A 61,091-nucleotide genomic window follows, 5' to 3' on the forward strand; every position below is an offset into this window, starting at 1 on the left:
AACATGTTTTGACCACAAACAAAAATAAATCCACCTGTTTTTTTTGGCATTTTTATGCTTTATTGATAGTGTAGAGACAGAGTTGAAATGGGGCAGAGAGGGGAGTGACATGCAGAGAACGGCCGCGGGCTGGAATCGAACCCGGGTCCGCTGCTGGCCGAGGCCCATGGGGGGGACGTCTTACCAACTGAGCTAAGGGTACCCCCATTTTGTTAAATCAAAACATGATTCATACTGACTGACATTTCAAATGGATGTACATTGCACCAAGTGATAATCACACAGAAAGGAGGGCAGATTCTTACTCAATGCCAATGTAGAACTGTCTAAGAGCAAACATTGTGGTTTGTTCTTTAGCAAGAATGGTGAGAATGTGAAGATGGAAAACCTGCTAGGTTAGTTTCTCTCTCTGTCTCGGTCGACTTCCGTGTACTCCTTGTACATGCTTTCTGTTCTCTGTTTTCTACACCTCTGCTGCTACCCTAACAACCTGTTGTGAAACCCGTTTCCCCACGATGTAAACATCCTGCATTACAACGAAACTCATGGCAGTAATCTCAACAACGTATGCTTAAAGAACAAAATGTGAAGAATTCCCCATGCAGGCACAATGGCCATGTAAGTGTTGGTGTATTATAGATTATAATATTGGATTATAAAAAAGGCCCCAGTTATTATTGTAACTGATGCTGTTGCACCATAATCAAGCTGCAGCTGATTTCAATGTTACTGCTAACTAAGCAACCTTTTGGTTAGTTTGATCTTTAACCATTTACATAATAATATGTTCATAACATGAATGTAGAAAAACATGCCATATTTGACTCTAAAATGCTGTGGAGTGGGAGTAGTAGCCAGCAAAAAAAGGAAGCTCTAAAGTAACGCCAAGTTGCACTTCAATGCATAAGTTGAGTAAATGGAACTGTATAATTTACACCACTGCCTGAAGCCTGGCCCCTCTCTACCCTCTACCCACATCCCCTCAATCTCAAATCTGCCATGGGAGCGAAGTTACACAAAACACAATCCCCCCCAAAAAAAGCAGGTCAGCAAAGCAAATGTGCACCACTGCTATGCAGAGATCAGATAGGAGCTGGAGCTGTTTTTTTTTTTGCTTTCTCAACAGGGCTGTCAGTCACGGGCCCCACCCTCCCTGGCTGCCTCTATTCTCCTGTGTGAGAGAGAGAGAGGCCTCTCCACCTGTCAGAGGACGCGCTGTGCCTGAATGCAACAATGAAACCTGGATCAGTTCGGAAGAGCTTTCTCGATTGTGTGTCATGTCAGGAGCTGAGCATCCAGCGATTACGGCGGGTGTCATCATCATCCCACACGGCTTCAAGGAGAGAGAGAGAGAGAGAGAGAGAGAGAGGGAGAGAGGGAGGGAGGGAGGGAAAGAGAGAAAGAGAGGGAGAGAGAGAGGGAGAGAGGGGGGCTGGTGGAGGATGAGGGATGAGGTGGTGGGGATTAGAGGGGTGGGGGTGCTGCTCCATAGGAACAGGCAGCTTGAGTGGGAACTCAAGTACTTGTCATCACAAACTGCATGTACATAGCTGAAAAGTGTGAGGCACGGGGGAGCTCAGCATGCAAGCTAGAGGCAAAGCAACAACAGCAACAACTCACATTACAAACAGACGCTGGTGAGACAGGCCTGCATGCTATATTACTTTATAAGGTAGTATAAATGAGCAGTGGGGGGGGGGGGGGGCAGAATATAGGCCTACTTAGATCTGGACTTATTGCTGTAGTTGAACTGATTTTAAACTTCTTCATAAACTGCTGGGTAAAATCTACAGCAATCCATCATGTGCTATATTCGTATAGCGTCCAGTGGGGAAAACATTTCTCTAAAAAGTCCACTTTGCAGAAGAACAACAGCCCCATTTTCAGCTTTGTGGCGATGCATTTTACAGCTAAACCAAGTGGGCCTTTTAAAAGTGTATTCAGCTAAAGAGGTTGGAATTTCCCCAAACCATACAAGAAAACATAACCCTTCGCTTCAAAATCAGCAAATTCGGATATAGTTTACACTGGACAGCAAGGGTTTCGAAAGTAACTGAAGATGTCAGTCACACATTTAGTGGAGGTAGTGGAGCAGGAGTACAAAGTTGAGTAAGTTGAAAAAGTACAAGTGCCTCAAATGTGTATTTAATGGCAGTACTTAGTTATAATGCACCACTGAAGTGAGAGAGAAGAGATAAGTCCTCAGTGTGTTCGAAAGAGAGAAAGCGCACGCAAGTACTCCAATAAAAAGAGCATTTTCAAACAATTCCTGCCACGGGATTCAATAAAATTCTGTAATCTGATGAAATGTCTATATGAAAACACACATACTGAGCCACGTGGGTCTCTTAATGTAGTAATTCAAAGCTGGTGATCGGCACTAAAATAAATTCTTCTTCTGATGAGCAGCATTAGGTGTAGCACAGCAGCATGACTATAGTTCCTCTGTGTGAGACGTGGAACGTTCCTTTAAACAAACAACAGAATGGGAATGATTTATGATTTATTTACAAAGAAACAATGTCTTGCTTTATCTTTTCAATTTTCTTTTAACATCATTTTAATGAAAGAGCTGATGAGTCATTTTTGTGCTTAGTTAATTATTCTCAGGACAATCTGTTAGTGAACAGAACTGTTCAACAGGCCTTTTTTCACAGCAGACATTTTGACTTGTCATTGTAGAAAACATCACAGGTGTTACATAAACATCAATACTGGATCTGTTGTATTCAAGTGTCCCAGTAAGTCATGACCAGCTTGCACAATACCAGTAACCTGGAGAGGCTTGAGACTAGCAGCTCACAGCTACCAAAGCCATAACTAGCACAACACACCGAAAACTCAAGTTGCATTGTGGCCGATGTAGGCACCATGTTTTGACACATCCGCTAGAAAAAGAATGATTGGAATAATACAAGGTGATAGTGATCTCTGGTTCTGTTGCATCAACACATTTTTTTAAACTGTCCATTCTGAGGCTGTCAGATGCTGAGATTGTGAAAGAGCAAGTAAAGTTACAACATCAAAACATTTAATGTAGGCATAAGCATAACACAAATGTATAATCTTACTTTCCTCTTATTTGGATTACAATAGGCTATTAAGGCTCTTTAAAGTGAATTCACTTTTCAAATGTTACTGTGAAGCAGCATTAAGTAGCCGGAATGCAATTGACAAAAGATGTAAGCCCTAATTGTTGCCCAAAGTAAACATGTAAAATATGCCAAACTATTTTTTATAAAACTATTATTAGTCTGGTTTGTGTTTGGAGGGGGGAATGTGAGTTAGGCTTACTCGAAATCAGGAGCACAGCAGCCTAGGCTTTTTCTAATTGGACTGGCTGCACTTGAACGTGTCCGTGCGCTCTTGAGAATCTGTGTTCGTGTGTGTCTGTGTGTGAATAATAGCGCTTCCCCGGTGGATGCCTGCCTCCCTCCCTCCCTTCAGTCTATAACTCATTAAGGGTATTCGGTAGGAGGAGGAGGGGGAGGGGTCCGGAAGCCAGCGGCACGCACGCTCCATTAACGGACCCACTGCCGCGCCGCTCTGCCCGTAATTTGCGTAACGAGATTGGAGTGAGGCCCGGCTAGCTCGATCTCCCCGAATAACAGCCTCTCTGCTCTCTCTACACCCTCTGCTTCCCATTGCTTTTTCTCCGCCGGCCTTGCTTGTCTGCAGCAGCGCAGGCACTGAGCGTGTTGTGTGTGTGTGTGTGTGTGTGTGTGTGTGTGTGTGTGTGTGTGTGTGTGTGTGTGTGTGTGTGTGTGTGTGTGTGTGTGTGTGTGGCGCTTTATCTCCCTCACACGCTGCGCTTCACCTATGTTATTCTCTCTATATCTCTCTCTCCACAGTTCCGTTTTCCGCTGATACCCAAGCGCCATCATGTGGACCAAGACGGTACTCAGTGATGTCATAAGGCAGACCTACACCCTACACCCCCTCAGGAAATGCTCAATGGATTTTTAATGAAATAGAAAAAAATAACTATTTTTTTTAAAGAGAACGAGCTTGTATAGCGTAGCCTAGGCCTATGTGATCAAATCACTTCCAGAATGAACTGGATGGAGCCAGAGTCAGTAGATTGTGTGTCTTGTTCTGCTGGTTTTCCCAAACAATGTAATCTTCTTTTGGTTTCAGAATGTGTCACTCGCATTCTTGGTGTGTTTGTGTTTTATTTATGTGTAAAACCAAACCTGATTCCTGTGTCTTCATACAGGCTGCAATGGGTCATAAAGTGTTCCTTTGTCTTCAACTCTGGTGTCTTCAGAACGGGTTACCTTTCGGTTGTGCCTAGCTCATCTGTTTTTGTTATGTTGCCAACTAAACAAACATCCGACCAAAAATCCCGAAGTTTAACACATCATCTTTCCCGATTAATGCATTGGGGAAACAGTCCACAATAATCACTTCTTATGTCTATAAAACAGCTATTAAAATGTATCATTCATATTGTAACCTGATCAATGTCTTACAGTTACACAAAAGTTCATCTTCAGAAGCAGTTTTGTGGAAAAGTGACCAAGAACAATCGTCCCCAATACAGCTTAGGTAAAGACACAAGTTAAACTCTATTTCAAATGTACTCCATCAGAGAATAAAATGAACAAATGTGAAACAAAAGTTGTTATTCTGTATATTTATTGATAATAAGACCACTGATGGTGACTTAGTCAATAGTAGACAGCAGGGTGTTGTTCTTTTTGAGTGTCTGGTGACCCCATGTGTAAGCGGGATGGTATTACAATTTAGTATTTACAGGACAATATCAGTTGGGGAACAGGGGGGAAATAAGTTATAATATAAGAGTATTGTAAAACATACATTCACTAAATAAATGTACAGCTTTAAAAAGCAATAAAAAGTTTAAAAAGCCACAAACAAATACTGACCAAAAAGTTGAATAAAGCAAGATCCACAAAATCCAGATGCTCCAGATGTTCTCTCTCAAACACCCAAACAAACACGCACGATAACACGCACAGGCACAGGCACAGGCACAGGCACACGCACACACACACACACACACACACACACACACACACACACACCTTGTCATTCAAAATAAAAAATACACACTCAAGGTAAGGGAAACGGCAAATAAACAAATACAGAAGGAAAAACACACTCACAAGCATTGCTCAAAGAGAGAGAAAATATCACCTGGTTAGACCGTAAACCAAATGCCAACCAAACCATAATAAATATACAGCTAAATTGAAACAGCTACTTTTTGCACATTACGCTCAACAAAAACATTGGCCACAATTTTTTTCTTCAGTGCGCGTTTCCTATAAACTATCAAACAAATACGGGTTAATAACAGCACAAAGGGCAGAATCAAAACCGTGACACAACATTGATACCGATTAGCGTATTAGGATGAGAAACGTTACATCATAGAAATGACATTTTCCAATAAATATCTACAGATGATAACGATGATGGCATGTGGATGCACTACATAGAATACTGTAAATACTAAATGAACACTGTTGGAGTCTCTAGTGTCGACTTATCTCTCACTGTCACACGCAGCTGGCATTGTGTCCCACCAAAGGGGAAACGATTCATGACCCTATAACAGGCTGAAAATCACTGCTTTCACTGACCTCTACGTGTTCAAACTTCAAACCCTCTTTAACACCCAGACTCCTTGGCTCAGTTGCTTCTCTAACCCGACAGCACTATCGGGTTCCCCTCTGCGTCACTGCAACAAAGGGTGATAACTTTGACCATTGGAGGTCAGCAAAGACATCATTTACAGTTGGTGTTAGGTTCACCCTTTAAAGCTAAATCTTGATTATTTAGAAATTTAGTCAGCTACTTTTATAAAAAAAACAAGAAAGAAAGAAAAGCACTCCTACACAACCCTACGGTGTCAGTATGCTTCAAATTAAGTGCTCGGAGGGGGATTCGTGTATCTGACAATTACGGCCACACTTCAACGCACATTTTGGTCAGGTGTGCCGACGTGTGAAAGTTGGCAGGATATAAACATCTCTCTCAGTCTCTCTCCTCTTCACTTTCATCCACGCAACTACTTAACGTCACTTTGCCCCTGACAGCCGCGCGCGACACCACGGGACTGTCTGAAAGTGTGCGCTTGTTATCCCTATTTGTATGACTCATTGCATCCGGCCGCCTCTCTGGGGCTGACAGTCCGTTTTTCACCCCCGCAGCTATAAACACTTTGGCTTTAGACGGTGTCGTTTGAAGGACGCGAAAAAATCTGAAAGATAATTGAGTGTTAGAGGCTTAATGGCCAATGTCACAACCACGATTTCAAGCTGCTAAACGTTCGTGGCTAAAATCCATCCATTTGAGTGAAATATCTGTAATGAGGATGCCTTTGCTCACGGAGGCTATAATTAAATATGTGCAAATTAGTCACTGCGAGTCCAACTTTATTATTTAACACTGACAGGCTATTTTGCACCATTGACCTTTACGACCTTTAAGGGAAAAGAGTGCAAACTTTTGATGGAGCTGTGTGTCATGAGCGACTTTTATTTAACATCAGTCGGAGTACAAACGGCCCGACCAAAATGTGAATGGCTTGCAGACAGTCATTAGACAGGAGTCGATGGTAGTCTTCTGAATAAACCCAAACCGATTTGTTCCTCAACTGACCTTATTTGTTTATCTTTCCCCCCTCCCAAAACCTATGGAGTTACACAGGGTATCATTTTAAGTCCATTTAGAGGCTGTAAACAAGGGCAAAGTCGAGCGCTATTTTTACCGGCTATTTAGAATCTAAATCTTTAAGCCATAAATGATCAGGTCAAAAAAATATCATGCCCTGTTTTTTTTCGTTAAGTAAAAATACTCTCCAACAATTCTCCCTTTTTTCTCACCCTTCCTGATTTTCCTCATGAAACTTTAAAAACAGCATCCTCAGTACACATGAATCAGTTCACAAAAATGTCAGAACCATAGGAATATACAATGGTGAGCGATAGCAAAGTCAAATACAAAAAAACTATACCTATCTATTAAAGTATTACTTTCAAGCTATAGTAAACGGTTGGTGGAGGAGCATGCTGCAACCAACTGAGAAGCCAAGCTGTACCCAAATGGCCTACTACACTGAGCCCGACACACCGCTGTCTGGAGCGGTTTACCTGCTTTTTTGTAGGCCGATTACTGTGATATGTGCCAATGAGCAACTTCTACATCAAGCAGCAGTGGGATGTGTGGTACATGACGCTTTGATGCAACAGCAGTGAGTCAAGGAATGGTGCTTTACAATAAGATACATTAAGATATTACATTAAGATCACAGGCAGAGAGACAGAGGGAGGTAAGTTCCAATTCGGGTGTGTTTGTGTTTCAGGAATTTACTCTTGTCATGTGATGTGCCAAGGCTCTTTGTCTCTTTCTTCGCTTCATCTCCCTAGAAAAAGACAAAAAAACAAAAAACAAACAAGGAACATTGAGCTAAGTATAAATTAAACCCGCAATTGGTTTTATGGCCACTGGGGGTCAAAAGCTGGAAAACACCACATTAACACATTGTCAGCTTAGAATGTTTTTGCATTGGAAATTAAGCAAATAGGAGGGGGGGGGGTTGTGGTGTAGTGGTTAGAACTAAATGTTTGTGTTTGCTTTTGTGCGTCTCTCACCTGCCACGTCACATCAGCTAGACCATCTCATACTGATTGGCAGTGATGATCCTGGACAGACAGCAGGCCAGCAACATGCCAATCAGCTGAAAGACAGAGAAAAAGGCTTTGGTTGATTTTATGTGTGCGGTTGAAGAAATATTTAGATTAACATTTTCTATAAAATCAAGAAGCTGTGAAACCTGTTCATTCCTGTTATAAGAGTGATTGTGCTACTAGTTACTAATAACGTTAACAATGGCTTCATGCTATTGAAGTGTCCCAGTAAGACATGACAGTGTGACAGTATTCAAGCATGCACAATACCAGGACCCTGAAATTCATTTTAATCAAGATCCGCCATTATAGTTAAGTTTTATCATTTATACACCTGCTATTTTTTCCTACTTTTTTCTTTTCTAAAAAGAGAATCCAAAAGTACATATCCAAAGGTGGCAGCACACAATCTAAAGGGGAATAGGGAATAAAGGTTGTGTCTTTTAAGCAATTGTCTTGCTAGTTTTCACCTATTACGTCTCTATATTTAAACATCATTTCATGTCATTTATTTTGAATAATTTACCTGGGAGAAGGCAATCCCAAACGTCACTCCTGCGATGATGGCCATGTTGGTTTCCATGAAGGCAGTGACCAGCTCAAAGCAGCCCTGAAACACAGGGGCCAGGTTAGTCCGCACAGGGTTAAAGGACATGTTAAATGTGTGCGTGAGGGGCGAGATCCGGGAGACTATCTGAAGCATTTGTTAGTGCACGGAAGAGGGAGAGGGTTGGTTTTTGAAAAGAAAAGGAGAATGAGGACCTGTCGGATGTAAATGTAGTCACGTTTCTTCATAAACTACATAAAGACGCAGACGGGAGAGAGAGGCAGGGAAACAGATTTTATTTCTCATAAACACTGACCTGGTGGAAGACCTTGGATGGGGCGAGAGTTGTATTGCGGAGGTCTTCTGGGTTGCAGTCAGAGGAGTTGAAGCAGCAGCTGGCGGGGATGCCGTTGGATGGGTAATACACGCTGCCAAACCAGCTGGTGTAGTTATACACTCCGCAGCAACGCAGCTAGAAATGCACACACACAGATATAAGACATAAGAGCATTGAGAGCAGGTGAGGATTAATACGTAAGGATGGCATTTGATATTTTCTCTTATTGACTACAAATCCCAGGTGAAAACCACAACAAACAATGTTTCTGAAACACCCTACCTTATTTATTGGTTCTTAATGAATAAAAAAGAAATCGTTTAAAATCTCCCATTTAATAAAAAAACAAAAAAACAAAGTCCTAATACAGCAATTTCCAAAAACAGAACTGTAGTTTATAACAAACACTAATCAAAAAGGAGCACATAGAGCATTTGTTGTGGGCTATTTTCGGCTGCGGAGCACAGTGAGTATTTATGGCATGTATTGGGGAATCACTCAAAATAAAGCACAGTGCCCTTGTTGCAATATGGACAACAAAGGAGCTCTGTGGTGCAGACAAATAAATACAAAAGAATGGGATTTGTTGACACTGAGAGAAACAAGACAGAATGGATTGTGTTATCCTTTAAGAAAGCCAGGATGGATGGTCTCATGGCCACGACAGAATTACCTTGTGCTGCAAGTTATCAACAGCACGGCTCGCCTCATCCTCTGCGTTGTAGTTCAGGACTGCGTCGGTGTACGTCCTGCGAAAGGTCCCCTTTATCTGCAAACACACGTCACACATACACACGGTCACAGCGTAAGAGCGCTTTACACAGCCTCAGTGTTTGACATCAAATAATGTTTATAACTGTCATTCACTAAGCACTTACTGCACTTTAGTTACTTTTATATTTATTTATTTATTGCACTTATATCCTTACTGAATGTCCTGTTTTCTTGTGTTTTTATGTTCCTATGTTAGACTTGGAATGCATCACTTGTGTGTCAAAAATGTATTTTGCTGTATTCCTCCTATGCAATGAGTCTGACAATAAGGCTTTCGGATTCTGATGTAAAAGTTGTTAGGCGGTGTAAATGCGTGCTGACCTCGTGGCGAAAGACAAATCCAGAGATCCCGGCCACTAACTCAGCAAGGAAGACGAGGGACAGAAACATGGCGTACTGCAGGGAGAGAGAGAGGGAGAGACAGATTTGCATAGTTTGCATGAAAACCCTCTGCCTTAGCCGTGTATCATTTGCCTATGCTTGCATACACACACACGCACACACACACACACACACACACGCACGCACACACGCACGCACGCACGCACGCACGCACGCACGCACGCACGCACGCACGCACGCACACACACACACACACACACACACACACACACACACACACACACACACACACACTCTAACACACACACCTCGACACACTCACTCTTACACACTCCCTTGACCAACATTAACTGCGCAAAGTGCCCTGCAGCATCTATTGGATTTCTGATCCCTCTCCAACAGGATAGAGGTCAACCATTACTCCCTTTATCATGTGACCTGAGGGCTAATTAAGCTTCAGCATCCACCTCAACACTCTTCACTCTCCCCTCCTAGCAACACGACACTACCACCACCACCACCACCACCACCACCACCACCACCGCACTGTTTCCAAGGCAGCCAGCCACTCACCAGCTTGAGCATCCATGGGCTCCCTCTGCAGGTGGCGAAGCATCCGAACAGGCCGAAGACGATGATGACGGTCCCGGTGCCGATGAGCACGTACGGAGCGTTGGTGGAGTTGTCGGCTATCAGGGAGATGTACGGGCCAAGCATCATCTTCCCCCATACTCCCACCGCCAGCAGGATGGCTCCTGTTATCTAAAAGGGGCGACATGTAACAGCAGGGAGAAAAAGCACAGGAAAATGAATGAAAAAGCATGGAACACTATGCGATATAACAGAAGATAACTTGTTTTGAGCAACGTGGCGAGGGGGAGGAGGGAAAAAAAGAGCGGTTCAAGGTGGAACAAGAAAGGCGAGCAATTAGAGTAAGGCAGACAGAAGACACACATTCATCTGGAGTATGGAGAGAGCGATCGCCTGCTTTGTGAATATTCCTGCACACACACACATACACACACACACACACACACACACACACACACACACACTCACACACACACACACACACACACACACACACACACACACACACGCAGACACACACACACACACACACAGACACACACACACACACACACACACACACACACACACACACACACATGCACGCGCACACACAATCACGAAAACAGAAGGGAAAAAGGAAGAAAGAAAGAGAATGGGGACATATCAAAGCAGCTCTTTGATCCGAGGCGAGACGCATCCTCCTGTTGCGCCTCCCTTAGCATTTCAAATGAAGGCCGCAGATAAAAGAGCGTGTTGTACGAGGCAGCTGAAGCGGTGTGTGTGTCTCAGCTGGGTATGTCTTGCCGGCTTTGGCAAGAGAGTGGGGTGGGGAACGGCTGCTGGTGATCTGACTCCATTCGAGGGCCAACACCCCCCCCCCCCCCCTTTCCATTCCTTCCTTCCAAGAGGAGGCCGCTTGCCGTCCTGCTGCCAGGCCCTCTGGTTAGAGTGGGAGCGGTCGACACAAAATGTATCTGTGCAGCCCTGAAAACCCCTTATTTGCAGATTTTTTTCCTTCTTTTTGAGGGTCTCTTCTTTTATAAGCTGATGCCTCTTTATGCTTTTAAAAAAAAATTCCTTCTATTTAGTTGATCATCTAAATGGCTTGCTTTCATTGCAACGTTTGGCACTTTATATTTCTACTTTATTTAAATGATTTTTTACTAGTCTTATCAAACCTGGATTCATTTTATGTCTTAATCAATGTGAAGAACTGACTGCACGTCATTTTCTAATCGTAAAGCACTTTGAGCTGCATTTCTTGTATGAAGAACAATGCAAAAAATAATAATATTCTAAAGCACTTGGGCTGCCATGGTCCCTCTCTGACTACAGCGTATAGAGGTGTCCACCGGTTAATGACTGAGTTAACACTTTGCCCTTTTGGCAGGGTGTGCTCATAGTCATAATGGCCGAGTGAAAGGGCTTTTCACCTTAACAAATGATCAGTTTGTCATGTCCTTTGGACTGCTGTTTTGCATGCCACAGGTTTTAACCACAGGTATAAAGCGTCCTTTTAGAACAAACACGGTGAGAGTAGTTTGAATGGTGTCCACAACAGCTACTGTGTAAGGGGCCTATACTGGATCACGTCTCTTGCAAACCGTCCACAAGCGAATCTCCTTATCAACACTGTGACGCACAAGGACAATGAGATTCTGCTGACGCCGGTGAGATGATAAGAAAGGTTGCAGCTAGAGCACACACACACACACACACACACACACACACACACACACACACACACACACACACACACACAAACACACTGAATGGCAGCTCCTGAAGAAAGCAAACGCTAAAACAATATTTTTGGACTTAAATGAACTTTAGTATAAGGCTGCAAATATTTATCCATATTTCAACTTTTCTACCAACAGTACAAAATCCAAATATATTCAGATTACTATCTTTACATCTAATAAACTACCGCCGGTTATTGCCACCGTGGCTGTTTCCCCGTGAAAAAAAAAGTAGTCTGGCTCTTTCAAGGAGAAATATATGTTTGTATTTTTCCAGCATATTTTTCCATTCATGACTTAAAAATGTGGCTGTGGATTCTATTACATAAGTAAAACCTGTACAAATGAGTATTATTGACGGTTTGTGGGCAGTAAGATCAAAAAACGGTATATTACAGAAAATACCAGTGAAACATTTATTCAAGCATTTTCTTTAATACCACCCCTCCCCTGTAACTCAGTTAATGAGCTTTTAGACAACTTTAACGGCAAAATTACAAGTGTTATAGATGCTATTGCGTCCACTAAAATGAAGGTTGTCTCTGGTAAGAAAAGATCTCCTTGGAGAAATGCCCCGCAGGTCAGAATAGAAAAAAGAGAGTGCCGTAAAGCAGAACGCAGGTGGCGAAAAACAAATCTCCAGGTTCATTATGACATCTTCAAAGAGAAACTTTGCACTTTTCACTCAGAGATGAAAAGTGCAAGGCATTCTTTCTTTTCTGACATCATCACCAAAAACAACAACAATGCACGTGCCCTGTTTGCTACTGTCGACAGATTAACAAACCCTCCTGTGTCAGTAGCGTCTGAACATCTCTCCACGAGGGCCTGCAATGAATTTGCCACCTTCTTTACTGAGAAAATTCACAAAATTAGACAAGCTGTCACTGCATCAATACAAAGTTCAACATATGTGTTATCGCTATGCCCACTTAAAATCAATCCAAATGCAATGACACAATTTTATCTGATAAACCACAAAAACCTGGAGGACATTATACAACACCAGGGGCCGTATTCACAAAACATTTTATCTTAGCGCTAAGAGTACTCCTAAGGAGCACTAAAAGTTCTTAGTAAGGAGTAATTTCTTAAAACCTATTCACAAAGCTGATAAGACCAACTTTTACTAAGGAATGGGAGGGACTACTAAGATAAAATAAGGGGGCGGGGTTGACCCTGTTGCTATGGATGACGTCATGTTCATACCTTCTATGCCCACAGTGATTGCCTGAAAGGGGATGAGAGCTAAGAGTGAATTTATGATAGAAACACTGTGGGAGATATCCATATCGTGTCGCTGTATTAAAGTTAAGAGTTTTTAATACAATTAATGACAAGTGACACTGATTTAACATGAAACCAAGATACTGCAGGGTTTCCCACACATTCGTTCACTATTAACCTATAGGCTACAATAGCGCCACATAGGTCTATTCATTTTACATTTTACAATGATTTGAATCGGGACAAATATCCTCATTGAACAGCTGCACGCCATGCACTCTCACTGTATTTCTCTCAACGGCGACTATGCAGCAATAGTCAGACAGCGACAAACCAGGAAATTCACAATTTGGAAACAACAGCCGGCGAAATCGTAAAGTGCATGCGGAAGGAAAAAGGCGAGACGCGCACCTATACAGACAGCGGACCTGTGGAACGGAGGAGATGCTGCGAAGCGCCACATAGGCTATAGGCCTACTCTAGTACGAAATTAAACCCAAACGTGACACCAACAGTAACTTTCAGCGCATCGTAAACCCAAAGCAACTGCAGGAAAAGGAACTTAATAAATTAATTATATGAATATAATACATATAAATGTGTCTATACTTTCTAAATATAACTTCACTAAGATCATTAAACCCTCACAGTTATTAAAGGTACCTTTTGTTAAGCTCACTATCATTAAATCTCTCCAAAATGCCATCAAATGGTTGTCTGTGAATTACTCTTAGTGACTTAGGAGTCCTCTCGAGGACTCTTAGCTTTTCATAGATTTAGGAGCTAGTTTTAGCGCTAAAATGCTTTGTGAATTAAACTTATCTTAAAAAGTTATGAGTCCTAAAATTAGGAGTGAAACGCCCCTTATTTTTGAGAGTTACTCCTAAATCAGCACGTTAGGACCCACTCTTAGCCTTAAAATGTTTTGTGAATACGGCCCCTGAACTCCTCCTCCTGTTGCCTTGACATTCTTCCCACAGGCTTCTTTAAAACTGTTTTTAGCTGTATGGCCTCAGATGTTCTACAAATTGTCAACATGTCCCTTCGGACAGGTGTATTCCCACAGGCCCTGAAAACAGCAGTCATCAAGCCACTCCTAAAAAAGAACAATCTAGATACATCGCTCATGAACAATTATAGGCCCATATCTAACCTACCATTTTTAAGCAAAATCATTGAAAAAGCTGTTTATCAACAGCTAAATAACTACCTAGCAATGAACAACTGCTTTGATGTTTTCCAGTCAGGATTTCGACAACACCACAGCACTGAGACTGCTCTGGTTAAGGTCCTCAATGACATCCACTTAAACACAGACAGTGGCAAAAGTTCTGTTTTAGTTTTACTGGATCTCAGTGCTGCTTTTGACACAGTTGACCACAACATATTACTAGATCGACTAGCAAACTGGGTTGGACTTTCTGGAACTGTACTAAACTGGTTTGAATCCTACTTAAAGGACAGAGACTACTATGTGTCAATAGGCAATTTCACATCTGAGCGGACACATATTGAATGCGGGGTCCCCCAAGGTTCCATTCTTGGGCCTCTTCTGTTTAACATCTACATGCTTCCACTAGCTCAGATTATGAATAAGAACAAATTATGCTACCATAATTATGCAGACGACACACAAATTTGCATAACCTTATCACCAGGAGACTACAGTCCGATACAAGCACTGAGTAAGTGCATTGAACAAATCAATGATTGGATGTGCCAAAATTTCCTTCAATTAAACAACGACAAAACTGAAGTAATTGTCTTTGGTGCCAAAGATGAACAATTAAAAGTCAGCGCACAGCTTACATCTGTTATGCTAGAAACCACACACCAAGCCAGAAAGTTTGGTGTTGTCATAGACTCCGACTTGAATTTCAAGAAACACATTAAATCAATTAATAAGTCAGCATACTACCACCTTAAAAACATATCAAGAATTAAAGGACTTATGTCTCAGCAAGATTTAGAAAACCTAACAGGGGTTTTTTTTTGTGTTACCTACTACATAGGGTTTTTTTTTGTGCTACCTAACATATAGGTTTTTTTTTGTGCTACCTAACACATATGGGTTTTTTTTGTGTTACCTACTACATAGGTTTTTTTTTTGTGCTACCTAACACATAGGTTTTTTTTGTGCTACCTATGTGTTAGGTAGCACAAAAAAAACCCTATGTAGTAGGTAACACAAAAAAAAAACCTATGTAGTAGGTAACACAAAAAAAACCCTATGTGTTAGGTAGCACAAAAAGAAAAACCCTATGTAGTAGGTAACACAAAAAAAAAACCTATGTAGTAGGTAACACATAGCTATGTAGTAGGTATGTAGTAGCTACTACAATTTTGTGTACCTTATTGTAAAGTGTTACCGGCTACTGTATTAGCAGCAATTCTAAGACGACCGTCAATTCATAGAACAGCCATCGTGATGAATGATGTACTCACTTGTTAATGGCCTAAATCATCATCATCATCATCATCATCATCATCATCATCATCATAAGCCCCTGGGAGCTGACATCGCATACAATAAAGGAGCGTCTTGTAAATGTTAAATTGTTCATTTCTAAAGCCAACAGGGAAATCCTGTCCAAGAAGCAGGACTACTTGTCTGTTGCTGAATCTCAAACAGCTTCTCCTCTCTGGAACTCAGAAGCAACCCCCCAAATCTCCCCCCAACACCACATGCACGTTTTGTTTGAAATTCAATGCCAGGCTGGACACCCTGGTTACAGCACTTCTTTGAGTTTCAAAGAAGTCAGCCCCCCCCCCCCCCCGCCCCCCCTTCCCTACACCTCTCTGGGCCTCATAAAGAAACAGAAGGCGCAATGACAAAATCTTCTGTCGAGGACACCACCTGCTCCGCTTTTAGCCGTCCTGTTTGTGTGTGTGTGTGTGTGTGTGTGTGTGTGTGTGTGTGTGTGTGTGTGTGTGTGTGTGTGTGTGTGTTAAGTATGGCGACATAGCAATTCACACTCAAGAAATGATTTGCCACGACAAGCTTCTGGCATTGAAATCGGGGCAGCTCTGTGTGTGCCAGTGAACCCTCTCACTCTCTCTCTCTCTCTCACACATGCTTGGCCCTCAGGGTTTGGAGAGACACTTCAGCGCACTGGACGCCCTGAAACCTGATGCTGTAGATGTAAGGGGGGGACGGTCCAATCCTGACTATATATAAAAGTTCATATCACCAACACCCAGCATGTCTGCAGTGCAGGAAGATACAAGGCACAAATCTCTTCTCTTTCTAAGCCCTCTACAACACATAACCCAAAGAAGGCTGGTTTCAGTTCTGTAAACCACAATTATGGTCAGAAATCACTCTAAGTTCAACAAACTGCTTGTCACACAGTATTGTGGTCAGCTTGGCCAACATGTGGTCTCAAAATCATATTGTTGCGTGCATGGATGCCGGACAATATTTGAAGGCTTCACTTCGTAGTCTAGTAAATGCAAACAAGCAGTCCCATCCAAATCACTGGAAAAACCATTCAGGGAGTTAATAGCTACTGTTTCACTCAACAGATTCTCTGAGTGATCTGCTGCCTCAAGATCCCGGGGACAGTCACTACAAAGACACTTAATTGAGATGAAAACATGGGCAGCATCTATCCTTCAGATGCGCTCGTAGGCTAATTATATTGTGCTTGCTCAGCTTTTGTGAATACGGCTTAACACTAACTAAAGCAGAAATCCTCCAGAAGGACTGATGCAACTCTTTGGAATAGTTTGAGGCTTTTTTTTCTTTCTTATTTTTTTAGTTTTGCATTAAATTGCAGTGCGTATTGCTCATTTATTATACACTATGTAAATGTGTTGGAGATATAAGACCAAGCAAAGGAAGTGGACATAAAGTGCACACACCCAGCCCCAGCTTTCTGTTGGACATTGCCTGACAAACACACAGCAGGTCAAAACATTGCATCAGTAAATAAGTATAATTAATATTATTGGGAGGTTGCCTTAGTGGGCTACCTCTCCTGTTCTCTTTGTGGATAAAATATTGCAAACTAAACCTATGCCAACCCCTGTCTGGTCCCACTCCCGCTTCTTTCAATGATACGATTTGCTGCTTTTTCTTGTCTTAAAAACGGAATAAACCGAAGAAATAATCTACACATAATCTCTAAGGCTGTAGAACAATTGTGATGAGCCTTTTTTCAGCTATTTAAAAATCTGTAACTGAGAAAACTTTTGTCGGATCAATCAATAGTTATAGCTCAACCATTGATATACAATGGTGCATTACACAACAGTGAAGTCAACAACTAGAGTGGGTGTCTCAACATCGACTGGACATTTAAAGTATTAATAGCAGGTGTTTAGCCTACTGCAGTATCATTGTATTACAATGGCATTATATGGTTCAAGTGGGCACCCAGTTTGTGTTCTAGGAATCAGCTGTTTGTGCTGTGGCCTATAGGATAATATTAAGGGTGTTAGGTGACGTCCCTTTAAGAATCTATAGCAACGACCCCCAAAATTGAATGTGAAAACAAAAAAGGTATTTTAAAGGGCCTCATCAACACACATTAGGCCTACACCGTCGGTCTCATCCGACGGGTGTTAAACCGTTGCGTCGATGTCAACATCCTCCGCCGAAATGGTGATGCTATGTGCGTTACGTCCGCCCAGCAGTGGGATATGTGTCACCTTAACACAAATCACATAACGCCATCAAATATTCTAATAAATATATTCAAGATGCACGGGGCGATGTAAAAGGCGGAAGCCACTGGCTGTCGATCATTTAGCAGCGTTACATTCAAACAACATCCCAGCATGAAGCCGTCGAGGATGCGGCCACCCCTTCGCCGCGCACGACAAACAACACAACACACACACAAATACACGGATCAGGATGGATTTCACGACTAGAGAAATGAAAAGGCTACGTACCCAAAATACGAATGAGTAGACGATGAGGAGGGTTTTAAGGCAGGTGATGACCGGTTTAGTCTCCATTCTGTCGCGCGCGATAGAACCACACTGTGATGATAACGGGGCGAAAAACGTCTGTGTCTCTGTGTTCGAAGCGTCGCTTTGGTTGCAACCGTGCGCCGATGCAGCCACACAGCGTCACTGGAGGAGCAACGCATCAGAGCAGCCAGCAGCGCACATTATAGCCTATCACTCCGCATTTTCATGTCAAATGATTTTGATGAAAAATAGATAGTTTATTTGTATATATTTTCATCACACTCACAGGCCGAACCATGCACCTGCATCCTAAAGATGTAGTAGCCTGTTCACTCATATAAATAATATGCACCTGCTTCATGAAGGCTATAGGGTATTTTTATTCCTACACTAATCATTGTTCATTCTGCACCCTTGTAGCCTTCTTTTGTTTCCCTGATTACATTTGTCTATTGATAAGAAGTATCCTAACCTACAATATTTCCCACTTAGATGTAGTGGAGTAGCCTACAAGCAGTCTAAGCTAGGAAATGATAGGGATAATCAAGCCTACACAAACCTTAAAACGTAGCCTACTGTGCTTGAGTAAATACTTAGTTACTTCCCACCACTGGTAGCCTACTGGACCTCCATTGGCCTTCAAACTAGCCTACCTGTGACGTCACCCGTCTTAAACAGAGATTTCAGGTGAGGGGGAAAAAAAGTAGGCTACCTAAAAACTATACTAAATGACAACAACAGACTAAAAGCACAGCTAGTTTCCACCTTTTTATTTATTTAACATTGCCCACCTTAAGTGTTGCACTACGTCGTAAATATCCATGGAAATAAATCAATATAGCCTACCGAAGACGGGGCCTAATTCTTATTGAAAGAGTCAACTGATTGATTTACAAGATACCATCTACTTTATTGATCCTGCATAGGGCAATTGAGTTCTTGTTGGCTCTTGCATATAATGGTACTAAAGCTACAGGTAATCAATGCACAGCGACCCACCTGTAGAGTCCTACCCTGGTCTCTCTGAAGGTTAGTCTCCATCCACTGTAAGCAAAACAAATTGTGTTTCTATTATTTTGCCCACCCCCTTTTTTCTATCAGCGAGGGTAGGTCAGAAACACATCTCTTTGTGTAACGAAATACAGTTCTACGGAACCACAAACTACAGTCTCCAAAACGATCATAAAGTTGAATCAAACAGAAATATTATACCTCTCAATAAGGGTAAGCTAGGGGCACATCAAGTATCATTAAAGGGCTTTTGGAAAATAGTTTGCTTTCATAAAAGGAAATAAAAACACAGCTTTACAATACAATTTTGTGCACTTTTGCTGGCAGACTGCAGACACAACAAAGCCACCTGCATTAATAACCTGTTTTGGACTCTCTAAAGGACAAACAGGGAACATGGAAGGGCTCTCGGTGCAATCTGTCCTACATTTGAAAAGTAATAAGGAGGTTTGGACATTACAAATGTCAAATGCACATCTGTTGACCAAAGAAAAAGTGTTCCTGTGAAGTACTTTAATACTCAATAAAGCAGCATATAAATAAAACGCATCTCACAGAATCTATACAATAACGCTCATTAAGAACAGTAATAAGCGGGAACGATGTGTTCTGTCCAAAACTGCATCAATACCCCGTACACAATACAAGGCACAGCCAGTGTGCGTACAGTCAGGATGATACAGCTGGCTGATGGACTCCAGGGAGCTTTCTACACAAGACGATGGAGAAAGCATTTAAAGACCAATCTTGTTCTTTCTTAACCACTTTTATTATTGAGAGTTTTCATAAAGACACAGTTGGGATTGTAGCAAAAAGCCTCTGGATCGAATAACGCATGTGATGGTATATTAAGAAGTGCTGCAAGACGGTTTTAGAGCGAGTTTTCAAATTGAATATATACAGCAAACATATTGATCTTAACAACCATAATCTAAATGGTTGTGAGTATTAAATATTGTCATGTCATTGTAGCTAAGGGCACAGCTGACATCAAAGGTTTAATATGTCAAAATAATATTAAAATAGGTTGACAAAATTATTCCAATTCAGTGTCAACCCACGAGCATTTTTTCCCTTGGATTTTAACACCATCACATAGTCTTCAGTCTTCACATTTAAGATGGATCTTTTGACGTGCAAGCTGCTGATGAAGACAGTGCAGTACAATTGAAATGTGCTTGAAAGAAATATAGTAAGTGGACCTTGACTCAGGATTGTTTTGGCCAAATTACTTACATGAGACACAGCGAATGGTGCTAGTGATTTATTATTAATGGGTAATATTATTTATTAAAGGAAGACTGAATGACCCGAATACTGAATTCCTGGTGAATTGCAGATGGACAGGCTGTCTATAATCTACTTTTGCTCCATGAATGTGAGACAACCTGATTCAGCTTAGGGGTGATGAGTTTAATAGATTGGATCAAATACAGGAACCATTAAGTCGCCATGGTTTCACACGAGGTATCCTACTATATTTGTTTGTCTCAACAGAACTGAGATTGAAAACAAAAAAATACAAACAAACATATAGCTATCAGTCCCTACATAAAAAAAAAACCTTCAGGTTCTTCAAGTCTGTTCAGTCAGTAGTACGTACAAGGGTTCCTGAAGAAAATACATTAAAAGTGCTCAAACATACAGTTATTTAAGACTAAGGGGCCTCTTGCAAAAATCACAACTACTAACTAAAATTCACAAGTGGTTCTAGACCTGTTGTACAATGCCTTAATCTGAAATGCAAAAAAAATAACAAAAATTAATAGCTAAAACAAATTAAATGTAAAATTGCAAAATGAATATTGTGTAATCGTGGCTTGTCAATTTAATACGACCACTTATGTATGCTGCTGCTGATCCTTGACAGCAAGATGTGAAGCTCGGCTGGGTGAAATTCATCTTTTTACTGTTTGATAACTTAAAAAACAACTTGCCGACAAATAGAAGTAGGCACTAGTATCAATTTGAAGGGCGGTAATTATCCAAAAGCCCAAATCTCCCAACCACTTGTACACAGTTGACATTCATCAGGTTGAAATTAGCATTTCAAGATGAGGTTATGCAATTAATATGAGTGTGATGAATCCAAACACTCACACGAAACAAGCTTCACTGTAAAAAATAAAGATATGTTAAAGACAAGAATAACAAATTTGTTCTTGCAAGAGGCCAAATATGTACCCTAAGTAAAAACGAGTGCATTCCGTGGTCTACCTGTGTGTATCAGGCTACATTTTACATTAAAAAGTTCTGTGTGAGAGAAAAACCCCCGTCTTCCTCGGGTCACTTAAAGTGGGTCAGCAGCTTGGGTGATTGATAGTCTACACGGGAAATTGTGCGGAAGCAATAATGAGGGGAGATTACGTGAAAAAGGCAGGAGTGAGTGAAGCCACGCAAAGTTCTCTCTCAAAGGCACCGGTCTTCTGATGTGAACTAGTGCCCCCTCGTATAATCTTGGTCCCTGATGTGCTGCCTGGTTCACTCAGCTCAGTGACATTACACTCCCAAGTCCCTCTTCTACAAAGGCTTTCATCTTTTTTTTTTTCAAAGCTTGCACGGCGTCCTTTTTTTAAGGTTCTTGACCCCCCATCCCTCTGGGATTAAACTGTACCATTTTTTCTAAACTGAGCCAAACTCAGACATCCAGGCTACGTATTTTTCCAGGTCGGCAGCGGACACAGACTTGGAGATCTTCTTGAGCGTGAGGGTGAAGTCCTCCATGGTCACAGGCATCTGCAGCTCGTCTTTAGGTAGAGCACGGATCTCCTCGGGACTCAGGCCTTGGATTCGACGACGCATCGCCATCATGGCCGCGTCTCTGATGTACATGTAAAGAAGGGAGCAGGGGGTGGGGGTTCTTCATACTTTTGTACCACCAATTAATATACACCCTAAAATATACTCCACATAATATTTCTACAAAGAGTTTTACTACACCTACTCCATATGTCAAACTGGAGGGATTCTAAGGTGGGATCACTAAGCCATAACTAGCTGAACAAACTGCGGTTAGATGTAGTGACACATCATCTCTGCACACTGCACATGGGTTTGAGGCTGTAGTATTGTCCATGTATGATTTACAAAGTCTAAAAGGCAATGCGAACCATTTTGTGTGCCTTAAATATGCCATATAATGGATTCCAGCTAAAATAATTCAGAACTACATTCTCTATGAATCTAGGCAGTTTGATTTAAGTAAATATCCAGTTACAATCAGTTAAAATCTATTGAATCGTTTAGTCAAAATCTACATGGAAGAATTTTACAGTCAATTTTCTATCTCTAGTATATGCTTATGTTACTTTGTTACTCCATAAAGAGTATGATGAACTGATGATCAATTGCTCCTTTTGTATTTTTTTACACAAGTACACACAATACCACACACCTGCAGACGTTGGTGATGTCTGCCCCAGAGTAGCCCTCAATCTTCTCTGCGATTAGGTCCAGGTCCACGTCAGCAGATACGTCCACTTCCCTCAGATTGATCTTTAGAAGCTCCACACGGCCCAAAGCTACACACACACACCCACACACACACAAAACAGCGTTAATGAGATGCTAGGATTGTTGTGTTGAGCCTCGGTTAGACAGCTACAGTGATTGTTGTTCTAGTTTTGTGTGCGGTGAGTGGGAGTGATGAGGTCACCTGTCGGCAGGGCGATGTAGATGCGCTTCTCCAGCCGCCGTCGCAATGCCTCGTCGATGTCCCAGGGGAAGTTGGTGGCAGCGAGGACCATCACCATCTTAGAGGGGTCATCATTGTCCATAGCTCCGCCCACACCTGGTCACAAGACACACACAAAAACCACAATTAAACTAGAAAATGTATAAACATGTACTGTGTACTGTATATGAAATATGACCGTGGAATCTCTCTACTGAATTTGTTCAACTTTAATGATGGGCATTCTACAGCTTTATTGTTATAATGTTTTTTTTTTTTTTTGCATTTTTTTCAAGCTTTATTAGATAGTACAGAGTTGAAATGGGGAGACAGAGAGAGGGGGGATGACCTGTAGTAAAGGTCCACGGGTTGGATTTGAACCCGCGACCACTGCAACGAAGGCCGGAGCCAATATGGTACGCGCTCTATCCACTACGCCACCGGAGCACACCATTATTATAATGTTTTAATAGGGACGATGCAGTTTTACATAGTTCCATTACTCGGAATGCAACTGATATCCTGCACAGAATCAGCTGCCAGACATCATAGGAAAAACATAGCTGCATCTGTGTTATGCAGGTCCTGACTATACCGTTAATGCGTTTGCCATTCATTTGTATAATTTAATTGTTATGGCATTTTTTCTGATCTAACGCCACACACAACTCCACTCACCATCCATCTGAACCAGGAGTTCTGATTTGACCCTGCGGCTGGCTTCGTGTTCATCAGAAGTTCCTCTTCTGCCACAAATGGAGTCAATCTCATCTATGAATATGGTTGTTGGTGCATAAAACCGGGCCTAGGAAAATTAATAAAATAAAAGCTTAACATTCAAATCTCCAGTTTGACATTGTTTTAATTTCTTTCACATACATGGACATGAACTTACCATTTCAAACAGCAGACGAACAAGTTTTTCTGACTCGCCCCTGTATTTGGAGGTGAGGGTGGAGGAGGATACGTTGAAGAAAGTAGTCCCACATTCTGTGGCTACAGCTTTGGCTAACATGGTCTTCCCTGTCCCGGGGGGGCCGACCATCAACACACCCTAAGACAAAATCGAAAAACCACAATTGGCACCCTGAGTTATTTGTTCACTGTGAAATCTACGTGTGTACTCGAGTGTGTGTGTGTCTACAACAGAGAGAAAAAGAGGGAAAACCAATGCTAAATTATGTAAAGTATGTTTAACGACTCTTGATATCACTTTTTCATTAGCAAAATGTGATGTAAATTAACCAGGACCATGTCAATCCAAAAGGTTTACGGTTTGAATATTCCATTAGTTTTGGCTAAAACCAGCTCAACCTGGTGCAAATCTCTTCTGAAAGCATTGGGACTATCACTGCTGCTCCGACGTCCGACTTGTCTGCATCTGATGTGTGTCTGTTGCTATGGCGATTACATAAACCACGATGGGAGAGGTTTTAATGGAATTGAAGCCCCTTCTGCCTTGGAATCCATACAGGCTGATGTGTGTTATATTCCTTGCAGGATGGAGCAGACAAATATTCAATTTGAAACACTGCAGTTGGTGCGATTTATCAGAAACTCCGCAGGGAGCAGGTGGGAGCAGAATAGCTCACCTACAGCGTGCACTAATAATAGTCTGAAATCCTGACAAAACAGAACTTCAAAGACCTTGAAAATAAATGTCACACCTGTAATGACAAGAATAATCAGTCTACCTATGTACCGATGAAACAAATTCAACAAAAATGTATCTTCTATAACTAACGTACTAATCCTTTATTTCGCTGCAAACTAAGTTATCTGAAAAAATGTGATCTTCTAAGTAACATAGTGTCAATTATGCATGCATATGAGACGAATGAAAGGCATTGTACTGCTGTAGTGTATTGACCCTCACATGGCGGGCCTGAAGGGAAGATGCCTCACATGATGAAGTTCAACACAGGCCGGTACAGAAGAAAACTCTCTAAACTGGTCATTCAGCAGAGTCATACTGAGGTTGCGTCGAACAAGTGACTTACAACGTAGAGTTTAAGATAGATCAGAAAATGTGCACCTCCCAGAGCAGGTGCAAGCCATTCATTATTTACTTTTGTCATAGCAGCGGGATGAAAACTGGGAGAGATTCATGTTTGAAGAGCCAGAGCCAGATTTATTTTGCAATATTTACACCTGGAGCAGCACGATGCCTGTGAAAGACTAAATCCATCTATATTTATGAAGGCACTGACAAGCACCCTTGGTATTGTGCTGTCTAGTCACTGTTTGGGATTAGACAAGAGCATAACTTTTTCACTGCATTCCTCTTGAATAGGCGCTGGAGTACGACAGTATGTTGATGAATGTGTAACACAGCAGCCATCCTCTCTCAAGTAAAGAAACATCTAAGTGAAACAGAAGTGATCTAAGTGAAACAGTAGAGATCGATAAATTGAATCATCGTCGTTGAATAATTAATAAATAAACAGAGAAACACATTGCATCTTACTGTAGTCGCTAGTTCACACAGGATTGCATACATGGCTATTCTCATTTTTAATCAAAAGGTCTATAAGAGGTTTTTTATAAATTTTTTTGGGAGGTGGGATGCTAATTTTTTATTTATTTTAAAGATTGTCTGTGCCTTATTATACTATAAGGCAATATGATTGTCTCTTAATATGTCAGAAGCCAAATAACTAAACATTTATTGTACATTTGGGTACAAAGCAATACAATACTTTGTCTGAATTGATTCCTGAAATTTCAGTAATTTTTAAAAAGCACACTGAAAAAAGAACATAAAGCTCAGTGTATGTCAGTGACCACGCCCCTGCACGTGTGTTTTTGTGTGTGTGTGTGTGTTTGTGTTTCTGTCTACCTTCCAGGGCCGACGAATGCCCTTGAAGAAGTCAGGCATCCACATGGGCAAAACCACTGCTTCTCTCAGCAGCTTCTTAGCATCCTCCAGATCAGCAATGTCGTCCCTACAGTTAATCCAGAGAACTCGTCAGTGGTGCCACGAAAAAAACACTAAAAAGGAGTATACAAGAAACTGTGTGTGTGCTAACATACCAGCGCACGTTAGGGTTACGGGACACAATGTCTCTCTCCAGTGAGTCCACCAGGTCGCTGTCATATCCCGTTCCATCAAACTTCTTATGCTCCACATCCCCTGAAGGGTCCCCAACCCCTTTCCCCACCTTTTCCTGGTGAAGAAAAAAAACTGTTGCTATTTTTTAGGGACAGAGTGATTCATTCATTAATTGTGGACCTCACATACCCATCTATCCATAGTGAACTGCTGTATACTGACCTTCTCATCTTTGGCCTTTGTCCCTCTGGCGTCTCTGTATCCCGGCCGGTCCGGTTTGGGGTTGGCCTGACCGCGTACTCCTGGTCCTCGATGCTGCAGAGCGGGGGATTCCTTCCTATGCTGCCTCGCCGCACTGCTGGGGCGCTTCACTGCAATAGGATTCCTACAGAGAGACACACACAAGGCCCCTGAAAAATCTGAAATTGCACTTAGAATTCATTTGACTGGGGTTCTTAATGGTTGTACCAGCGTTAACCCACCCTTTTTCAGGGTAGAGGAAACAAGGTATTTCCAAACATTTGATCAAACTGTCATAGAAATGATACAAAATGCCCCAGAAACATATTTCACAGGGACAAAAAAAAGCCCCTACCTTGAGACACACACGCCGGTTTGAAACTAGCACATGGTTAACAGCAGGAAACACCTTCAGACAGAATCACCAAAGATCTTTTGCAATAGTGGTAATAACAGTGTGTCAATGTTCCCACAGAGTGGCAATAACTTTAAACCAGCTCTGCTAGTTCTCTGTGGAGGTAAATCAGAATAACGACCAGATGGGGGGAAAAATGTGGGTTGCTGGTAGAGATGAAACAGATTATGCAAACGATGTCTCTTTGAACGTCAAAGTACTTCATTAAAGAGATATCTGGTTTCACATATTGGCCCCTGAGCAGGTGGCGGAAATAATGAAACCATGCAGGAAGACAAAATTGAAATACCCACACAGTAATTTTGTGTATTGTTCCTGGTTCTTTTAATCCACATGAAATAAGAACTGGCACAGAGACAGCAGTACTGTGCAGGTGTTTTTTTCAGCTTTCAGTGTGCATTAGAATATAGAATGAATGGATTTGCATGTGCTTCTTTGAGATTTATTTAAATGATCCCCAATCAAAGGGACTCAAGTGTGCGTATGTGGCAACCAAAAACATATTTTTTTAATCATTCATTTATCCTTATGTTTATTCATATAAATATCGCATATAATATACAGCATAAATTCTTAATCGTATGTTAGTCAAGTTTGTCTTTGTTTGCACACATTTAGAAACACTTCACCCAAATGCTTCAGCTGACGGTAGGAAAGGTAGAAAAGAGTGGTGTATTCAGCATGAAGCACACAAAGGTGCCACTTCTACAAACACACACAGTCATACCACACACCTGTGCTCTGCGGGGGTGGGAGGGGGCCAAACGGCTGGATCCTCAGGTCTCTCAGCGTGTTGAGGGGCAAGGATGTCAACCGGCTTCTCCGACTTAAAGCCCTCAAGCGTTCCCATGATTCCTTTCACCTGCTCGTACTCTTCGGTCAGTTCCTGCCTGACCTGGTCACAAACAGAAGGAGGAGAGCATTGCATCACAGAACATCCCCCTGAACATATGTCAGGTTGATGTGTATGTGTGTGGTAAATACCCATAGTATTAACTAGGCTCACCTGTTGCCATTTGACTTTAAGTGCGGGGTCTCTGAGGGACTGGCAGTGCTTGTGGATCTGTTGAATGACCCCCTGGTAGTACACGATGGAGGAGTCATAGTTACCCAGCAAAGCGTACTCACGGCCCTTCTTGGCATTGTCACATATGTCTGCCAAATTCATGCTGAAAAACAGCTATATGGTGAGGGAGAAAATAAAAAAAAGGAAACATTACTTTGACCGAGAATTATTTTTAAATATTTGCAAAAATAGAAGTTACCAAAATGTCAGAAAGAAAGTTATTGATGAAATCCTTCTCCCCATGTCTTGGCATTTTTAAACGTTTGAAAGACAGATTTAAGATAGTTTAAAACGAAATAAGGCTTTTATTTAGATTAAATTGTTCAATTTATATTAAGACATTTTTAGATATGTGGGAACCTTGTTATTATAGGAGGTTGCAGCTCCATAGGCTACAAATTAGTTACATTTCACATAAAGCTGCTAATGTTGCACCCGTCAAAGCACGTCTGGTAAGCTAACTGATACCAGGGACTGTTTTTTAAATGTATATCAATGACAGTTCACCTGAAGGTTTATCAACTAGGCTGTATTCATATTAGCTTATTTTCCTGCCCTCGCCATCTCATCTCGCCGACGTTAGCTGTGGCTAGCTTGCTGCTAGGCCACAAACAGAAAATAAAACGTATAACCCGTAAACGCTAACGTTACTTTAATCCCGCTACGACCATATGTAAATATGCATGTAGACTATAAACAACCGACTGACAACCTACATTATATTTAAACGTGAAATAATTATCCTACCTGCATGAAAAGCACTTGTTTGTGTTGGTTTTTTTAATCAGAGGTCCAGCATTGAGGGAAGTGTTACCATGGCCGCAGAGAGACGCCGTGTGAAGAATACAGTCGGCTCGATTACTACGGTGCATTCAGGACAAGCTGGTAAAAAGGACAACTTTACTAAATCTATCTGGAGAGCTAACATCACTCCCAAAAAAAAGCCTAGCTAGAGAAATTGTTTCGTGGATATAATCTTAAATATTTATCTGCATTCGGGATTTTATCATTAGTTGTTTCATGTATAATACTTACTTTACCAAAGTTGGTGATTCATATTTTGAACTAAAGCCTTTGCTAGTTTACATGATTCCTCTAACATATCATCAGAGCTGGATTAGGCCACTAGTCGTCGCTAGAATCCAGTCAAATGTGCAAACTTTTCATAGCCGTTCTTGAGCTTTTGATGAATTCACATAGCTAATCTTGGCCAGCGGTTTACCTAGCAATAGACCATATAGATACTATGAGTGTTCAAATGTCCATGTTGTTTAAGGATTTAGCCACGTTGGATTAATAGCTGGGTAAAGCCCAGGCCATAAGGTCACCAATAAAACTAAATTAAATAGCCTAATGTATGATCTTTTCCTTAATTATGTGGAAGTATTTCTTAGTACATTATGATTTGAAGTGCCTGAGATGTCGGTAAACAACACAACTGAAAACTTGACATTTTCCTGATTAAACCACTTTTATTGATTTGCAGTTTAACATTTTCACAAATATATTATCCATGTAGGTTGAAATCATTTTTTGCATTATTGTACACATGCAAATGAAGTATCATTCAGATGTAAAGCTGGTTATCCTCATATTAATATTTGAAATTTTCGTATTCAGCAACAGCACCAAAACTCATGCTGCCTTAACATTTCTTAAGAGCATAGATAACACTTTAAAACATTTAAAAGTATATATTTGCATGGTTTTCTTCACAGTTTCAATTGACCTTATTGGTCCCTTTACTTACACTGAAATCTTGTCCCTTAATTCACAGTTTGCATGGAACACTGTGGATAAGTTGTAGTGCTACTAGACGGCTGATTGCATCATTCTTGTCTTTGTGCTAAGGTGCACTCTGCAATGTTTTTGTTTTGTTTTTACTCGAAGTGAATTTATGTGCAACTTGAGCAACAAAGGTTTGCCATACCTCCATATTCATTCATGCATTTCATTGAAATGTTGATTCAATATTGTACAATATCGTTTCTTAATTTTCTATCTCTTGATCAGAAGGTGTTAGGGGAAAAACATCCATTGTTTCTGAAGGCTGTGATGACCTTCATACACACTGCCAGAACATCCATGCAGGACTGAGGTGACTAGCATAGACAAGATGCTTCTTCGTGCTCCCTCTGGTTCCACTGCTGCCCGACCCCACTCTCGCTCAGCTGCTTCAGTCTGAGGGGTTTGTGGCTCTTTAGTCGGTAAGCCAAAGTCAGAAAGATGGAGTCTACGTGTTCCTGCTCGCCAGGGTCCTTGGCTGAAGTCTCAAACAGTGGGAAGTTGTAGCTGTCGGCAAGACACTGCGCCCGTGACGTGGGGACTTCTCTGCGGTCCCTCAGGTCACACTTGTTGCCCACCATGATTCTGGGCACCAGGGGCCCCACACAGTGTCGGCTGCACTCCTCGATCCACTCTGGGATGCTCTGGAAGGACAAGAGGCTGGTCACATCGTAGACAAAGACGACAGCATGGACGCTGCGGTAGTAGTGCTCCACCATGCTCTTCCTGAAACGCTCCTGACCTGCCGTGTCCCAGATCTGCAACTAGCAGAGAAGAAACACGCATTGATATGACAAAATCATATTTAAATGCTGGCGTAATTCATAATATTTCTCATTGTAAGCCAATCCAAATAATTGGCAGAAAATGTATATTTCCATCTCTCAATACTTTCTGACTTCTCTACCCTATCTGTGGCTCTCAGCTCCAAGCCAATTTGTTCCTACTAAAGATATACATCTTGAACAATTTATCAGAGATATATGGTTTCATTTTTGAAGCGTGTCAGTAAGTTACTATACTAAAACCGTTGGGCACAACAATACGTACTCATACAGAAGTAAATGATGCATTGGCTGGGGTTATTTTATTGAATATTTACAGTGTATGTGGGATTGTTAGAAAATTAACCCAGTGCACAATGTGTTTTTATCAGTTCATGGACAACAATGAAGGACAATAACGGCACAGAAGAAATTGTATGCACAGACAATACTTTTTGCTTTCATCAAAGAAAATATTATGTAATTTGTGTGAAGTAGCCTAACTCAAATTATTCAAACTGTAAATTAAAAGTTCGTAATTTGTGTATTGGGGTTTGATGCTAATATTTATACTCCGAGTGTGTTCTGAGTGAAAGTGTGTGTTATCTCAATGAGGCTGGTTCATAGTGTTTGCTGCACTGAGCTTATTTTGCAGGTGAAGTGAACAGTTCAGCTCCAGTGACTGTTGGTAGTGCAGACTGTAGTTAGAGTTATGCACATTGAGCTACAGTTGTGCCCACTGTGGGTTAGCAATCAAAAATAAACTGTAAAACAAATAATGTGAATAATAGTGTAAATAATTCAATTCACGGTGGCTGGATTCCATTAAGCTGCTTCAGTTTCAAGGTCCTGGTATTGAGCATGCTGACTCACTGTAATACAGTCGTGGCTTATTGGGACACAAATAGACAGTGACCAATGACCACTTAATGTTAAAAGTAACACCTGTGCTTTTCTCACCATGACACAATGTCAGCTGTATAATAAGGCACAGTGAACCTGCTAGAACTCATGGCTGCAGTGCAGACACCTGAAAAGAGGCAGGACACTTTCTTCTGGGGTTCTAATATTTTAATGGGAGCTGGTAATGTAGGCCTATGTTGTATAGTGGTTCCATCACCATTGAGTGTTTGAAAACCGGCTACAGGTTAGGCTAGGCTTTCCTCTGCCTATAAGACGCTACAGTACGTCGGGTAGCTCAGGCAGATGGTGTGTTATTCTTACAGCGAATTGAAGTGTTTGTATTGAATTGAGTGAGTGTGTTCACAGGTCCTCACCTTGATACTCTCCCCATCGAGCTCCAGCGTCCTCTCTCTGAAATCGACCCCGATCGTCGCCTCTGGGTTTTTCAGGAAAGTGCCTCCGCAGAACCTGTAAGTCAAGCACGTCTTCCCCACGTTTGAATCTCCAATGACTATAATTTTGAAAACCCGAGATCGTGCGGTATCATAGTCGTGCTGCAGCGAGCGCTCCAGGGAGTCGTTTTGACTGAAAACGGTGTCAAATACATCCCCAGGTTTGTTTTCTATTGCCATCGCTCATCTTCTCGCCATCTGAACGTGAACGGCACCGAACCATCGCGAGAATTCGAAAGACCAATAGACGTCTAGCAGCTGCTAGAGCGTGCTTCAGAGGATAATCCAAACATTATATTCAGTATTTTATACAATTGAATTTAGCAAATGTGTAGCCTATAGTTCTCACTCTTCTTTCTTGAAAATTCCGATCAAAGCACAAGATGCATGTTCGTAAAACATTAATGAAAAATACAATTCCTTGCAAGTATTATTTTACTCCTCCATCCAAATAGTTTGGTGTAAATTATGAAATAGTACACATGAATAGCTCCTCATTTTCATCCACTTCCCTTTCACCTTCAGTTTCAATATGTAGAGGAAATTATGATGAAATATCAGAACATCTGAATCTTGTCTTGTGTAGCCTAATTGTCTTCTAGTGCATGTGGTGTGTACACAAACGTATTGAAAACAAAATGATTTATTCGTGCATTAATTCTCCTCTGCATTCGACAGGGACATTTATTTGACACATAAATAAATACAGCTTTAATATGCAGACCATGTTTGTGACAGAGCCGATCACCCCTTTCCCCTCACACACATACAATAACATAACACTTCAACTATCCATCGTACAGAGAGAGCAACACTCATTTATCATTTTATAAGGTAAAACTTAAAGTCTTACAACATACAACAGCCCTTTAATAAATTCCACCATTATAGTGTTCATTGTTTTAACTGTCATTTTGGAACCTGTAGTTTGTGGCATTGCATTATACACAGAGAGGTGTTTCTAATATTTTTTCTGCAACATTTATACCAATGAGGGTAGACACTAGACAGATTTTAAAAAAACGCATGTTTTAGAAGAGCTTATAAACTAGTAGTTGAGTGTTACTGAGGGGTGGTTGGACAGGACAATGGCTTAGCAACAGCTTCATTACATGCAAACAAAATGTTCACCAACTAAAATATTACATAACAATCCTCAGCACTGAACTTTGTTTCCTGATTATAACAAATGTTAAATAAAAAGCACATACATACACCCAATCAAATAATTTCTGATATACTTCATCAAATGTATAATTTTTCACCAAAACTATCTAATTTTACTACATCTCCAAAAAAAAATCGATCATGGCATACAGGCTTTTGTTGCAGCCTAAACCTGAGTAAGCATGACGTGCATTGGCTTCTACATCTCATACTGTAGTTTTCACATCACTGGCCCCGATGTGCATCAAGAACAAGAAAAAAGACAGCACATTTTAAAGCCCTGTAAAAGACTTGTTTTTAAAGTCATAAACATGAGGCACTTTAGCTGCCTGATGTCCCAGTCCAACAATCACAAGCAAGTGTTTTCATATTTTTCAAGATAAATTATATTTTATTAGCAAATACTTCTGTCACAAGCACCGAGCACCATAGGAGCCCTCCAAAGTCAATATACCTTTATTCAGCCTGTAGTTTTCCGCTTTTCTATAATGTCTTTTCAAGCTGTGGAAGATGTTCAGAAATGTCCAAAGCACTATCACTTGAGGGTCTCTGTTCAAGTTTGGAGTGCACACATTTCTACCAGCCTGCTTTGCATACTTAAGAGTAGGAATAATCTGACGGAAGAAGCAGTGGCTGATGAGTGTCACCATGCTTTTAATTTCCACCCTGTCAAAAGCCTGCCAATCTTGTACTTTTTTTAAATGTAATTTATCGTCCAACGTGAATCTCGCTAGCCTTGGCAGAATCAGAGCATTCTAGATTGACACACATGTATCTCAGCAACTGTTTTGACGTGTCATGGCAAGAGGAGCGCAGGTGGAAGTAATTACATCAGTTTCAGCAAATCATTATCTTATTAGTAACACCTGTTTTTGAGAAGTTAAAAGTTTCTGCTACTTTAGTTTCCCTCTGTATAGTCCTGCATCTGCTATGCAAAAGGCTGTTTGGAAACCACTAAATTATAGGAAGTTTAGTTCATCAATGATTCTAAGGCATGACCTTAGACAAAATGTCACAATATATCTTTGTTAATCCCCCATAACACAAGGGAGAGTAATAGTAAAGTACATCTCAGGATTACCTTCATTCAGTTGCCCTATGTATTCAGCTATGAAGACAGATCCTCCAGTCTATGGGGGAACTATTGCTCATCAGATTTGTTTCTACCATGTATTCTTCATGAATTGGTGACACTACAGGACCTCATACTGCCCTTAATGCTGACAGGACATGATACAAATTGAAAAAACCATTGAAACTGGCTATTTGTGTCAAAAAGATTGAAAAAAAAACCACTGAAACAAACTCAATTTAAGATTCTTCTCTCCTTTCGTAAATAATCATTAGTCAGACTGGCGTATAAAAGAAAGTTGAAAGATTTTGATAGACTTGTGCTTCTAATATAAATGTCTATAGCCTTATAGCTAGTGCGTAACTTATTTTACCCCCATGAAGAGTTCTGAGTTATTACATTGGATTTTATTTCTTATGCTGTATGTCAAGGTTTTTTTTTCCTAGCAGTAGAATCAACAACTAAAACATTTCTTGGGAGCTTCTTGGGATTTTTCTGAGTGACACCAGTTTGTAAACGCTGCAATACAGATGAATCCAGAGAGTTTTGTGGAGCTTATATGGCTTAATATACTGTGTCAACTCGTTTGGTAATGGCTTGAATGTAACCGTCAATCATTTATTTGAAAAAAGTTACACTCTGCAGCTTTAATACTCCATTGACTCTGTATCTGTGACCTCTCCTGGCAAACAGAACCCTGTAAAGATCCATTTAAATATCAAATTAAACATTTTCTTTGACACGGTAACACATTTCAACTACCAGTTCTCGTCTGAGAAAGAGCTAGAGCTGCCCGAGTCAGAGTCCGGGTCCGTCAACCCGTCAAAGTCCCAGTCGGCGCTGGAGCCGCTGTCATCGTCCTCCTCTGTGGAGAAGCTGTGAGCCGAGCCCAGGCATGCTGGGTACACGCGTGTGGAAACGCACACGGGTCCCAGTGTGGACACGTACACCGCCATGACGTTCTTCCAGCTGTCCCTGGCCGGGTCGTATTCGTGGATGAGGACCCTGTTTTTATTGTGCTGCAGCAAAGTCTGCGTGAGGAGGAGCAGCTTGTTGTCGTGCTGGATCACCTGGTAGTTCAGAGCCCGGCTGTCGATGGGAATGTCCCCCAACCTCTTCCACTCTCCTCTGGTGGGGCTGTAGGCCTTCACCACGGGAATGTCACACACGCAGATGATCTGGTCCTGAAACACGCAGGCCTTGTGCAGCTTGTCTCTTCTCACTGACCCGCAGTGGCGCCAGCGGTTCCTCCTGGGATCGTAGCAAAGCATTCTCCTTTTGTTCACCACATACAAGTGGTCGTTCAGAGCCACCACCTGCATTTTCCCTAAAGAGTGAGGCAGAGGAGCCACAAACGTCCACTCGTTCCTCTGGACGCTGTAACACTCCACCTCCTTCAGTCGGGTGTCAGTCACTGGATTTCTCCCTCCAAGGAGGTACACATGGCCGTTGAGGTAGCCCATCCCAGAGTGTATCCTCCCCAGAGGTCTCTCCGCCAACTCCTGCCAGCTGTTGAGCACGGGATTGTAAAGCCAGAAGTGTTTAGAGAGGTGGGAGGCTAGGTACAAGTTGTTTTCAGGTGTGGAACAGGCGATTAAGGACTCCATGGTGGAACGTTTGTAATCTTGACTGCTGAGGTCCTGTAAAGGAGGAGCCATGAAATACAGGTCTTCTGAGTAAGGGTCACAGCACATTATGTTGTCGTTGGGTAGACCGAAGAAGAGAATCATTTCCTTTGCACTCACACCTATTCTGTTTTTGGGCACATCCAGAGTTGCAGGCATCCCACAGCCGTCCTCTGCAGGCCGGTCAAAGACCGAAGCGAGGTACTTCTCAATGAAAGGCCTCGCCACCAGGCCCTCCAGGAAACACCTGTCCTTCTCCGTAAACAGGTTCCAACGCACACACTTCAGTGCCTGTAAAGCATCCTCCCCTTTCTGTGGTGCATTGGCTTCTACCCACTGCAAAGCGGCCGAGCATACCTTCCTCTCACAGTCCACGTCCAAAGTGTTCAGAGACAACAGCTCCTTCAACTGAGCTAAATCCAACTCGCAGAGATCCTCGCCGTGGCACACCTGGTTAAAGTTCCTGGCTATGAAAGCTTGAGCATTCTCCTTCAATTCAGGGTTGTCATAAGTGTCTGCAAACTTCAGCAGGCCCACACAGTTGGACACGTCCAGCCGCCTTGTCATAAAGCTGGAGCAAGCTTTCCTGATGTACTCAAGCTGCAGCATATTGGCCGCAGAGTAGAGCCTCTGGACGTTGCCCTCCGTGATGGTCACCCTGCCTGTGTAACAATAGTCGATGATAACAGACATTGACTCGGCGTCCACCCCTCTAATGACCACTCTCTCCTGCACGCTCTCGTTTAACCCCCCGGTGAACATGCTTTTGAAGTAGGGGCTGGCAGCAGAAAGGACGTTGCGGCTGCACAGAAAAAGTTGGTCAATGTCACATATTGCAGACTCAACTTCGCTGTGCGAATCCTCCTCGCACGCGACCCCGATAGTGACGTCCCCGAGCAGCCGACACTCGTACAGCCGTTTCAACTCCTTCATCAGACCCCGAGCGTGGTTCACGTCCTCCAACACCTCGGGACCACTGAAACAGCTTAGCGACGAAGCCATTGCCCGCAAATGTGTCGGTTTTTTAAACGTCAGCGAGGGGGTTTCAGACAACCCGCTATCTCGCGCTCAACATGTCCAATGACGCGACTGGGTCCGCGCGCTGATAATGACACATCCGTTGATAAATGAAAAGCAAAACATGTCACGTGAAAAAATACGTTACCAGCAAATTTAACAGCTGTGCAGTCGCCTGTGTGTCTGAAAACCAACAGGACTCGGGCTCCGAATGATCATAATGTCCAGTTTTTTTGTTGTAAACATGCTTCAGAAATTATAATTCCAAAGTCGTTGTAACAGTAGTATCAATTTGCTTTGATTTTCCTGGTCTACGCTGTCATCTGTTTTGAGTGCAGGAGACAGAAGCTCTCAAAAAATAACAGTGTCAGGCGGCCGGGGTTGAAACGACATTTTCACGAAGAAACTTCCAAATTAAAAGAACATCTTATTTAAACGTATTGCATGTATTTCTATTTATTTCAATCCATATCCAATTCAACTTGTCCTTCCATGGATTTATATAAATTCCCTCGTTTTTAGTACTGCCTTAACTTAAATAAGTATTTTTAACCTCATATGAAAAAGATGCAATCTCTTACTTTGAAGGCAACATTGCGTTGTTTCCGCTGTGGTTCATTGCTCGCTCACACAACCCTGCTAAGTAGTCTCTGATTGGTTGGTGTAACTGGGTCGATTCCATAGACTGTATATAGGTCGAGTCATGTCTTATTGATAGGGATTGATTCAAGATATTAAACTTTATTTACTGACCTTATTTTATTTTCAGTTTGTAGGATTATTAACATGTATGCTCCTAGGCCTACCAATTAATTTTGAATTGAAAATGTCCTATTGTCAATAATAATAGGCCTATATAGGCCTAGCCTATGGGGAGGACCGATGATCCACAAAAAACACTGTACACACCTTTGTCTGTATTGTTGTTTTCTTTTAGCAAGTGAACATATTACACTAAATATAAATTACATTTAAAAAGGGATTGTTCTTGTGTATTATTGTTTCGTATTCAATGGGAATTTTGTAGATATTGACAAAGTGAATATTTATAGGCTATGTCTGCAAAGCAAAGGCTCTTTTCTTGTCAATACATTGACAGGTATTGAACAATTGAGTCACATTCCTTGTATGTGTCTACATGCTTGGCGTATAAAGTGCAGTCTGATCCAGATGACATTCTCTCTTCTCTTCAAAAGTAATTTGAAGATTAAGAAAAGTCAGTAATTTTAAAGAAATAAATGGAATTCAAAATGGGTCCAAAACACTAGCTTTTTATCTTTATCACAACGCTTTATTTTCAACAAGAAAAAGAGTTTCATTACACTGGCCCATACTTCTTATTTGGTCGTTCATTACATACAGCACACTTTTTTAAATGACTTACAGTGTGAAGTTTAGCCGACTATGCTTGTAAAACAAGAGCTATACACATAGCCACAGCTGTTTGTGTATTTTTATCCAGCTTTAGGTGTATCTACGGTTAAGGTCATTGATCCTGCGTAGTGCGTCTTGGTTGTGGATGGTTTTGTGGACTGTGATGAGGAAGGGGAAGGCGGAGGGCAGCTCGACCCTACGGCTCAGCTTCTGGTGGCCCCAGTGAAGGCATCGCAGCCTCTCAGCCAGGTCCCGTCTGCCTGCACGCTCAAGTCCATCTTGCAGCAGCTTGGTCTTATTGGGTTTGTCCCAAGCCTTCTCGTACCTGTGAATAAAGGTAACAAGAAAACAACTCTTTGATGATCCTTGTTAATATACTGCTGTTAAAGTGTCAATAATACAGCATTATATTTCAAAGGACATACATAGGGGTGTTTCAACAATTATGACAGTGCCTACAGTATCAAGTAACACAAACATGCACACACACACACTGTACCAGCTTTCCAACATAGTCCTAGCCTGGACACTCTTCTCTGCAGATTTGGGGTGGAACCGCCCTATCTCAGTTCTGCTGAAGCCAAGCTCATATGCCAAAACTGTCCACTCAAAACCAAGCTGCTCGGAAATCTCCTGCAGTGTCTTCAGGTTAATTACAGCATCCTGGAAGAAATTATATGAAGACCTCACTGAAAGTGTCAGTGAATGCATATGAGGTGTCTTTTCTGCTTAAAGGTAACATGGACGAGAAAATTAAAACGGATTACCTCTTGGGCTTTGTTGGGCATTATCTCCAATTCCAAAAGATCAGCAGTGCAAGTCACACTCTAACCCTCTTCATAAACCTAATTTGACAAAAGGTTCTAGTAGAAAGGTTTCTATGCTCCAGAAATTGCTAACTAATACGCATATTTACATGCAAGCAATTGTATTCACTTACCCCAAGGTACAGGATACCACGAATGAGCATGGTTTGAGTGTTACTGTGGAGATTCCTCATCAACATACTACTCTGTTAAACATTAGTCATTTCTGCCCCATGGTCCCTTAATGAGCTAACGTTCAAGTCATGGATTCAAGTAAACAAATGGGCTTATCCTGCCAATTCTACTTTATTGAACTCAAGATGGCTTCAATTGACTTGTTTGCATGGAATTTCGGATTTCCAGGGTAAATTAGGAGATTCATATTTTTTTATGTCCTTCTATTGTTTATTTTTAATTTATGGATGTTTTCACTGAAAGAGCTGTTCAAGGCACTTCACTTTTAGGCTACTACTGCCTTAAGTATTTTAAATACACTAGACAATTATAGTAGAACCCCAGGAACAGTATTTTCTGTTGAACTTTTGGTCTCATTAAATTAGAGTTGTTTAAAGACACTGGAAGTTTAGGTTATTTCTGCACATTTACAGCACACGTTTTGCTTTTAAATAAATGAATATTTCTAAGATATTACAGAATAATATAAGCTTGTCACTGTGACCAGTTGAGAAACAATGCCATCTGCAGTTGAGCACTGGCATCAGACCTTTTTGAAAAATACATTTTCTTCATACTTTAAAGCACCAAGTGAACTATATTCATGACAGGAATAATACAAACATATTTTGAAAGGCTTTTATTCACTTTAAAAATGTACCTCCTCTTTAAATTATTGTCTTCCATAAAAAGAATCAGGGCTCTATGTGCAGTGCTATTGCAGCATTTGTTTTTGTTTATCAAAGAACATTACAAATCTCTGCTCTGAAGTAAACAATAATGAAAAGTGGAGTACCCAAAAGATTATGTGTGCACACTTACTTCAATGAATGTCATACTCAAGATAACTTATTTTAAAGCGTTAATAATAATTCTGGTTAAAAGTGCTGTGAGGTCCAGCCAATAAATATAACTGACATGATTTACAATACTTTTTAACAGGCACAGGATGTTACAAAATTCCAAGTTTAATATCTGACACCACAGTCTGACAAAAAAAAACAATAATTGCAAAATTAGTCATACTAAATAATGAATAGCATGTACACAACTGTGACCTATTTTTTTTACTAAGCTTTCGACTGGAGAGAAATTTTCATTCTGTTGAATGAGAGCCTTCATTATCCACAATGACAAATCAAGAAACACATATCAAAAAAGATCCAGTTCACATTTAACAACTGATTATCAGAATATTGCCAGGTTTTTTTCATAGTGTGTCAAGTCTGTGTTTTAAGCAGGTAGTAAGGTTAAGATCCAGCCTGCTGGACCCAAACAGTTCTCAGTCTCTACTTTGTCCTTCATTGAGGAGTAGTGCCTTTTTAGAAATGTTAACAGTCACTCTGTCTTGGGTCGCAGCCCAAAACTGGGCCCTCCTGATGGCAAACATTTGAATCAGTTGGGTACCCTGTGCACCTCTTGAGCTTCAGTTTAATTTGGATTTAGTAGCAGCCGTCTTTCCAGCTGCCGTCCCTCAGGGCACTCAGGGCAGCCATGCTCTTTGGTGGAGTCAGCAAACTGCACAAGGAAAGAAACAAGTCCATTAAATACCTACATCAAATAAAGCATCATAAACAATCAGAGTTTTTTAAACACCAGTGCTGTGTCCCAATTCCATGCCTATAAAGATAGGGCTGCAACTTGTGATTATTTTTTTAAATGATCATTTCATCTGTCGATTAATTATTTTCAATTATTGGATTAATCAGAAACCAGAGAAAAATCCATCGATTTTTCAACCTGCCGATCAAAACCCCAAATTCTCCATTTACCTTTAATGTAAGAACAAGAAAGGCACGAATGTACGAGAACCTGGAAGGATCAAATGTTTGGGATTTTTGCTGGAAAAATGAGTTGAAGGGTAAATATTTATTTTTTTAGTATTCATACAGATTGTTTTGAATTTAAATCTCAATTTTACAGTACGGACACAATGTATATTTTCTTAACATTAGTATAAAGTATGGGTTAGGGAGACAGCTCTGAAGCCCATTTAAAAATGTAGCATACTTTCAAGTTTTAGTCTCTTACATGAAACTCACTAGGTCAGTTTATCTCATACCTGCGTGTGGGTTGGGAGATTTTACTTGCACGAGGAAGTCCACTTGACCCCACAAAGGACGCTGGGCGAGGAAGGGAGCTGCGAGGGACAGCGGACTGGTTGGCGCTGGATTTGAGGGGCTGTGGTACCATACTAATGCTGGGTTTGAGGGGCTGAGACAGTGCAGCACTGCTGGGGATGGAATGTAGACTAGTAGAGGTGGACAGGGAGGTGGGGCCCTGCTGCACTGTGGGACTCACATACGCCGTGGCTTTTAGCGGGTGTCGGGCAGTAGTGGGAAAGTTCCCCATGCTCTGCACTCGCTGACTGAGCTGGCCTGGGGAAGGAACTGACAAAGAAAGTCGAAACAGTGAGCGACAGAATTGCAATTACTGCATTTGAAATTGCCATGCCTTCAGGAAACGGCAAGCTCTACATTCACTCAAAAATAAAAAATGAGCCGTGTCATCTAATTTATTCATAGACTTTGAGGAAAGGAGTCTTACTGGAGGACTGGAGCCGTGCGAGTCCATTGGAGGAGTCAAAGCTCTGGCTGCTCCGGAGTGAGGATATCATTGGCAGGGAGGAGGGGCAGTGTGAAGGTGGGTTGACGGGGGAAGCCAGACATGGAATACTGGGAACACTGGGCATGCTGGGAGCTCGCAGCAGGTTGGGCATGCTTCTCCGTAGCTTGTCTATTCAACCATATCAACAAACCAGAGTATTGTAAGTGTCGACTCCATAAATTTAGTTTCATAATTCTAATATCAAAGAAATGGTTTGACAGTTTGGGGAATAGAAAGGTCATTGCTTCTGAAGAAGAAAAAATCACCCAACATAAGCTCTTGTTAAACCTCAATTAGTTGTTTTGTTTGTTGGAAAGAGCCAAGCCAGCTGCTTCCCACTGTTTCCAGTCATGCAATGCGAAGTTAACCAGCTGCAGGCGGTAGCTATCTCTCTTCTCATCTCATTCTTGCAAACAAAGCAAATTTTCCTAAATTTACAGAACAATTTTTACTATTCCTCAGTTCAAATTTAACTCATGGAAATTCCTACTTTTAAATATGCTTCTCACCATGATGGTAATATCAGTTTTAGACAGCACCAGTCATTCATGCAACTGATGCAGTGTACACTGACACACTGACCCTAACGGAGGATGCATTTTTAAAATATTGTAACCAAGAGCACTATTTAAATCCTTCCTGGCACCTTTGTCAAGATGCTTTCAGATGAAATTGGGACATGCATCTTCATTTCATTGACACATTTTTAAAGATGATATTAAATAATTTAACTGGAATTCATTACACACTCACCTGTGCTATTCCTGTATGCTTGTGTGTGTGTTTCTGTGCTCACGCTGGAGGGTCCCGAGTACTGGGAGAGTCCACTGAGTGAAAACTGAGGGGTGGCCGAGCTGCGTCTACAGTCTCTGATACTGGAGAAGGTGTGGGAATGGGGCAGGCCGCCCCGCTGCATAGACCCCATGCGGAAGAGCCGGGGCTGGGGAGGAGGGAGCTGGTCGTAGCCCTCATCCTCCTCCTCATCCTCCTCCTCTAGATCCATCTCACTGCGCCTGAGGGAGTGTAAGGAGAAGCTGGAGCTGCGACGGCTGACCGTGGTTGAGGTAGAGGCGTAGTCCTGTCGGAGACCTACAGGGGGACATACTGTATCAAGGCTTTTACAGTATATGCGGGAAAAAAACATGAACCTGAACCTCATACATGGAGTATATGAATGATACATTTCCTTCCGGAGGCGCCACTCATATATTATTCACTCAAGAGAATCTGAAGACCAGACAGATAAAGCCATGTTTTTCTCCCTGAAATCTCCTGCATAATTTAAAAACAAAAAAGGCACACCCAAGATATTGCTGTCTGCTCAAGTTCAACTGTTCAAAAGGTCACACATTTATTTGAGTTTTAAGTCATACATCAGAAATGTTTTTGCATGTTTTACAGATCCAACGATTAGTCGAGGAAGTAATTTGTGGACCAAAAGTTAATCACACCAGGTTCCATGGTGTGGCTCCAGGACTCTTTAATATGCTGCTATACGGGCAGCCAGGAATCAAACCACCAATATTTCAATTACTGCCTCCAAAAATCATATCTGACGCCACCACAGCACACTGATTATCATAGATGATTATCAACTCAAAAATCACATCCAAACCCGTACAAACGGGAGGGGGTGGACAAATTCTGTTTATTTGCGTTCAACCTATAATGACCTGCAATTCTAGCAGCAGTGGCCATGGGGATTTATTCAGTTCAAACTTCAGATACCTTTTTCATTTAGGTTATGTTTTGTTTTCTTAAACACCCCCCCGTCCCGCAGCAAATACAAGAATATTAACTCACTCTCCTCCTGCAGTCGTGCCATGACCTCCACATCTGTCATGTCCTGCAGTTTATAGCCCATGGAGATAGGGTTGTCCTCCAGCTCTGATACGGCCACCTCACTGTCCAGGGAAGACTGGGGGCTGATGGCTGCATGCCGACGAGTCACGTCTGAAAAAATAAATGCACATGAGAGCCACCTCTAGCACAACAATACAAGGAAAAACATTAGATCCAGGTGCTCAATACACAGAAAACATGTCCCTAACAGATGTGACGTTAAGTGTTTACAATCATTACAGAGCAGAGAAGACACATTGGCTGCGTTCCAATACCCAAACGTTCTGCTATTTAGTATGATAGAAATGATTTAGGATGTTCCAATTCTTGTGGTCAAATTTAGTATTATTAAAAATACCCGGATGTCTACTACATCCGACCAAGATTTTTTAGCGTTGAAATCAGCATGCTATTTGGGCGATTCTGACCCACAATCCAGTGCGCACCGGAAGTGACGTCACATCCACAGAGCCTCTGTGTTTTAAAAACACACCCGGGTGTCCGAGTGTAGAATAGAAAAAAGAAAGAGTATGCCATTTGGAACGCAGGGTACGTGAGCGAGGGTCTTACTGTGGAGAGCAGAGTTTGACAGGAAGGTGGGCGCTCTGTCACTGAGGTTGAGGCTGCAGCTTGCCCTGAGCGGGAGAGTCGACTGGAGGAAAGACTGAGCAGCAGATGACGGCAACGGGGCTTTGAAAGAAAAGAAGGAAAAGAGACAGAAAAATCAAACTGCTGATGACCAACCTAACATGCATAATAACTCAGCATAAACCTGCACTCACTGACATTGTGTGTGTTGTTGAGTGTGTTTAGCTTGTTTGTCTCCATCTGTCAGAGAGTACAACCTTATAATCTCTTCACTGGTATTTCCCGTAAACTGATAGTAAACTGCTAGTAATAGGTTTTTTGAGAATCTGGGTTATGTTAATACGACTAGCTGCCAAAGTATCTTGGGCGCAACGGGTGCTTTTTGGCTCTGTCCTGGTACTACTTTGGATTTTAAATGAAGCAATGACCATGAGGTTGCACGAAAACGGTAGACTTTTAGTTTGAGCAATGAAGATTATGTGTTAAGTAGAATACACTTTAAATGTCTGGACAAAATTGAAGACAATTGGCTGCCATTTACACTTTCTGTAGACATTTCTGTTTGGCAAGATACTTGAGTAAAATGATAAAGCAGCACTGTTCAGAAGCCAACACATCAAACTGTTGAAGTCATGAAGACATCTTTGCTAATTAGCATTAAACACAAGATACACCTAAAGCTCACAAATTATTTAAGCATGTGTTTATTCATAAACCAAATTGGAATTTGAATCTACATTTTGTGGCAATCCATCCAATATTCATTGAGACATTTCATTCTAAACCAATACCATAACTGACAAGTTTTCTATCAATCAATGAATCAACCAAATTAACCAACCAATTAGTGTGGCTTCAGTGATTGGACATTAATGCCCTAAAGCAAAATGTCATTTGTGACTTGGCTTGACAATTAGTGTACAGCTGCATTAGCTTAATACTGAAACTTTGACATCCACAAAGAAACCAAGCAGAGATTTGAATGACTCTTTGGTGGTTAGCAGGAGGAGTTATATGCATAATGCAGGATGCGTGTGAGTGAGTGTTACCTGTGGACTCAGTTAGTGCAGCAGATTTAGTGTAAGGCAGGACGGGGTAGCTGAGGGTGGAGAAACCCTCTATGCAGCTGTATGGACGGACGGGGGACACTCCTCGCCGCCGCTTAGCTGGGCACAAGATTGTAGTGGAAGGACATGTTAGTGTGATTGCCCTACCACCATGTACCACATACAAACACTTCCACACAATACACACACATAACAGTAAATCGATTTTATTCCAGCACGCTCACGCCAAATGTTAATCTGCTCTTTACGGATCAGTATTGATGTTTTCAAACGATTGGTTCACAGGCTCGGCCAAAAGAGGCTGATACAGTAAGACTGGGTTTTAGCTTCCCACAGCAGCTTATTGGGCTAAACTACAGATATTTTTGGGAGGGATCTAAGGATAAGCAGGGATTGTGAATGTAGGCTTCATCCTATTCCCAAAATCAAAATTAGATGTGGTCTACTTTGGGTAGTAGCACTTTATACTGCTTAAATTAGATTTTTCAATTCATGCTAAAACACTGTCATAACATACTGTTTTAAAGTTGTAACAAATCTCTTTATTAATGCTTAAACAAGCCCATTGATTTTGGACTTGCAGGCATCGTTCGTCAATAATGTCCTCATAAACAATCTATAAGCTCTAAATAGACGACAATTAAAGCATTTAGTTGCATATTTTAAACTGTTGATAAAGTATGCCTTACTAGCAAGTAGTAATACTCTTTTTCACTAATTATTAGAGACTGGTGGAGAGTTAGTTGTGTTTAGTTGTGGAAGGACATGACTGACAATAGATAATGTGTATTCCGTGATCAAACGCTGAGGTCCTCCCCTCTGATTGGTAGTCAGAGAGGCATATACCTGACCCAGCAGAGCATTTGGCATTCCTGACACAATTAGACTCAACCACTACTGGATAAAACAAGCATTCACGGCAAGTTACACAAACAACAGCTAACGGAGCTCGGGAGACAAGGATGTATTCATGACCCAGAAGAGGAGAGCCAACCTTCAGTGAATGCAGCTTTAGAGGAAGGAGAGGGCCTTGAAAATGTTTACCCACACATACTAATAAACATCCAAATAAACACTTATGCATAACTGAAGCACAGTTTGGACACTGCACGTCCACAATATGAGGATAATTGGTCTCAGAAAACTAAGATTTTAAAATCAAAGAACACACGGATACACACGGGTACAAATGGGTACACACGGGTACACACACACACACGCGCACACACACACACGCACGCACGCACGCACACACACACACACACACACACACACACACACACACACACACACACATGCATGCACTAGTAGTACAAGAGTCTCTTGAACAGGCTGAGTATTGGGTCATATCTGCCTCAAAAACTCAGTTAATGTAAGCAAGGTTTCTATAGCAACCATATCCTAATGCATGAGTGTGTTGACTATAAAGCACCAAAATCTAAAACTGGGTCCAGCAGCAAATGTTATTCAGTAGCGGACTAGTATGGTGAGGGTTTTTATGCATGTCCTGTTAGTGTATTTGAAGATCATGTCTTTTTTTTTGTAGAAAACCCCAATATGCTGCTTTCAACACAACTTTAAACTAAATATATGATAATATGACATTAAATTATGTAACTATAGTTTACATGCTGAAATCAAAAAAACAGATTTGTTGGATGTGGATAAGCCAAAGACGGCAACAGATCAGACCATCTGTAACCTGAATAATGGTATAAAGGGTTGAATTGCCCCGTTTCACTATGTTCCATGTTTATTTGACAGTCTATTCTAAGTATATCAAAACCAGGACAACACTAGTGTGCATTTAAATATACCCTGTGGAAACCATTTCTTAAAGAGAGATAAGTGTAATATTTGTAGTTCACCAATTGGGGCATGGGGAGTCACCTTTGTGCTGCAATCAATAAAGGATACAGGTAGGAGCTTTCAATAAGGTGTCAGGTTTGCTAGACTGAAGGGGTAAACACATTTTATGACCATCACACCTGGAAAATGCTACAGTGAGGTAATGGATTGTTCCATAAGGGATTGAAGGTCGTTGTGTTACGGGGCAGTAAATATACCACGTAAAGCCAGAAGGAGTTAATGTTTGTGCTGTAGAGATTCAGAGGGGAAGATGGATACCACACTTTCATGTCTGTCTGTTCATTATGTAGCTGGAGCTAGCAGCTGGTTGGCTTAGCTTAGCATAAGGACTGGACAAAGATGGAAACAGCTAGCCTGGCTTCATCAAACAGTAATGCAATCCACTTACAGGCAAAACTTAAGCTACAAATACCAAAGTGTAGTTCAGACAACTTGACAAATTTGTTTGCCAGCTGTTTCCCGCTGTTTCCAGTCTTAATGATAAGCTAAGCCAAGCTTATCGGATTGAATTCAACATACATGAGTTTTCATCTACGTCCTGGCAAGAACCTAAAAATGCATATTTCCTTTAATATGAACTGTATAATAATGTAAGTTAAAAAAAAGTTTCCTCATTCCTTTAAATGAAGATGCAAAACACATATAAGTAGAGCCACTTGTTGGTGGTGCTACTTTTACCAAAGCTGTATAATCCTCTTATACTATAGTATTTTCTTCTTAACACACTGTAATGCGATCCAACAGCATGGCTCCCTCCAAAAGGAACTGTTTTTTTTTATATCGGCAAAGTAGCAAATCCTTTAAACTGATCTTAACTGTTCTCTAGAGAAACAGATATGTGTAAATGGGAGTCCTTCCAACTTAGCAAACACAGAAAAAAATCACTCTGTGGGAAAATTGGCTGAGGTGCTTAAAAACCCATAAATCCAAAGTGTGACTTAAATGGTCAAAATGGGTTCGAAAGGACCGAGTTGTGCGCCGTTAAAAATCGCTGCTGAAATCCCGATTGCACGTGGAGACATTTATAAAGTGTGTCACAGCTTATGAACACATGCCAAGCAGCCAGAGAGACACATGTCCAGATGTGGCCATATAAAAGCCGTTAATCTGAGCAGCATACACACTGTAGTACGGTACCTTGGTCCAGTCTATGACACAGGGTCATCTTTGCCAGCTCCACTTCGGGCCCCGGGTGGTCCAGTACCTGCCTGCACCACTGCAGAGGGCTGAGGAGACTCTCCCCCTGCAGCTTGGCCTTGGGGCTCACGTACAGCCTACAAACACATAACAACACAACCCACAGGTTACAGCACAATGCATAGTGTTACTTTACAGTAATGTACAGTACAGTGATGTATGGCACTGCTGTACTACTGTATATCTTATAGATCTGGAGGGACGAGTTTTACGGTGGCAGTATTTCTTCTGAAAGATCATCCCAGTGTCGTGGCCGATCTTTATAGCAAAGGTCAACCCGTGGCTGCATCGAGGGAGAGCTTTTCATAAAATCCAAATGCCATTACAGAATAAAAGTTCAGGTTTTCCACAAGGCCTGATGGTTTTTTTTTAATGACGACAACATAAATATATAGAACCAACGGTCTAATAAAAATAACAATTCATGTGGTGACAGCTTTAGTTGCAGTAATGTATCAGGGATCTGGGAGTATGTGACTCCCACAGCAAGATGGGGGTTTGTGTTTTGATGTTAACTCTTCTTATAGTGGGCATTGGAGACTTGTAGCGTTATATCGATGAACAATGTATATTCTAGACAACCAACAGAAGATTAACTGAACAACCTATACTAAAAAGGGCCAACAATCATATTGTTTCAGCTTATGTAATTTTTTTTCTCTGCAAATATGATAATACATTGAACATTTTGGATAAAAACATTTCTGAAGGTTCCACGTTGGACATGTCATACACCAAATGGTGAATCATTTCATCAAGAAAAGAAAAAGAAAAGGGAGTTTGCAAACTAGATCCCAATTTTACCGAGTGCTTGCCATCAGTGGAACATAGGCCCACTTAATAAAGAGGGTAAAACTTATCTGATGTGATTCTGACAATCTAAGTAAATAAACCGAAGGCAGGTGCTTGTGGTGTAGTGGTAGGCCTAATGGGTTTAAAAAAGACATGTCACCTTTGTGTCCAAGAGGAATATGAACCGAGCAGAAGTGACCTTTTCATTCAGCAGTTAGATCTTGGTTTGACACTGACTTGGGTCAATTAGTTATGTTAAATGGAGAGAGTACAAAGTGGGTGAGGTCAACACTGGATCCCATCAGTGCTGCACTAATCTGTGTGCTACATTTTCCACATCATCACATCAAATACATAAACCTGGAAACGGTTCAGTAAACACCATGTCAGTGTGTGAGCTATGTTAGTCAGCTTCAAAGTGCTTCGGCCTGGGGGCAGAACACTACACACAAAGCCGAGCTGTTTGATCACAGGCTGAAGGGTTTCATTGTTTCTTATTTAATTCCAGTGCTGCTTACTCTGAAGGATACCTACAGTAAGCATAATATGCTGCGTGCACAGTGCATCCTGAGAGGCCCAAAGCTTGTGTCAAATCTGTTTGGGTTGCTTTTCCTCCTGTAAAAAGTCACTCTCTTTGCCACTGTCTGCAAGTGTATTCCACCAGCAGAGGAATCAATAAAGTAATCAATATGAGGATACATGGCAGGGTTGCATTACACATAACGTCACAAAACTGGGGTTAGTTGACAATCCTTTAAGCATCTATTCAATTCAGTTTATTTAAGAAGGGGACAATGGACAGAATTAACCAAAAGGCTACTTTACATCCCCTATTAGGCTGAGAGAAACAAGGACACTGATTCTCACATAGCCTTTGTGGGGGCAGTAAAGTGGGCAATCTAAACAGAGTATAGTTACCAGCTATCAGGCTCTCCGACAGGGAGCACGGTGTGCAGGTCCAAAACATCAACCTCATCCAAAACAGTTGTGGCTTCGGCGGCGCCGCTGTCCTCCCCCGCGGCGTCAGGAGACACCGAGCTCGGCTGAAAATAGTCGAACGGCTCCTCCGGTGAACCCCGGGGTCCGGGAGCATGTGTCGGACTCAAAATGCCATATTTACTGGAGAAATTGTCAGTCGGACAAGATGTACCTCCGTGTTGCAGACAAGACAACGAGGTCTGGAGATGAGGGCCGACGGAGCAATTGTTTACAGCGTTCGCTCGCGTCCGCAATTGTTCGTTTTGCTTCTCCAATTTTCGGACCAATTCCTGAAGCTTTATCACCTCCAGCTCCGCGTTGGTAATTTTATTGTTGCCATTGACGTCTGCCATCATCTGGGGGTTCAGCACCTCTGCTTCCATTTGGTAAAAAGCACATTGATAGTGGCAAGAAGAAAAGCACGGCCTGCCTGCAGAGGGTCCTATTCAATTCAGAGAGGGTGTCCAGATTCCCCCGTTTAAAGCTAGGCTACTACACATGCACACACACACACACGCTCTCTCTCACACACACTGCCAGATACACACAATGATGCTGCTGCTGCTGCCGCTGGGATGGTTGCACAGCCTCCACCTCATTGGACAGTAGCTTGGAGTTCAACTCCCATCACACCACCGCTGAGGAAGAATTCATTATGGCAACACATTAGTGCCAATAAAGAGTAATTAGAACGTGACAGATATGCGCGCGTTATGTTTTTGTGTCTCTTTTTCTATTTTTGAAACAATGTAGCCTATTAGCCTAGATTGTTTTTTATAGGCTACACTTATCATTGCCCCCTACCCAAAAAATAAATAGGCTAAATAAATGAATAGGCTAGATAAAATTAATATACATAGGCCTATAGGCCTAGTCTATTATATAGGCCTATATTTTATGTTTACTAAAATAAATGATTAGCCATGATTCATTTTACTTAACCATTTGTAAGTTACTCAGACAGCTAAATAAGTTCATCTAAAATATTCTGGCACCAGCCTAAATTTTAATTACACCCTTTAATTATTATTTTCGTAGCATGTATGTCTACAGTTCAGCTAAGCTAACTCTTTCCAACTGATTTACTTAGCCTTGTTATAACAGAAATTTTAGCTATTAGGCCTACCCAGGGGGCAAAGTGATTTTATGGACATGGAGCGTTGTAAAAGGTTGTTCACCAAAAATGACATCTAGGACCTTCCACGATCACAACCTGGGTGGACCACCTTGTCAACAAACTGCTGGAAAGCTACAGCGGGACGACATAGTAAATCAGAACTACTGTTTAAGTGAATGGGGGTGAATGGGGATGGGCTAATGGGGAATTTTTTGAACTTAATGATATCATTTTGAAACTTTGCCAGTTGATTACTGACATTAAAACAAAAACTTTTTGTATTACAGTATTTTCCAAAATGTTTAAATAAATATGAAAAATCATCAATATCTTACTAATGATGCCTACATTTGCATATCTGCAAAGCCCCAAAATCTAGATGTTGGAAGAAAACAAAGTCAATTTGTTTTTAAATTTTGAAAACAAAACAAGTGTCCAACTGCCTGAAGCCTTTCCTAATCACAGTTCAAATTTGATCAATAACCCATAGAAAATGAATTTTTTTACACAGTTACATTTCATGTGCCATGGACCAAAAGTGTCCTTTTGGAGTCTCCAGCTTGTAGGAAACGGCTAGACATTCCCTTGGAAAAAACTGTGTAAAAAAATTCATTTTCTATGTGTTATTGATCAAATTTGAACTGTGATTAGGAAAAGCTTCAGGCAGTTGGACACTTGTTTTGTTTTCAAAATTTAAAAACAAATTGACCCTGCTTTTGTCCAACATCTAGATTTTGGGGCTCTGCAGATATGCGAATGTACGCATCATTAGTAAGATATTGATGATTTTTCATATTTAAACTTTTTGGAAAATACTGTGATACAAAAAGTTGTTGTTTTATGTCAGTAATCAACTTGCAAAGTAGTAGCTAACTGTTCCCAAGCTAACTCACATGCAAGCTAGTGAAAATGATTGCTTGGAGTAAAATAAATGTTATTAATAATGATGTAACTATAACCTTACCTGCAACATGAAAAACTCCTGTTTAATAAACTGATTTTACAAAAATATCACGTCAATTCGCAATACATTAGGGTCACAATCAGTTACGTTATCCAAAAATCATGTATAGGGGAAGGTGGGGTGATTTGTGCAACTTTTTACTCAAAGTGATTTTAAAGTGAGGCCTTGACAGTTATGTCTCCAACTCAAATATGTACATATATTTCAGGATGTTGTGCATCCCTGGCAATAAAAACTTTGGATCTGGAATAAACTGTTTAAGAAATATAGCTTTCGGAAAAAAAGTTGTCTTGTCGCACAAATCACCCCACTACGTGGGGTGATTTGTGCGTCATTGTGTCACAATGACAAAGTCACCATCATCATCTTTCTGGCCATCTGAACTCTCATCAGTGGTGTCGTTAAGTGGAATTGAGATGTCACTCTCTCCTGAGCTACTGTAGACTATCACTTTCTTTTGGTGACCAGCGTATACAGCCATGCCACTGGCACAACTCTCAGAAATGTACTTTGCACTAGTTGCTCCGTGCTTGTGGAACCAACTGCCACCTGACAAATGTGATTCCCCCTACATTTCTGCCTTTAAATCAAGGCTCAAAACCCATATGTACACCCTGGTGTTTCCTCCCCATTAACCTCTGCACTACTTACTTACCTCTGCACTACTATCTGTGTTTATGTGGATGTATGGGCTTTACGTCTTTTATTTTGGTTATTGTTATTTTACCTTCATTGTTTACCTACTGAATGCACTATGTACAGCACTTTGGACAGTGCAAACTGTCATAAATGTGCTTTTATAAATACATTTTACTTACTTACTTACTTATAACTCACCCAGGCCCTTGCGCACAAATCACCCCATCCCCAGAATTTTGGATAATAGGCATGATGCAGCAATTTAGGGTTGACATTGTGCTAACTATATAGACTCAAAGTGTAGCATACCAAAGCACTAAAACATGTGTCAAATGTTTTCAAACGTGTCTATAATTGTTCAGACACAATAATCAAAAAACCTTGATCATGGAAATTTTACTTTGAAAGGCAAAACACAGTTTTTTGAGCTTAAATGTGCTTATATCTTATTCCTTGTGTCTCCCTTCTTTACAGGATGAGTCAAATGGATGGCTCTTCTTAAATATGTGGTCACATTTCCAATTTCTTCCACGGTTTTCTAGAAACAAGGGGTTTTGCAACTTCCAAAATGCACAAATCACCCCACCTTCCCCTATAACTAGCTTTGAAACATATTTCTCCTTGTATGAATTCCCAAAGAATACAGACTTAGCCTATGTCACCATTCATGAATGACTGGCAGTTCAGTTTAATATATCATGTTGGTCCGCTAAATTTGGCAAATTTTGATTACCTTACTGCAGAATTTCAATGACATTTTTAATATCAAAACAATTCTATTTCTATTCTAATGTGTTGGCTTTATCTCTATTCCTTTTTATTCTACTGTTTGTCCAAAAGGTAAATTTTACGACAGCGAAAAGAAAAAAGAAACCACATACCACCATTCTTCATATGAATATGAAGGAGTAAAAATGGTACGAAAACAAAGAGAAAGAATTGACACATTTTGCTTCATTTTTAGATAAAGATATATCGATTGCCTTTATTGCACACAGAAAAAGCCCCCGGCCCTCCTAAATCTTGCAATACTTCCTATCTGTTACACAGTCATCCTTAACGGCTGTAGACTTATAAGAATATCAGAAATACTATGTCAAATCTTTTACAAACTAGTTGCAATAGAGCAAGAACTGTTTTTGTCAATATACCTACTTTAACCCATGTCACCCAAAACATATACGTAGATACATAGTATTTAATTTTTTATCATTGATCCTTTTTTTTACTCATATCTTCTGTGAGGGCTTGGGAGAACTCAGCGGCGCCACTTTTCTGTGGGGAAACAAAATAATAATTTAGTGAGTTTAAAAAAAAAAATCAGAAACGGCTTAAAAACAAAACATAAAACTGTATTTTACCTCTGGTGATCTCAAAGCAGTTGTCACAGTGCACCTTGCTTTTGTAGATCCACATGGAGTCACCAGCTTTCAGATTATCCAGAGTGTCGTGACACACATTACACTGCAAAAACACAAGCAATCACTCACATGAGGAAAGAGTTAAGGCACGCACAGAGCAGTCAGCTGAGCAGTTTCTGCTAAAATTTTGTTGTAAGGGATTTACATGATGTCCCCAAATTCACCAGATTTACAGCATGCAAACTGAAAAAGATCATTTGCAGGCAACAAACATTGCTATGAGAACAAATGTTTTTGAGGAAGAAGAGGTCTTTTTACAGTATTTTTTGGGTGAGTGTGATATCACTACTTTTACTTAAGTAAAGTTTCAAAATACTTATTCTTCAACGACTGCGTGTTGCCGACTTTTATAGAAGTAGACACAAAAAAAGAATCAGCTTACTTTGAAGCAGGTAGCGTGGCAGTTGATCTTCATGTCATCCAGGACCATTTTGGCATCACCGTCGAAGGGCTTACGGCAGACAGTGCACAGGTCTTTCTCATGCACTGTCCTGTATGGGACACAAGGTGATTAATATATTAAAGTAGGCTACATAAAAATAACATTATCATACATTCTAAGTTTATTCTTCTTAATAAAACATTTATATTTTCAAATAATTGTTTCGAAGGTCAGGAGAGACAATTGTCCTACCTTTCAGTACCAGCATACACATTAGTAGTGGAGGATTTGGAGTAGATTGGATCATCATCCGACCTGCTGTGAGAGTGACAGTTATCAGTTTCTACAAGTCTTTCTTCACTCTCATATAATGTTTGCACATCAATATTGAACCCGGCCATATTTAATATATTGTTGAATACCTGCTGCTCCTGTATGATGAGGTGCTGTAGTTACTGGAACCGCCGTAATCATTATAACTGTACAAGGACAAAATAAACCACAGATCACATGATAGATTCAGAATATTTATCACTTACTGTTTGATTTTGTGAGGTATTTGCCCTGCTTCTTACCCATTGTCTGGTTTGGTGTAAGAAGTGTAGCTTTTACTGCTGCTGTAGTCGTCACTGTGTGTGCAAAGACAGAACAGATCAGGGAAAAGGAAGACCGCAGTAGCATTTTAAGAAACAGAGAGGCACGATATTTGAACGTGAAAAATGTTGAAAAAATGTTGATAAAAGTCAAATGATTACCTGCGCGTGCTACTGACGGTGTAGGAGCTGGTGCGGGTGGTGGTGCTGATATCAGTATCGTAAAGGCTGCTGTAGCTGTGTGTCAAAGAAGCACATAAATGAATTGGGATATGGTAGCAACACAACATTTTATAGAACTAGATGGATCTTTATAATGATATCATCATTTAGGTATGTTTTCATTTAGGTTTCACTAATGCTATTTTAAGTCTACTTGTTAATCCTGGACTAAAGCAATGACATTACAATCTTCCTCATCTGTACTTTGTATATATTGCTTATTATCATTTGTTGATGTTTTGATGTTTGGAAGATGATTTAGTGATTTGAATTCTTTAGTCATAGGGGCCTCTTTCAAATGTAAAAACATGTGAATAAAATTAAAATGTTGTCATTTTGCTCTTTTGCTAAACTGTATTAAAACAGCCTCGATTTCAATTAAATTGGCCTTTAAAAATATTCACTATAAATAAAAAAATTATACAAAAAGCTTTTGATTAAATAGTATTTTCCCTAAAAAAAAGTCTGTAGATAGCTCAAAAGTAAGCCTACCTCTTTTTTTAGATTCGACCCCTACATTTAATAATCGCCATAAAAATCTGGGGTGGTTTACAGATGATAATTGTGTCTGTACATATAGCCTATGTATAGGCCTACATACTGAAATACAAGTGTATTCTCTTTAAAGAGAGCCGACACCGTTCTTAAGATACAGTAATGTTCTTATCTTATAGGCAACATGTTTACCTGGAGGTTCTGTGGGTGGTGGATGGCGATGACAGAGTAGGGCTTTCTCCTCTAAATAGCATAAAAACAATGTCAGAAGATAACAATAATAATAATACCACCGTACATATAGAGATAACACTATCAATCCTTCTCGGTCATTCATTTCCAGGACTCACCCTCTGCCGCTCTCCACTGTGTACACCTCTCTCCTTGTGATGCTGGTATCACTGAGAAAATGACACACCTAATGTTATACATTTCAAATAGCCTCAAATGTGTTTTGTTCAACTTAATTCGCTTAGACATCTGACCTGGCAGGAGTAGACAGGCTATTCTTAATGCCTGAAGGCAGGAGGGTGTCATACAGGTTATCTTCAGCCCTGTGCAAGACAACAATATTATGAATATATGGTGATTATGATTGCAATCCTTATTTTTGGGGAATATACTGTATATATTTTTTTAAAGATTGATGAAAGTTAAACTTACGTAGAGCCAGTCCTTGTCGTTGTGGTTGTAGATTTGGTTCCATCTCTGCAAGAAAACAAAAAACAAAATGAACTTTTTTCAACAGATTCTTGTATTTAATGTCACTGTCACTGTGCAAAACTAGTCCTGCAGTAACTCACCCATATGTACTGCTTTTCACTGTCATGGTATCAGAGCTTGAGACAGTTGAGAGGCTGTAAAGAAGAAAATATAACAGCGTACAATTACGTATTCCTGTTGTGTCATGATCATTATAACTCATTCATTTTAGGCTTTATGAAATAAATGATCACCTGTCTGTGTCAGAGACATCATCCCTGATGGACGAGGGGATGAGTGTGTCGTAAAGTTTGTCCTCCGCACTGCACAGAAATACAGGTTAAATTGTAGTCTATGAATGCATTGAATTGAGTTAAAGGAGCTTTTTAATGAGGGTTATTAATACAGCTGATAGATTGTTATCCTGTCTCCATGGCTGCAAGGGGCACCAGGCAGGCAGGCGTTGCAGGCATGTATGTTGCTCTATACACTCAAGCACCAGTCACTCACCCTAGGCTACAGGCCATGAAAATGCCTTATGTAAGGGCTCAGTGACATAACAGTATATACAGTTTATCCTCGTTGAAGTCAACATTTTAAAGGATAAGGCCAGTATTAGTCTGTATTTTTCTCTCCGTCAACAAATCTCATGAAATGTGTTCATCTCTCAGTACTTAATAACTTATCCACCCCCCAAGCCTGGTTCCTACTAACAGTCTAAATATTTATATAACTTCATAATACAATTTTTAAAAAAATCACTTATTTTCTTAATCAGCTGAGCATTGCAGTTTTTCGGCAAACATTACTCAAATAAGAGTAATTGGTGCATTTGTTGGTACAATTTTCTGCAGCGGACTAATACAGTTCTCTTCTACTTAGTATGAATAGCAGCAGGAACGTTGAATGTGGGACTGACTCAAAATAATGCCCACGTTCTTAGTAATGAAGGAATATGTCAACAACCATCACCCATTTTGTCGACAATGTGAGAAAAGCAAAATATAGAATCTCACCAAGACGTATCCTTTAATATTAATTATAAAAAAAGTTATTTTATCTCACTTACTAACGATTGTTATGCTTATCTGCTGTACTATATAATAATATAACTATATGTCCCCTGCGTTAAAGGCTACCCACGACAGGGTGAAACTCACTCATAGTCAGTGATGCTGCTTTTCACTGTCACAGTCTCAGTCGTGGTGACAGTTGAATTTCTGTTAAGAAGAAAACATATTTTATTACAGGACCTACTGTTATTACTGATTGCATGGTGTCATTATCAATATAATTTATTTTCTCGGTTTGATGAATGATAATATCACCTGTCTACGGATGATACATTGTCCTTGATGGCTGAGGGGATGAGTGAGTCATAAAGTTTGTCCTCCGCACTGCACACAAATACAGGTAACATTTTAGGTGAGGTATAGAGTTAAATTCCTCTGTAATTTAATGATGCATTTTCAATCATAATAAACAATTATTATAATACAATATCGTACCCTTTGTCGCTGGTTACAGTTGTCTCAGTTACTTTGGTTGTTCTGGTTGGTGGGGAGGGTGCGAAAGTTTGCCTGTGTGAAAAGATGTTTTAATTACATAGCAGTTTATATGTATATTTACTCAAATACTGAGTTTTTCATTTTCTGCTACTTCTACTCCTCTACATTTCAGAGTATAATTATTACATTTGTTTATACAATAACAAATTGGTAAATATTAAACTGTTGCCAAAATCACATTTGAGATGCTTATACATAGTTCTACCAAAGACAAATTTCATTTCTAAACTCCTCCAAATAGTTTCATTTAAGTTGATTAAAACTGTCTGCCAAAAGAGATCAAAACGACCCTATGTCACAAAAGAGCAACAATTATAGTATTATAATTGTCCAAAACATTAGTGTAAATTTATGAAGCAGAATGTTATTTGTTTCCCTATACCTCAATAACCTTTTCATGACCCCTCATATTTATTTTGTGAGAAAACATGTCAAACCACAAGTACTTTACCACACATTTTTTTTTAAAGTGATCTTAAATAGCTCCACATTAACAGTAAAAGGCTGCTCATGCTTTGATAAAGTGGATTGGGAAAAATACTTATAAAGAAATATTCACTATGCAGAATCCTTTTCAGTGTAACATTATTTCATTACTGGATCACATTTTTTATTGTTTACATGTAAGCAGACCTTAAATGTTGCCAGGTAATTTAACCTTTAACAAAGTAAAAAGTACAATATTTCATTCCAAAAAAAGTAAAGAACCTCAATATTGTTGAATAGCACTTACTTTTGATACTTTAAGTACATTTAGCTGATAATACTTCTGTACATTTAGCTAAGTAACAAAGACTGAGATCGTAATTGTTCCTTCCACCATTGATTCATTAATTGAGTAGTAGGTTTTTACCCTTTGCTTGTAGACTTGACCCGCTCACTGAACGCATCACTCATCGTGGGACTTTTAATCCCAGGGGATCTGCAAGAAACCCTAGTTGTCATTAAACCGACAGACACAGATGTACGATAAAATGGAACATATTATACGCTGTACTATTCTCTACCTTGGACTCTGGGTGGTGCTGAAGGTCTCAGTGGTTATTCCACCCTTGGTGATTGTAGTGGTTGAGGTGCTAGAGGAGGAGGAGGAATACAAAACCAACTTTACAACATTCTTATGCATAGTATGTTAATTTGTTGGTTTGTTACTGTACCAACCTGCTACTCAGATTTTCCTGGCTTCCCACGAATCTGCAATTAAATAAATCACAATTGAATGTTATTGTCACAATCTCATAAAAAAATAATTCTACAACTGCTATAAACAAATAAATAGATAGTATAACAAGACCATAAAATGATACCTCTTGGAGAGAGCCTGCACAGATGTTGACGTGCTTATAGTTGTGGAGGTTTTGGCATCTTCAGAACTTGAGCTACTGTTTAAACAAAGACGATGCATTTATTACATGATGTTAAAAGGATTAAGGACTAAAACTAAAGGAAAAGAAGAAACATTTGTCCTACCCTCCAGACGTGTTGCTGTTTGTGCGTTTCAGAACAGATTTGCCAAAGTTTGGGTCCCGGCTGAAGGAAGACAAAAAAGGAAAATAAATCTATAAGATGGGAGAAGACTCAACGTGGTGACTTGTAAAATTGAAGGGTAACTGAGATATGAGTGTGTGTGTGTGTTTGTGTGTGTGTGTGTGTGTGTAATATTTGATCTGTGTTTAACATGACTTACTCTACGTCTTCATCCTCATCATCTGCTTTTTTGATCCAGCTGCCATCCTTCAGGAGAGAGGCTGCAAGCACAAGACAAGGAAAACTTGAGTGTCTCAAGCTCACATATTCAAAGCAATACAGATCTTTGAAGCATGGTAAAGACTACTAAATATGATAAAGCCTATCAAATATGAACTAATTTATGTGTCTCTGCTCCTACAGTTAGCTTAAAAATACTGAATGGATTGTGTATTGTGATTGTGAATAATATATTTTTTAATACTATAATACAATTACATTTGCACCTACAAAGTTGTACTGTTTAGTAGGCTATACATTTAACCTTTTTATATACTGAAAGATCGTCCACCTACTCTGGCCTGATATACATTTGAGATTTTAAATAATTATACAAGCCCTATATTGCATATATTTAGATCTATTCATACTGTATGCCACATTACAATTGCTGCACATATTCAGCTTAGAAACTCACCACATGTTGTGAATTGCATGATGGCATACTAGACTAGTGTGCAATAAATATATATTTTAAAAATATATTTTTCAATACTCACAACTGCTACGTGGTGCAAACGGCTCATTTTAACTTCACCTGTAAGTGTGAAAGAACAAGAAGGGAATTCATTAGACATAGACGCCACAGTAACATTAGCACTAGATGGCGATGTGAGCCGAGCCCTTTCACATACATAAACAGTGAATGCTCTGTTGAAGTTTGACATGAGATAATTCAATGTCATCTCAAAAAGCACAATACATTTTTCAACTCATTAGCGCGATCTGATCAGGTTGGTTTTGGTGAATGTGTCATGCTTTTTTGGGTCAACACCAGACTCCCTGATTAGCCTGTAAAACTGGTTTGTCTCGATCATCACCGCCAAGACACACCCACCCTCTTTAACACACCTTCTGCAAACACACTATTGTCAGCAAAACAGAGGGGCGTACCGGTGACATGCCTTGCCTTACACTACAGGTTATAAAGACTGTGCCCTTTCGACTTCATGTACTCTTCCATATCAGAAGCATTAAGGCAGTTACCTACAGGTGTGAGGGGAATTTACAACTGCAAAAATACAACATTTGTCCAACTATCAGTCACACAATCCACAGTATAGTCTCATGAGTAGTTTAGTCCAAAAACAGTTTGCCTAGTGTTGGGCATGTCAATATAAAATATACTTGTCTGACAGGTCTGAATAACAAATGTCTTGAGGGGTAAAAATTAAAACAGAACATTCCATTTGGAGCTTTCTGAACAGATAAGTTTGTTAATCATTGACAAACATGAATTCAATTTAAGTAATTCTGATCTGAATTATGTTGAACGAACGCTGAATATAAACAATGTAACCTGCCTTGTAACAATGGAAGATTTAAGAATTCGCTTTGAGGAGTATACAGTAGTAATCCATATACCGTCGAAAAAGCTCATCTTATTTTTACATCTACAGGTTGCTTGAAATATTTCATTACTATACAATATCATGTAGCAGATCAGATCTGTGATTTTAATGTAGTTTGGCAGCCCATACTGAAAACTCTGTCAAGGCAGACTGGCAGAGCAAGATCTTCCAACTATACAGGTTGGTACTTGCAATGCATTTAATTTCAAATCATTATTTCTTTTCTATGCACCA

At 40.6% G+C, this 61,091-nt stretch overlaps 7 protein-coding genes across 7 annotated transcripts; all 7 read right to left on the minus strand.

Moving 5' to 3' along the window:
* Positions 1 to 7,639: 7,639 nt before the first annotated feature.
* On the minus strand, positions 7,640 to 18,208 carry tspan7 (tetraspanin 7; the record flags this gene model as incomplete). The annotated part of the gene is made up of 7 exons (XM_080038248.1): positions 18,100 to 18,208; positions 10,232 to 10,420; positions 9,638 to 9,712; positions 9,216 to 9,311; positions 8,522 to 8,677; positions 8,185 to 8,268; positions 7,640 to 7,708 (listed from the first exon to the last, which is right to left on the minus strand). The coding sequence occupies exons 1-7, from the start codon at positions 18,163 to 18,165 to the stop codon at positions 7,640 to 7,642; spliced, it is 735 nt and encodes a 244-aa protein (XP_079894374.1). The 5' UTR covers positions 18,166 to 18,208.
* A 1,866-nt stretch (positions 18,209 to 20,074) lies between these two features.
* katnal1 (katanin p60 subunit A-like 1) lies at positions 20,075 to 28,401 on the minus strand. Its single transcript, XM_080038735.1, has 11 exons — positions 28,325 to 28,401; positions 27,518 to 27,691; positions 27,246 to 27,406; positions 26,079 to 26,241; positions 25,838 to 25,971; positions 25,644 to 25,749; positions 23,700 to 23,858; positions 23,483 to 23,609; positions 22,787 to 22,921; positions 22,526 to 22,652; positions 20,075 to 21,952 (listed from the first exon to the last, which is right to left on the minus strand). The coding sequence occupies exons 1-11, from the start codon at positions 28,328 to 28,330 to the stop codon at positions 21,754 to 21,756; spliced, it is 1,491 nt and encodes a 496-aa protein (XP_079894861.1). The 5' UTR covers positions 28,331 to 28,401; the 3' UTR covers positions 20,075 to 21,753.
* Positions 28,402 to 29,178: 777 nt separating this feature from the next.
* On the minus strand, positions 29,179 to 31,661 carry LOC307258072 (ras-related protein Rab-33B; the record flags this gene model as incomplete). The annotated part of the gene is made up of 2 exons (XM_080037474.1): positions 29,179 to 30,126; positions 31,404 to 31,661. 2 exons carry the CDS (start codon positions 31,659 to 31,661, stop codon positions 29,680 to 29,682), a joined length of 705 nt encoding a protein of 234 aa, XP_079893600.1. The 3' UTR covers positions 29,179 to 29,679.
* Positions 31,662 to 34,478: 2,817 nt separating this feature from the next.
* On the minus strand, positions 34,479 to 36,494 carry kbtbd7 (kelch repeat and BTB (POZ) domain containing 7; the record flags this gene model as incomplete). The annotated part of the gene is made up of 1 exon (XM_080038597.1): positions 34,479 to 36,494. Exon 1 carries the CDS (start codon positions 36,345 to 36,347, stop codon positions 34,479 to 34,481), a length of 1,869 nt encoding a protein of 622 aa, XP_079894723.1. The 5' UTR covers positions 36,348 to 36,494.
* Positions 36,495 to 37,826: 1,332 nt separating this feature from the next.
* Positions 37,827 to 38,524, minus strand: LOC307258831 (uncharacterized protein; the record flags this gene model as incomplete). Its single annotated transcript, XM_080038498.1, has 3 exons — positions 37,827 to 38,061; positions 38,236 to 38,399; positions 38,504 to 38,524. The coding sequence occupies 3 exons, from the start codon at positions 38,522 to 38,524 to the stop codon at positions 37,827 to 37,829; spliced, it is 420 nt and encodes a 139-aa protein (XP_079894624.1).
* A 1,634-nt stretch (positions 38,525 to 40,158) lies between these two features.
* slain1a (SLAIN motif family, member 1a) lies at positions 40,159 to 50,039 on the minus strand (the record flags this gene model as incomplete). The annotated part of the gene is made up of 9 exons (XM_080037534.1): positions 40,159 to 40,234; positions 40,779 to 41,106; positions 41,264 to 41,452; positions 42,077 to 42,412; positions 43,127 to 43,276; positions 43,736 to 43,855; positions 44,803 to 44,919; positions 47,827 to 47,963; positions 49,597 to 50,039. 9 exons carry the CDS (start codon positions 50,037 to 50,039, stop codon positions 40,159 to 40,161), a joined length of 1,896 nt encoding a protein of 631 aa, XP_079893660.1.
* A 3,295-nt stretch (positions 50,040 to 53,334) lies between these two features.
* scel (sciellin) lies at positions 53,335 to 60,408 on the minus strand (the record flags this gene model as incomplete). The annotated part of the gene is made up of 24 exons (XM_080038499.1): positions 53,335 to 53,651; positions 53,738 to 53,840; positions 54,180 to 54,288; positions 54,432 to 54,497; positions 54,602 to 54,658; positions 54,755 to 54,808; positions 54,935 to 55,009; positions 55,682 to 55,732; positions 55,840 to 55,890; positions 55,975 to 56,043; positions 56,153 to 56,197; positions 56,293 to 56,346; positions 56,446 to 56,514; positions 57,352 to 57,411; positions 57,520 to 57,588; positions 57,700 to 57,771; positions 58,613 to 58,681; positions 58,767 to 58,835; positions 58,921 to 58,953; positions 59,067 to 59,141; positions 59,230 to 59,289; positions 59,447 to 59,507; positions 60,006 to 60,027; positions 60,400 to 60,408. The coding sequence occupies 24 exons, from the start codon at positions 60,406 to 60,408 to the stop codon at positions 53,635 to 53,637; spliced, it is 1,419 nt and encodes a 472-aa protein (XP_079894625.1). The 3' UTR covers positions 53,335 to 53,634.
* Between the last annotated feature and the right edge of the window lie 683 nt (positions 60,409 to 61,091).

Source organism: Ammodytes marinus (assembly GCF_949987685.1).
Source record: "Ammodytes marinus genome assembly, chromosome: 12".
Classification (NCBI taxonomy): domain Eukaryota; kingdom Metazoa; phylum Chordata; class Actinopteri; order Uranoscopiformes; family Ammodytidae; genus Ammodytes; species Ammodytes marinus.

Bases quoted from the DNA above. Each gene is read 5' to 3' on its own strand.
- katnal1 (XM_080038735.1), bottom strand. The intron at 25,972-26,078 runs GTCAGTATACAG...TTTCTTCACCAG, and splicing joins CAAAGGCCAAAGATGAGAAG to GAAAAGGTGGGGAAAGGGGT. The intron at 21,953-22,525 runs GTGTGTGGTATT...CATGTACATCAG, and splicing joins GACATCACCAACGTCTGCAG to AGACGCGGCCATGATGGCGA.